This window comes from Sapajus apella, unplaced genomic scaffold (assembly GCF_009761245.1).
Source record: "Sapajus apella isolate SASKATOON/1434 unplaced genomic scaffold, GSC_monkey_1.0 scaffold33, whole genome shotgun sequence".
In the NCBI taxonomy this organism is placed as follows: domain Eukaryota; kingdom Metazoa; phylum Chordata; class Mammalia; order Primates; family Cebidae; genus Sapajus; species Sapajus apella.
Genome location: NW_022436973.1, coordinates 14,820,699 through 14,892,787, shown reverse-complemented (window position 1 = coordinate 14,892,787; position 72,089 = coordinate 14,820,699). Strand labels below are relative to the sequence as shown.

The following is a 72,089-nucleotide window of genomic DNA, read 5'->3' as shown; positions in this document are numbered from 1 at the left end:
CTGTTATTGAGACAGGATTTAGGGGCCTAGAACTCCGCCTCTCCTCCTTCATCTTCCCCAAATGCCCCCTTAAGTAACTGAACCCGAATTACTTGTCTGAAAAGAGGAATTTTCCTCCAAGCTTCTACTTGCTTTTTCTCCAAGCTCTCCTGCACATGGGAGACGAAATAATCAAACCAATAATACAACTGTGGTCACATTTCTCCCATGACCCAATCTATGCATAGTTTCATTCAAATTCCATCATTGACATTCAGTTCCCTCTTCAAAACTCCAAATTAGCCCCAAGAAGTATTTTTGACTTTAAAAATCAATCTATTCCAAAGTAGCCCAATAGGAATCTAAATCGTCATCTTGTTCTTACACATCTTGCTGTGGGGGTCATGCCCTCAAAGGCTGGATTCCTTCCACCCACATGCTCTGACATCTCCAGTCCTCAAGGGCTTATTTAAATTCTGTCTCTGTGGTTTCACAAACATTATGGGCCTTCCCTCTTAGATTTGAGCTCCTTTTTCTCTGACCTACTAAAGTATCATGTATTTCTGAATATCATTTTGCATTGAGAATGTGTCATGTTTTCTAAAACTTAATATTTCAATGCCTTAGAGTACCTCATACATGCTTAAAGTTCAATCATAGATGCTGATATCCCTGGGTGCAGTGTGCTCCCACAAGGCAAATTTTAAGACGCTGTGAAGGATTGGAAGGCTGTGAGTATCACCCTTTGGCAATTTACTGTTCATTTTTAACCAGTGATGTTTCTTTTGGGGTATATTTTTATTTGCTCTCGCATCTCCTACTGTTACAACTGTGGTTATTCTTCTGTAAAAATATAACTTTGTTTTCCTTTATTGGAAAAAGTAATATGTTTATATATTAAAAACACAAATCGTCTGCCAAAGTTATGTAGCAGAAATAAGTATCCGTCTCACACCAAATCCCTCATCTTCTAGTTCTACTTCAAGGCCACCACTGTTACAAATATATTAGTGATTATCTTGTAATCATAATTTGGCCCTGAACATAACATGGCATTTCATTGCAAAGTTATGTTTTATTTCTTTCTGTGTCCAAAACAGTCAAGCAGATTTTGCAATTTCCTTCCTATCTTCAAGGATTATTGTCATCCCAGAAAATCTCCCAAGGCCCCACCCCTCTATACTCTCCTTCAAAGCATCCCCTCAGTTTTAGACATTTGACAATAAACCTCATTAACCTTTTATTTAAACTCACTCTCCCTCTATTCCCATTGGATAACTCGGATCAGACCCCCTACAGCATTCAGTCTCCAAATTCCTGGAAGAGATCTACCAAGAGTAGAGTATTAATGTAGAACTTGGGCAACCAAAAAGGGTAAAGCCCATTAAAATTAGCTTATACCTGAAAAAAAAAAGTTGCTTATACTGAATTTGAAAATAAAGAAATATGAGTAAATACTTTTTGACATGTTTTGATATAATTCAGAAGGTAAGAGAAAGGGCAGAGGGAATGGGACAAATGAAAAACAGAGTTTGGGCAGGGTTACATGAATTTCATTGATGAGATTTAAAATTTAAAGCAGTAATGAATTACTTTTATTTATTTTATTTTAGTATTTTTTCAATAAATATTATTTTATAAATAAATATAAATATTATCTTATAAATAAAATAAATATTTAAAGTAATGAGTTAAAATTTAAAGTACATTTCATTGATGAGAAATCCTGACTGAGGCAGGATCTCTGGTAGATTCAGAAAAAACATAATAAAATTCCCCATAGCACATGTGGATGTACACACCTATTCCGACACATACTAACCAAAGAGATTCCATGGCCAATTTCTGAAAAAACTTACATCTCAGGACACACATGTTCTCTGCTTCATATATGAATGGAAAGGCTGAATTCACAAATACCTATTTTCCAGAACTACTATTACACAAGCTGGGCTGTAATCACAATCTGGGCCAAAATACTCTGCTCTGGTTTTAGAAGAATTCAACTGGCGAGAAAAGGTTGACTTGAAAACAGTCATCAGCTGTGTTCCTGACAACTTTATTGAATCAGAAATTTTATTTTTTCAATACATTTGAACAAGTCATAGATGATTTTATGTAACACAAAGAGGTTGAATTAGACAATTCCTAAGGTTTCTGCAAGTTCTAAAACACTGTTGTTAATATTACATCCAGTGACTGGGCAATATTCATATTCCTTAATGGGTATTAACCGTACGGAGTGTACAATTAAATACAACTCTAATCATGGAAATTTAAGAAGGATTCAATTCTGAGATTTGGAAGCAACTATAGGATTCTTGAAAGTGTATTTGCTGAAGCAACATAGTTTAGTATCTCTGCCTCTTACCAGCTAGGATTCAGGACAAGTTCCTTTAACCCTCTGAATTTTTGTTTCTTGACCTACAAACCTGAGATAATAATAACTTACTTCACAGGGATGTGTGGATATAAAATGAGATAACATGTGTTAAGTAGCTGGCAGGTAATCAAGAAAACTTAGCTTCCTTCCCCCACTCTCACTGAGAAGCAATTTCAAGATAGGAATCACTAGCATTTTTCCTGGGATGTGGATTTTACTAGTCCTAGGCATAGAAGGCTAGGTCAAAAGCCTTTAGAGTGAAAAACACCCAGGCAGTGAGAATATGCATTCTAGGCATTTAGGCAGCTTCACCTCTCACCAGGGCCTTGAGAACATGGCTTAGGAAGAAATCTCTGAGACTTTTGGTCTTCTGTTGTATGGTGCAAAGAAATGGACTTGCAGAGTGATATTACAAACTAGCACACTGCCTTTGAGACAAAAGCTGAAATGGATGAAAAGAACCACATAGAAATTGCCATATATTTCACTGGTTCATATGTTCCTGTCAAGTAGAAAGTAGGTGCAAGAAAGTCCTTTTAGCAATTAAAGAGTCAACAATATATGCAAAAAAATGGCCCAGGACAAAAAAAGAGGCTTTATGGGTGTTTGCATTTCAGTAACACACAGGTGAGCACATGCTGAGAGTTTGCGTTAGTTTGGAATCATTTTTATTCTGCGGATGACTTGAGAGCGACAACTTTAATAGATTTATGCATGCTAATGGAGTATATAAAAATTCACTCTATGAAAGAAAGGGGAGAATGGAAGAGTTTTCATCGTCCGTCTTAAGACTTTAATTGGCCAGGAACCCATCAATGTGCTAAGACATGTATGCTATCTTAGAATTAATAGAACAAGAATGCTACCACCTAAGAGATCTTCCTGGCAGAATAGGAAAAACCTCTGATTGCCCCTAAGTTCTCTGTTAAAGTGTATTTTAGAACTCCTGCTAAACTTAAATTTGCTCCCACGTACTAAGACGGTACATATTTGTATACGTGATATAACCCAATTAAAAGTGAGGGGCTTGTGGAAGGATATGCAGTACTGATACTTAGTGAACACCTGTTAAACTCCATTTGAATATATTGTTTAGATTTTTCAAAGATTTGCAATGGAAGCGTTATAATACTGATTTTGCAAAAGAGGACAATTACATTTCATCTGATTCTGGTCAAAGGTGAATTAAAAAGAGCCTTTGCTGTGAGAAGATTCATCTGACCTGCTGTCTCCTAAACTCCTAACATTGTTCAGTGACAAGTAGCTTGCAGGAAAGTGGCCTCTTTTCAAAAGGCTTTTTTTCCTCATCCAGGTGAACCCTGGTAATATTCTGAGTGTAGAAAATAAAACAACAAAAAGAGCTGAGCCATTCAGTTTCTCTTCCAAATCAATACCTGCTTGCTAGGGCTTGAATGGAAACATGCTTATTTTTTCTCCATCATTGAATGAAGCTATTTGTTAAGATGTGTTTATTAGAGTTACATAAGAGCCCTTGCCCAAATAACTCACACTCCACTGAACGGGAAACAATCTTTGTGATCTCTGGCTCTTGCATTTTAACATTACAGTGAAAGGTTCATCAACATGTCTACTTTTTAATTTCCACAGATGAAGAACCAAAAGAATAGAAAGAGGTTTTTAAAAACATATACTCTATTGTTTTTCTTCAAATCACAGGTCTATGTCAAGGTATATTCTTCACAAACTTAATTATCTAATACAAATAGTGAGGACCAGGCATAGTAGCTCACAACTGTAATCCCAGCACTTTGAGACACTGATGCATGAGGATCACTTGAGCCTAGGAGTTCAAGATGAACATGGGCAACAGAGTGAGAACCCCAGCTCTGCAAAAATAAGAAATTAGCATAGTGCAGAAAAAATTTTTGCAGTTTACCCATCTGACAAAGGGCTGATATCCAGAATTTACAAAGAAATAAAACAGATTTACAAGAAAAAAACAAACAAGCCCATTCAAAAGTAGGCAAAGGATGTGAACAGACACTTTACAAAAGAAGACATACATGAGGCCAACAAACATATGAAAAAATGCTCATCATCACTGGTCATTAGAGAAATGCAAATCAAAATAACATTGAGATACCATCTCATGCCAGTTAGAATGGCGATCATTAAAAAACCTGGAGACAACAGATGCTGGAGAGGATATGGAGAAATAGAAACACTTTTACACAGTTGGTGGGAGTGTAAATTAGTTCAACCATTGTGGAAGACAGTGTGGCGATTCCTCAAGGACCTAGAAATAGAAATTCCATTTGACCTAGCAATCCCATTACTAGGTATATATCCAAAGGATTATAAATTGTTCTACTATAAGGACACATGCACACGAATGTTCATTGCAGCACAGTTTACAATAGCAAAGACCTGGAACCAACCCAAATGCCCATCGATGATAGACTGGACAGGGAAAATGTGGCACATATACACCATGGAATATTACACAGTCATCAAAATGATGAGTTCGTGTCCTTTGTAGGGACATGGATGAACCTGGAAACCATCATTCTCAGCAAACTGACACAAGAGCAGAAAATCAAATACCGCATGTTCTCACTCATAGGTGGGTGTTGAACAATGAGAACACATGAACACAGGGAGTGGGGTATCACACACTGGGGTCTGTTGGGGGGAAATAGGGGAAGAACAGCAGGGGGTGGGGAGTTGGAGAGAGATAGCATGGGGAGAAATGCCAGATATAGGTGAAGGGGAGGAAGGCAGCAAATCACACCGCCACATGTGTACCTAAGCAACAATCTTGCATGTTATTCACATGTACCCCAAAACCTAAAATGCAATTTAAAAAAAGAAAAAAAGAAAAAGAAATTAGCCCAGTGCAGTGGCACGTTTCTGTGATCACAGCTATTTGGGAGGCTTAAGGGGGAGGATGGTATGAGCCTGGGAGGTCCAGGCTGCAGTGAGCCGAAATGATGCCACTGCACTCCAGCCTGGGTGACAGAGCAAGACCCTGTCTCAAATAAATAAATAAATACATACATACATACATACACACATACATACATACATAAACAAAAGTGTGCATGACTCAAAAATTAATTTTACTAATAAAGGAAACAGTAAGGTAGTAAAAGTGGTTAAAAGAGATTTTGAGAGACTAAAGATACATATAGGCACTAAAACAATTCTGGGATAAAAATGCTAGCTTTGCTTCAGCCCTGGTTAATGTTCCATAGGCAAAAAGCCTGGAACTTTTGGAGTTATCTTTTTTTTTTTCACAACTCAAATCTTGTACAGGTATTTTTGAGACTGGTCCATAGTCCGTAGCAAATAATAATGCAAACAGAGGACAGCAAAGCTTTTCCATAAAAATCCAGATAGTAAAAATATCTAAGACTTAGTAGGCTGTGCAGCCTCTATTGCAGCCACTCAGATTTACCAATACAGCACAAAAGTAGCCATAGAAAATACATAAACCAATGAATGTGGCTATGTTCCAATAAAATTTTGTTTACAAAACATGCTAAAGGTCAGATTTGGCTAATGTGTCATAGTTTGCCAAAACTCACCTTAGAACATTAAATAATTTTGGGCGGGCCCATCAGACAATGTTCAGGTGGTATTTTGAAAAGGTACATTGACTATTTGCATTATATCTTAGTATTGAACCATTTTTCTCAGATCACGTTGGTTCATGAGACCTTATCCAAGCTAATCATACTTCAGTTTCCTCACTTGCTGAATAGGGATAATTTTTAGAGATCTTTGGAGTATTATAAGCATTCAGTGGGTTAGTATTCAAAAAATATATTTATGCTTTCCAATTTTCATTTTATTCTTATTCTCATTCAAAAAGGTGAGAGATGATCTTATATTGTCCGTAACAAAATCTGCTTGAGAAAATAAGGCTGCTTGCCTAAGTTGGAGGCAGACATCCACCGACTTAAACAGCAGGAGGTTCAAGGAGAAAAGAACAATCGCCCACATTCTTTTTTCTTAGTGTAACAAAAGTCCTGCTGGGATGTACGATCTGGTCGGGGGCTTCTCCAGCACAGCCAAGACAAGCATGGTGTGAGCTGTCTTTACTTCATTTGCCAGATGTGACTTGAACTATAAGAACATCTCTGGAGACTGAAAAGGCTCAGTGATTTTTACAAACAAGTGGCTGAGGCCACTAGCCCTCTTTATCTCCCCAACTGTGTGATGTTCACTGGTCAGTGCCAAGCTTGAGCTGTAGGCATGCAAGGAAGAGGTCATGCTAATGGTGATAAGGAAAGTTGAACTGGGTTTTACCCCGGGAATATAATAAAAGCCAATGAGCTTATTGGGAGAAAAAATATTTACTTAGGAAGATTTTATCACACAATGACCTCAGAGAAGAATTTAACTAGAAACACAATGCTTTAAATTGAATTCTCCAGAATATATCAGGAGTTGTATGTAGAAGGTTTACTAAGCCATCCTTTCAGAAGGTGAACCTGTAAGGAAGTGAGGAGCAATATTGGGCAGACAGAAAAGCTGACCCCAGTGCAATTATGATAGGGGTCTCAGATGACCCCACAGGAAGCTCAGGATTGGGATGGTCTTCTGAGTTGTCCCTACTGAGACAAGGGGGCCAGGCTCCTGTGTTTTTACATTAATCAGTCATGTCCATAGCCATTCCCTGGATGATGATGTAATCTTAGAAAAGATAGTTCCTTGAAGCTAAGATAAATTCCAATGAGGGAAGAAGCTCTAAGCCATCAGTATTCACTGTTTCCAGCACCTGGAGAATGGGTATGTTACCCGTGAAGAGCATCTGCTATACCCAATTAGTGTAGAAAGAGCTTCACATTTGCTCAACTGCATTTCAACTGTGTAACTATTAATAAAAAGAAAGAGTACTTATTTATGCTCATTGTTGGTGCTGATTGGAGATTTCTCTGCTATGCTCATAGCAGGATCTATTAGTTATTTACGGCTGTATAACAAATTACCTGAAACTTAATGGTATAAGGCAGCAAACACTTATTATCTCAGTTTCTCTGAGTCAGGAATCCAGGCTACAGGTTGAGCTGTGTGCCTCTCACTCAGGGTCTCATGAGGCTGCAATCAAGATGTCAGCCAGGGCTGCTGTCATCTCAAGGATTGACTGGAGAGGAGCTGCTTCCAAGTTCCCTCACGTGGGTGCTGGTAGGAGGTCTCAAGTCTTCACTGGCTGTTGCTGGCTAAGCAACAGTTACTTGCTTGCCATGCAGCTCCATCCACAGGGTTGCTCACAGCTTGAGAGTTACCTGCTGCCAGAGTTGGCATCTGAAGGAAGGAAGAAGGGAGGAAGGGAAGGAGACAGGAAGGAAGAAAGAGAGAGAAGAGAGAGAAAAGAAAGAGAGAGGAGAAAGAGAGGGAGAGAGAGGAAGTAGAAACAGAAGGAGAGGAATAGAGAGAAAAAGAGAGAGAAGAAAGAGAGAGAAAGAGTGTGGGGAGAGACACCTGCTAGAGAGACAGAGAGAGAGAGAGAGAGAGAGAAACAGAGAAAACCTGAGCCCAAGACAGAAGCCAAAGTATTTTTATAACCTAATTGCATAATTGACAATTCATCAGGTCTGCTATCTTCTATTCATCGGAAGTGAGTTAATAATTCTAGTGCACACTCTAGGAGAGGAAACTTGTACAGAGCTTGGTGACAGTAAGTGAGGACCATCTGAGCCATGTTAGATGCTGCCTACCTCATAGAAGAATTAAAAACATTTTTGAAGAAAAATTACTAAGACAATTCTAAAGCACAGTCAATTAAATATACCTATTAAATGTTTTTAAAAATCGCTGTAGAACACACTGAACTTGGGTTAGAATGATATCTAATGTGCAGACCCTCACTGAATTAAAACAAAGAAAGAAACTGCTACGCATCTGCATAAGTACAGAAACTGAAAACAAACCTGAAGAAATTTGATATTACTTGACATCCAAGTACATGTTCAATGGATTCATCTCATTAACTGGGTATAGAACAAATAATTGGCTTATGAGGGATTTGGAGAGAAAACTAGTTCCTCACCACAGAATCTGAGAAGGCCTGTTACAACCATTTAACACCCCTGCCAGATGGGCCACAGTGGGGCAAAGGAGTAGGCTTAGGTTGTGGCAGAAGATCACTAGACAGAGAGTGAAGAGATCTAGTATTTGTTCTGCCTCTGATATTTCTTAAGAAGAACTGAATATCACCTAACCCACCTGGATTCGTTTCCTGGACGGCAAAAAAAAAAAAAAAAAAAAAAAAAAAAATTGTGTTGATTACAAAGTTACTTTGAAGTCTAAGGGATATTAATTTGTTAAGCAGTCCCTTCTATAATTAGACAAACTAATGTATTAGTAATTTTCCCTGTGATTTCTACCTCCGAAGCTACCATCTGCAGCAGTCTAGAATTCACTCAAATTCACTTATTTCTATAAAATCCTTTCTATCTCATCATGGCCTCTTAAATGGTTCTAGAGACAATTTGGTGGAGTCTGTCCTGACCCACAGAGCAGAGAGAGCGATGGCCATCTTCATAATAATAACATCAATAATCCTTATTCTCTAAAAATATAGTTTTAATAAAATTATAACTTTTTCAAAATAAGCCATTTAAAAATATTTTTATTCAATATTACTTCACACACTTACTGTTTCAGTTTTTAGTTACGTTACTAAACTCTCGAATCAACTACATTTTATTCAGCAGAGGTATTTAGAGCTCTTTTGTCATCCTGTTCCTGTCATTCCTTCTCAAAGCAAATGAAGATTGCTCTGGGAAGTGTATGCCCTAAACATCTGCCAGCAAACACTCTTGGGTGATTGATAGAGAAATCATCCTACAGGTTGATGTTCTTAAATGTGGATTTTTTGTGGTTAGCAGACTCTTCCACAGTCAATACATGCAGCATAGTCTAGGGAAGTATAATTAGAATCATTCTAATAATAATGGCAGTGATTATTTTTTGATAAAATAGAATGTGCCCAGTACTGTGCTAAGTATTTTCTGTGTATCACTTCATTCCTCCTAAAAAGTTACTTAATATCTCTGGAATAGGCAGTAGTATCTTCATTTTATAGATAAAGGAGCTGAGGCTTTGGAAGATAAATCAACTTGGCCCAAGGAGAGGTAATTAAGTAATTTCTGGAGCTAATATTCAAACCACTGTGGTTGACTCCAACATAGAGTCCCAGTTTGAGCCTTAGCTGTGCCTACTCTAGAATTCATGCCTCCTGGCCAGGTCTGAGGAAGCAGCCATGATGGATCCATCTGCATGGGATATCCTAAAGGAAGAGGTGATTATATAAAGTATCACGCAAGAGCAAGAGGCAGTGTCAGATGTCAGTATTTTAGACAACAGCCTGCCACCCATGAAGTCTGGTCCATTCTCTTCAACCTGAGTAGCAGTGTTGCACAGGGACTATGACTTTGCTAAGGCACCCAGAGCGTGAGGTAGCTTTGTTCTGTGGTCTATGTAACCAAGAACACAGAGCCCTTTCTTTGTGTGGGTTACAGTGGAAGCATAGCACTGATGTAATTCCCTGAGCTGAGCTTTGGGAGAGCTACATGTGGGGAAGAAAAGAAGCAAGAAAGGGCTTAGGTACCTGACTATGTGGGCATTGCTGGGATATAAGAAAGAATCTCCAGGAAACATGGAGCAGTGCTGGTGGATTGTGAAGGAGCAATGGAAAGAGTTGATTCCACCTCCTGCTTGAGAGCGTATGAGACTCTCCTTGAGGACCCCCAGAACTATCTGTGCAGAGTTTGGAAGAACTGGCAAGAGCTAAAGGAATGTATGTTTTATTAATATCCAGAATCTGGTTCTCAAAAAATAAGTTTCATGTCTATCAATGCCTTCCAAGATTGCACTAGGTTTTATTTTTAACTACTATATTTTGGTTCTTATGGAATAATATTAACTCCATTAACCATGGAAGTCTTTATTTGTATGATTAGACATGAAGTCTGTTATGGCTATTCTACTTTAATATAAATTACGTGATCCCAGCCATACATCTTACATTGGCCTCTCCTAAATCTAGTTGGTTTTAGCCAGTTATTTCAATTTATGAAAGCTATTTTGACAAATGATTCTACAAGAAAACACTTTAGTTCTTTCAGTTGATAAATCTAATAAATACACTTATCAATCTTTGTATTATTTCTTGATATAAAATACAAGAGACTTCAGTTTAGAGCCAAATTTCATCATGCCCAGATAACAGCAGACAAACTTCAGCAAACCCATAGGTTAGTGAGTGAGAAACATAATTTTTTTTCTCACTAAAAAAGTCTTGTAATAGGCAAAGATCAATGTCAGAGACCTGACACACCCTCAGGGAGTTTCACTCGGGTTGTCATTGAACCTCTTCCCGTATATTGTGATTGCTCAATCCACTACACCTTCATGCACCTGTGATATCACCTGGCCCAGAGGTTTTTAAATCCTCCATAATTAAATTGTGCATAATGTTGTCAAATATTTTGCAGAAATCAAGATGCATTGCCTCCAGAAAGAACTCTCTTAAAAATACTAGATTTGTGTTTGTTTGGAATAACTCACTCTTTGCCAACTGAGTTTCAACAGCAGCATGGATTAGGTTTATATTTCAAATTTCAAACTCAAGACTTATCTAATATTTCTTTGCCAACATGGAGGCAGATGTTATGGAAGACACACTTTGGAAAGACTGTGGATAACGCCTTTTAGGAACTTGCTGCCCTTAAGAGAAGTTGACATAGACACAAAAGTGTGAAATGTCCTACAGAAAGGTACACATCCTGCGCTTTTGGAATTAAGATGGTGGAGAGATCATCTTTTGCATGATTCATCAGAGGAAGCTTCCTTTCAGAAGTTGTAATTAAGCTGTCTTTGATTGTGTGTGTGTGTGTGCATGTGTGCACACGTGCATGTGTTAGTTTGGGTTTTCCCAGAAGTAGACTCTGCAATAAAAAGTCAAACACCAGTAGAGAGGTGAAGTGAGACAAGGAAGGGTGAGCAGTCAATGAGGTGCAGATATGAAGAAAGTTACCACAGTGGGCAACTTAAGTCCTTATGGGAAGCCCTGGGAAAGGTTGTGGAGCAGGCACTTTAGATGAATTTTCTAAAAAGGATGAGAAAGCTGTGGTTTATATGTGGTTTATATTCCTGACACATACAGGTTGAGGGTGCTCCTGGGGGAGGAGGGTGTTAATTCCCTGGCACTTTCTGCTTGCCTCTGCAAGGTCAGAATTAGCTTCCTCGGCCAGAGAAAGGCTGCAGACAAAGAGAGGCAAGTGCTGACACATTGGAAATTGAGCCAGTGAGTGTGAAATGGCAAAGATGAGGCAGAGCTCCGTACACAGTGTGTGCTTATGTGTGTGTGTGTGTGTGTGTGTATATATACATGAAAATGAAGATATCCTAAGGAGGAGAAGATCTTCCAAGCTGAGAGAACAACAATTTATCAGGAGCAGAGTATACATGAAAGGATGTAAGAGAAATTCGGTGATAAGGATGCATTAAAATCCACATTGCCTAGATAACAAAATGCATCTAACATTCCATAATTTCACAGTGGGATTAGGAATTGTGTATATCTTCCTGGTAGAGCTGGCAAAATGCTGATTGTCTCTAATTAAAATGAAATAATGAAGCTAGAGCTTGTGAGGCACATCAGGATTTCCCATCCATATCTTCAACCTGTACTGAATGCTGCCTGTCAATGTGGCAAGAAAGAATGCCCAGCTCACTGGAAGGCATTCTGTTTTCCTCTTAAACTCATCAGGAAAGGTAGGAGTACTCTAGGTAAAGAAGGCAACCTGATTATATTATCTTAAATATGGATTTCTAATGCCTTCTGGTACTCGTACCTTTTTCTTAACTGCTACAGTATGCTCTAGAATCTAGAGTTTAGAATATAAAGTCTAGATCCAAGAACCTGTTTGTTGTTTGATAGCAATTAAAAGCACTGCCTAAGACATGACACAGTGTTAAAAGTCCTCTCTTACTTAGAGAATATTTGTATTATTTTCTTCACAATTAAAATTCCACACATTTGTGTATCTTTCAAAATGTTATTCAGAGCTAGAATTTTTTCTATATGAGAACCAGAATTTATAATTCACTGATAAAACATAGATTCTGATTGTATTCCTCTGAAAGTGCTTTCATATTAAGCTTTTGGTTTTGAATGATCCATAATGTATAGCAAATTAGGTGGCTATTTGACAGAATTGGAGCTTAGGATGCCACAAGGCTGGAGTGATGCAGTGATCCAGGAAATGTCCCTTGAGAACAGAAGGCAGTGGTAGCACACCAACTAGTAATTTTTTTTTTAAATCTGGCATCTTCTGAAAGAAAAAAAGTACTTCTTCCATCATCTTCAAGACAACACTAATAGCCTTAGAGCTGCTGATTCTTCAGGCAGTAAAACACATTTTTTTTTTTCCTTCAACACACACAATCATCTTGTCTATGGCTCTTGTGAGACATCTCAACTTTGACATCATCTTCTCTCCATGGTATTTGCAGATCACCCTCTATGGGCAGTAGATTGTTTTCTCTAAATATAAATCTCATCACATTACAACCATCACTCACCTTAAGATCTTCACCCCCCTTTTAGAAAAGTTATATTCTATATTGTTCTTAAAATATTTTATTTTTTAAAATCCAGATTCAAATTAGGAAGATGTGTGATATAGAGACTTTTTTTTATATTAAACTTACTGAATTTAAAGGACTGCACATTATTCTGGGGTTATAATTTTTGTTTTAAAATTTGCAAGAATATTCTCTTTATTAAGATTGTGTATTAGGAAAGGATTTATCAGGTGCTGAAATAAACAAACCCCCAAATCTCAAAGGCTTAACATAAAAGTTGATCTTTCATTCACTCAAAGACTGCTGCTGGTCTAGAAGCCAGCAGGAATCATTTTTCCAAGCAATAATGCCAGATTTTAGACTACTCGCTTACCCGTTGTAGCAATGCCACCTGAAATATGTGGCCCTCAAGGGTCACACCGAAGAGAGCTGGAAAATACACTGGAACTTGTCTCTGCCTTAGCACTAAAGTGACCCACATCCCAGACTATGGTCCACAGCAAGTCCTGTGATTTGAGGAAAAGTTAAGGAGTGAGAAGTATAGTTTTAAGTTGGTCCAGGAAGGCAGGGTTGAGATATAAACTATTTCACTGGGAATCTCTGCTACAGAGATTTGTTCCTTAATGCCATATTTGGATAATAGAAAAAAATTAACACCTTATGGGAGCACCCCACTCATTTGGGGATAATTTCTTGGTGCATAAAATTACAAAATTTGGGAACTACTGATGCATTCTGTAAAACATAATCACAGCCAGAACCATCACATGGTTCTTCAAGCTCTGACCCAGCTAATATCTCTAGGTTTATCTATGGACACCCCCAGTATGAGTCATACATTCTAGTTTGTGTCATTGCACTTCACTAACATATGCCCATGTTCCAGTCATACCCTACACCTTGTTCCATTTCCCCTTTAAGACTCTTATTGAACATCCCCTGGTGGGGAAGCCATGCCTGATACTTTCAGACACAGCCAATGTAACAATATCCCTCTGTAAACATTGATCCCACTTTAGATCTTTGTGTGTGTGTGGATGAGAAAATAACTTTATTTCATTTTGGCAAATGGGAAGATGTCCATACTCACAATTTCTGAAATTGCTTCTTATTGTTGGATACCTTGGTGACCTTGAGCATGTTGAAGCATACAGAATTGCTCAGAAGCTGGCCCTCACCCTCTGTGACAATGTCACAAATCTGGATGTCCCTGAGCAGGAGAACAGGTGCACAGGCATATTCTCATGGCACTTCTCAGTGCAATTATACTTGGAGAAGTAGTGCAGATAGTCTGGGCAGATGACAATGGTTCTCTACCTCTTTATTGTGCTCACCACGCCAGGCAGAATCCTCTCTCAGATGAAGATGTTACCAGTAAATGGAAATTTCTTTTCAGTCAAGGGGCCCTCAATGGCTTTTCTGGGTGTCTTGAAGCCCAGATCAATGTTCTTGTGTTACTATGGGGGTTTCTCCTTGCCAGTTTCTCTCAGAAGGACCTTTCTTGTTTTGAAAGATAGTTAGCTACTTTTGATATCCTCACTCTGTCTTAATGTCAGCTATCTTCTTGACTTCCTGAATAGAAAGCCCACTTTAGATCTTTGTTTTGTAGACACCCTTGAATCATCAAATAGGCCATGAGTTCTTTGAGTAAAGAGGTTGAGTTTTATTCATCTCCATAATTCCAGAATCCACCAAACGGAAGGACTTAGTGTTTGGTAAACACTGAAGGAAAGCTAGGTTCTGTTTATCAAAGCTCTCCTTGTTTTATATTTTAATCAGATTTTTTGAAAGGGTCTCAAGGAATTGCTAAACTCTATTAAGTATACTGTCCCTTGGCTTATGTAGCTTTTGGAAGTCATCAATACATCAGCTCTTACCTTAGTTCTTCCTCACTACCATCCTAGCCTATGCAATTAGTGGAGCCACATACCCCTAACATGAGGCCCTATTTTCCCCACAGCAATGAGATTTAAGAAATCACTCCGACTTCTCTGCCTGTTGGGGTTTGTGTTGATGCTGCAGTGTTGCAGTAAATAGGCTAATTGGGTCCTCTTTTCAGAAATTGTACAAAGCTGTGGTAAGTTTGACTTTCATTATAGCCCAATGGCATGGTCAAGTAGCAGTTTTCAGCTTACTGATTGTAACACGAACAGGACCATATTCATTTCCTTCAGTAAATGTTCACCAGGAATCTTTGTAAAGATGAAAAGGAAGACTGAGACGTAAGTAGAACTCCCTTGAGAAATGTTAATAGAACTTAACTCACTTGATTACATTGCCTACTCACTTTTTGCTAAGCTGCAATATGGATGAGGCCAGGTCTTCACCCATTGGACTAATCATTGATTACATATATGCTGGAATCAGAAAGCAGATGAGCAAGCCAGCCTAAGGAATAAAGCTACCAGAGAAATCGCCCTCTAAGCGAGGGACCATAATTGAGGTATGAACTCACAAGAGAAAATAAATCATTGACTCATCTCCTCATGCTCCATAACAGCTACTGGCAAGCTGCTTATTAAATGAACCTTGATAACTCTGGAAAAATAGTCAAGTACCAAGTAAGACAATTTGTGATTCTTGGCATGGCTTGTATTATTGGCTCCCTGGGCCTGGGACAGTATTGAAAGGGGAAGTATCTATAAACAGAATGAATAATGTGCAGTCATAATATATTCTTTGTTTATTTTTACATCAAATCTTTGGAATGTTGGCACTATTAAGAAACTCATTTAATTTTGATTCCCTTTTGAACCTGTGATGTTATAATGCAAGCCCCCCAAATGAGCCATATTCCTAGTGATGAAAATTGGGTAGTGGTGCCATAATTATACCAATGTTGGTTTTGATAAGTCTCTTTTAATTAACAGAATCTTTGAAGTTTACTGGCAATTTTTTTATTTTATGACAAGGCCAATAATAATAACAGAAATACTCATTTAAAATTGTCCACCTAGTCTACTTCTTAAAGCTTTTCATCTTTGGATTGATTTGCACATCATGACCAATTACAGAGGTAGGAAGATATTAACCCATTTTGCAGATGAGGCAATTGAAACTGAGAGCTTTGGGGACTTGCCTAAGCAGGTGAGAATGACTCTCACACCAAGACTCCTGGAGACATCACTGCTCCTCGGTAATCACAGTTCAGTTCTCAGAACACAGGCTTTCCTTACCTTGCCACTATTGACACTTGGGGCCAGATAATTCTTGGTTGTGAGATCTGTTCTGTGTGTGGCAGGATGTTTAGCAACACCTTTTCTTTCCTACAAGGTGCCGGTAGCAATCACCCCACTATGTCTTCAAACAGTGCCTAAAATCTCCAGAAGAACAAAACCATCTCTGATTGAAACCCACTTGCTGAGTGGAATCAGGTTCCATGACAAATGGCTTCTCCTGTTTACCTGGTTTACTTTTTCCTGTCTGTGTGCCAACAGGGGCCTCTTTTTTTTTTTTTGTCAAATTATAAAAAGCTACAGTGAATTTGCCTTGCACTATGGCCTGATAGCATAATCAATAGCAGTTTTCAACTACTGCCATTTAAAACCTACTGGCTGCACAGCAAGAAGACAAAGTATGTGAGGATGGGAGCCACATTTTTTTTCCTTTAATAAATCTTTGTTCAGTGAATGAAAAAGTGGATTGCTGCTGCTACCCATGGGCCAAGCAGGTTACAGATTTTACACATTATACAGTTTCATTCTCCAATCACCTATGCATTAAAACATATTAAAAGATCTATTTCTGAAAGGCAGAGCAGAGAGGATTTTTAGGGCAGTGAAAAGATATCCATAATCAGTAATCTATCACCAAACCTTCATAGGAAGTCACATGGCCAAGGAGAAATTTGGTTTGTGGAGTTCTGCCTCCAGCATCAAAGCAGAGCATGAAAGGGTGGCTTTCCAGCTCAGAGACAATTGCTTAATATTGGGCACAATCTCTTGTACTTTCTTCCAGAGTATATGGGTATTTTATTTTCTTATGTGTGTATGTTTGTTTTAATGTCCACGATTCCCTCTTTGTCTTTTGCTGGTATTTTGAAGAATTTCTATATCAACTCAAATCTATTTCTTTGTTGCAGTTTATTCCATCACCTGGATAAACAGCTCTGTACGTGAGCACCCATCAGCTGCTGCTTCTCCTTCTCCTCCTTCTCCTTCTCCTACCCTTCCTTTTTTTTTACCCCACTCTCTTGCTCTCTCCTTCTCCTTCTCTTCCTCCATTATCATGCTTTTGTATATATGAAAGTATATCTTAAAAAATCTAGAGTAATTTGGTGGGACTAAGAGCAGATGTTTTAATTTTATTATTATTATTATTATTATTATACTTTAAGTTCTGGGGTACACGTGCAGAACGTGCAGGTTTGTTACATAGGTATACACTTGCCATGGTGGTTTGCTGCATCCATCCCCCCTTCATCTACATTAGGTATTTTAGGTATTTCTCCTAATGTTAGCCCTCCCCAATGCCCCCACCCACTGCTATCCCCCTCCCCAACTCCTCACCCCTTGACAGGCCCTGGTGTGTGACATTCCCCTCCCTGGGTCCATGTGTTATCATTGTTCAACATCGATTTATGAGTGAGAATATGCAGTGAGTGTTTGGTTTTTTGTGCTTGTGTCAGTTTGCTGAGAATGAATACCCAAAGGATTATAAAATATTCAACTATAAAGACACATGCACGTTTTAATTTTCAAAGACATTGCAAAATTGCCCTTCAAAGATATTATAGCAATTTATTTTTACCTTTAATGTTTGAATGTTTTTTATTACCATCTAACCAACATGGTATAAAAATATACTTAAAATATTTTCTTCATTCTTAAGGTAGGAAATTATGTCATATTGTTATTTTATTTTGGATTTTAAAATTTTGTATAAGATTCAACATTGATTCATTTACTGTAAATCTTTGGATTCTTTTTCTTGTTTAAGTCCTTAGTTACTTTTTCTTATTGATTTATAAAACATTTTTACAAATTGAGGACCTTTGTAATATGCATTACAAATATTTCCCTTGCTTATTATCACCTTTCTTCTGACTTTGTTCTTTAGACATATTTTTTTTTTTTTTTGATTAGTGATATAGTTTGGGCACCCCCTTCAACTCTCATGTTGATTGGTAATTTCCAATGTTGGAGGCGGGGCCTGGTAGGAGATGATTAGATCGTGGAAGTGTATTTCACATGAATGGTTTAGTACCATTCCCTTGGTGCTGTCCTGCGACAGTGAGTAAATTCTCATGAGATCTGACTGTTTACAAATGTAAGAAACACTAATGTAGATGATGGGGTGATGGATGCAGCAAACCACCATGAAATATGTATAACTATGAAACAAACCTGCATGTTCTGTGCATGTACCCCAGAACTTAAAGTTTAAAAATAATAGTGTGTGGCATCTTCTCCTTGCTCTCTCTTGTTCCTGCTCTCACCAAGTAATATGCCTGCTGCTATTTTGCCTTCTGCCATGAGTAAAAGCTCCCTGAAGCCTCCTCAGATGCAGAGCAGATGCCAGAACCATGCTTCCTATACATCTTTTCTTTATAAATTACCCAGTCTCAAGTATTTCTTTATAGCAATGCAAAAACAGCCTTAAACAATTAGAAAGTTTTACACATTTCTCATTATAAATTATATTACACATTACCAAGGTTCTTTTCTAGAACTTTATTATTAATTTCATTAAAGAGTAATTAAAGGTGCAATTTATATTGAGATAAAGAATAAGATCCAACTTTAAATTATTTTAAGAAGACAAACCAGGCTTTTCTTAAACAATACAACATTACTGATTTCAAATGCTGCCTTTGATGTATGTTCAAATTCTGTGTGCGTTTTGCATAATTTCTGAACTCTATTATATTCTATTGATCAGAACATCTTATTTCCAGCATGTCATTTAAAAAAATGAATGAGTTACTATGGGCTTTTTTTAAATGCCCATTTGTATCCAAAGCCAAATGGAAATTTTAGGAGTAGATGAGAGTTGCCTATAACGAACTTTTTTAGAAGTGATCTTTTACAATTTAACTTCAAGAGAAATCTATTGATTTTTCTTAAAGAACTTTCACTTACTGCTTTGAAGTTTTCTCTTTGCGTATGACGTTGTCTCTGTCTAGTGGGGTTGTCAGACCATTTACATCACCTTCATTTGTTCCTTTAAGAAACATTTTTTTTGAGCTACTGCTATACATAGGACATTGTTCTAAATGCTAAGGATACAGCAGTGAACAATTCAGAATAGGTCTGTGCAGTGATCTTGTAGTGGGTGGAGACAGACCCTGATTTTTTTCAATAACAGGATTCATGTGTATCAAGGGCCATGATATAATCAGAGCCACAACACAGAGAATAATTGAGGTGGAGCCAGGTGAGAAAAAGGGTCAGACAGTGAACTCTCTGAGGACGTGACATCTTGGTGTGATGTCTGATGGCTATAAAGGGAGTTGTCATGTTTCTGTTCTTCTGTGCAATGCCAGGACTATGCTTGCCACTTACTGTTTCATGACAGATATTTACTGAATGAATCAATCAATCAGTGATGGCTGGAGGTTCTGGCCTTGGCTGTGGGAAGCACTTCATGTTGCCTTTAAGCTTCTATTATGACAAGCTGTTTAGACAAGTTAAGTGGTAGGTTTTTACTTTGGGGAGGAAAGAGATTTTTCTTCAGTCTTTATTCATTACTTATTGCAAAAGTGATTTTGCAATGACTGATTTCAACATTTCTCCCTGGGCTTCTAAACCACCCTGGTCCTTAGCAAGCCCAAGCAAGTTTCCAAACACAGGGTTTTTCCTTCAAGCCCGACCTCCCAATCTGCCATGAGGGAGCTTTGCATATGAACACCTGTGTGAGGCACAGCATGGATGTGAGAAGGAAGTTGAAAACAAGCCCAGAGAACGCAGGTGATACATTTTCAGAATGTTGCCTCTCCCAAAATATTTCCTGTGGATCAAAATCTCTTGCTTAGACATGGTCTCTGCAGCTTGATTTGCAGTGGATTATACACCAGCCCCATCTTGTGCTTCTCTAAAAATCTTTCCATTGTATAATTCTCAAAACAAAGAAATTCAAACTAGCTTCAGACACTTTCTATTCATTGATGACTTGAGTAACAAAATATAAAATGAAAAATCAGAATGGATGAATAGGTAAATGTTTGCATCTTCCACTGTTTCATCTTTCTTTTTGTTTTTTAGGGGATTTGTCTTTCAGATCGAAAGCCATTGGCTTATATATTTTTTTGCTATGGTTTCTCTTTATGATTATTGATCTCTAGTAGCATTATAATTATAAATACTTGATAAATTTCTCTCTTTGATCTGGCCTACTTGTCACTCAACAGTCTTTTAAACTCTAGATTCTTTCTTTCATTCTTGACATTTGCCATTGTCCTCCACCCTGAATGCCTCCCTGCTGTTCTCAAAAGCTGCCTAGAATCATTGAGAGTATATTGCAGTATCAAATACCATGGCTTCAGGCTCCGCCGCAGCTGCCCGCTTTCTGAAAGCTCCCTTTATTCTTTGCAACTGCACTTATCGAATTCTGCCTAACAAATGTCAGCTTTTTTCCCCTTACCTTTCATGCAACACACACACACACACACACACAGAGTGTAATAAATCCTTACCTCTGCACAGTGTATATTCATATACCTTGTAATTGCCTTTCTCTGTTGGTTTTAGTCCTTTGCCCTTTATTCTTTCCTTTTGTACTCTGGCTTCCTCAGCTCTAGTATTCCCAGCCTTGAAATCCAAATTGCAAATGCAGAAAACATGCCCACCCATTTAGGAAAAACTGAATGGCTCCAATTGTAGAGGACAGCATCATGTCTTGTGGTACAGTTCACTAAAAGCACTCATTGCCTGGTTCATAAGAAAGTAGCAGGTCTTGTATTCAAGACTAAGGATCTATGAGCTTCAGAGCACACTGTGGAGCTTCACGGAGATGTGCAATAAAGTAGTATATTGAAGTATATCTATCTATCTATAAGATTATATATATATAGTATAGCGTATTTGTGGTAATGTGTAGTATTTTTCCACCAGCACCATATGCACCCACATGGGAAAAGCTAGAAAGCATTTGTCAATTCAGTGGATCATTCTCTGCCACTTCTCTGACATTCTTTTTTCCAGTTTTAAGTAACGGCAGTTATTAGGACTAGCCATGTTTTGCTGCATAGAATTAACACTTGACGAGAGTGCCCTTGAGGAGGTCAATTAAAGCAGATGTAAAGATGACCCTGCCTCTACGGAGTTGAAAATAGAAGCTAAAAGAGCCCTTCACTTAACTGCAGGCCATTAGGCAAGAATTAAGCCTTTCCTTATAAGGAAACTGTGGAGTTATTCCGAAGTCATATTTGTTGTTTTATAGAACAATTCAAATGACCATTAAATTCTTACAGAGCTATGAGCACCAAGGCCCCCCTGAGGAACGTGAATGGGCCTTTTTTTTTCCCCAAACCTCAAGGATTCTAGGAGCTGAACAGCACTTTAGAGACAGGACTGGATAGGGAATTCCTAAGGGCTTTTTTAAAGCCAATATTCCATGACTCTCTGACCTAACCCTTTGTTATTCAAAGAGTATACTAGTACATACACCAGGAATGTCAGCATCATAGGCACCACAGGAGAACAGGTTAGAAATGCAACATCGTAGGCCTCACTTCTACCTGCTACATCAGAATTGCATTGTAACATGATCTCCAAGTAATTCATGTGTACATGAGAATTTGAGACACCCTTATCTACCCTAATCCCTTTTTTCCCTGAATAATAAAAATGAAATAAATTTCCCAAGGTCACTAAGTAAATTAGTGACCCAAGGAATGCACTACATGAGTCAAGCTGTCCATTCTGGATAACAATCTCCTCTTTCCAGGCATCTAATTCTTCACCTATGTCTTGGAGTTGGCCTGTGTCCACCAGGATCATCCTTCTCTGGATATCTATAGACATTCTCGAAGTCATCACCTCCAACAGGACTTTCTGTGTTGGCAGAGACATGCTACGTGAGCACCTGCAATGGGGCTGGTGGGTCTGGAAAGCTGGATGAGGAGTGAGAACTCCATCTCTATCTACTGCATGTTAATCATTCAACTCTAAGAAGAAAAGAAGAACTTCAGGGTTTCTGTTTGGATAATTCTGCATGGTAATATCTTAACTCATGTTCTGTCAATTAAGATGCATCTGTCAAAGCTTTCATGAAGGCTGCACTAGAAAAAAACCTCTGGATTATGGACACAGACAGGAGACAGGGAAATACTGGGTAGAAGAGGGCAGTTACCCAGCAAATGCCCCACCCTCAAGCCTGAAAACCAGTGGTCATAAATGAGGATAGGCATTTCTGTTTTCATACCCAAAAAGTGGTCCTTTGGCCTGCTATGCCCCCTATCCTGCATCCTTCTAAACCCTGAACCCCAAGCTCCAGAGCAGACCAGCAAGCCAGCAGACCACCAGACAGATGGCAGTACGATGCGGCAGAGAAAGGGAGAAGAGGAGGAACATCTGAACTCCGAGAGGAGTTCAGCTGGGGTTGGTCACAGAGGAGTCCAGCTGCTGGTCCGCCCTACTCCAGGGGAGAGTCACCTCTCCACTCCATCCCCCGCTTCCAGCCCCCTATCAACCCCACTGAAAGATACCTCTACCACTTAAAAAAACCTCACATTCATCCTTTGAGTGTGTGTGTGACCCAATTTTTCCGGGACTCTGGAAAAGAGCTCAGGATACAGAAAGCTGTTGCATTGGCCCTCTGCTTTTGTGAAAAGGCAGAGAGGGTCTATTGAGGTGATTAGCACTCAAGCCATCTGGGGGCAGCAAAGCTGAAAGAGCTTTATAACACTGGGGTTGCAGGCATCCACCCCTACACACTACCTTGGAGCTGGAGCTGGGAGCCCAAAGCTCTTGTCCCAGCCTCTGCTCCCGTCTGTCTGCATGCTCCCCCGTCCCCCAAGGGGTTTCGAGACACACCCCTGTCGCACATCCTGTGAGGGGAATCAGGGAACTCTCTTGTTTCATTATCATTTATGAACTGGGAAAAAGAGCAAAGACACTTTAGGGTCATCTGTGAAACTAACAGTTCGTTGGATAAAACATAAATAATCTAGTAACTTGCTGCTTCTTAGGTAAATGTAATGCCCCTGTTCTTGTGTTTGTTTTGAGGATTTTCCATTACAAAAATGAATATTTGGCTGCTGCTTATGATTCACCTGTCTATGAAGTTTTAGATTGTCTAACTTAGTGAGTGAAATTTTAAGTTGTTTAACTTAATGAGTGAGGCTTTAAACTGTAAAAAAAAAAATGTATTTCAAAATGTTTCTGAGAGAATCACGTAGGTTCATTCAATCATAATCTAGCTGCGTTGACTAATGGCTAAAATTTCCCCATTTTTTTCATTGCTGCCAGTTTCCATACACCTCTGCAATGTGATTTTGTAGCAAAAATTGAAGCCTATATTCCCACCTATAAATTGACCTTATGATTTACTTTGTAAATGTAAATGCAGTATAATACATTGGAAGTAATGGTGTGCCAGTTCTGAACCGAGGCCCAAATGGCTTTGTGAACTTCCATTCTTTTAGAGAAACTGCCACTGACATGTGCACAAGCCTGAACTAGCCTCTGGAAGAGGAAAAGCTCCAGGCATTGGAGGAAGACCCTGAGCCATTCTACCTGTCCCAGCTGAGGCCCACACAGACCAGCCATCCCCCAGCTACACACAGGTTTACTGCAGGCATGCGAGTAAATCCAGTCAAGTTCAACAAAGCCCAGCCAATATCAGCCAAATTGTTTAGTCTACTTCCAGATTTGTGAAAATAGTAAACAGTTGTGATTTTAAGCAACCAAGTTTGGGGGTAATTTGTTACAAGATCATTATGACAGTAGATGACTGTTTTACCAATGTCCTATTTTAATATTTTCAATGTTATTTCACCTTTCTAAAGAGAAATGTGGTCTTTGAGGCCATGATTAGATTAAATTCCTTAAGATTAGAGACTTTTAAAGAGGGAAGGGACATTAGAATTAGTCCTCGAGTATAGACAGTTTTATGGCTGAGAAAATGGAGGCGCAGAGAAGGGAAACAAGTACCATTGTATCACCCTGCCAGTCAGGAGCAGAACAGGACACAGGTCTCCTGTCTCCAAAGTCTTTGCAAGTCCTCAGTCTGTTCTTTCATGAATATGCTCTGAGTTTTGCTTGTCTGCCAGCCAACAAGTCTTTGAAAACATAGCTTTAAAAAAGGAGATTACAGTTACAGAGACCAATGCTTCCGACTTTACAATCGGATTCTTCAGTTTCTAAAGGCCCTCTTGATTCTTTGTTAAAAGAAATCCCCACTTTGCCATTTGTGTTTTGTGAAAAGATTAGTGGATCGCTTCTAACATCACCATAGCACCGCTTACTTAATCGACCACTATGTTCTATTTGTGATTTGTCAAAGATGTTGAATGTTATAATAAAAAGCCTTGAACGTGGTGCGTTTTCTACTCACCATTGAGTGAATTTCTTCCCTGGAGTGTGTTCACTTCCCTGGCAAGTTAGTGACTCAGCTTGTTTTCTTCCTTCTGTTCTTTTTAAACTCTGGTGGTCACACTTTACATCTCAGAGATTATAACATATTTTCACGTAAATTATCTGATTTGAATTTCCCAATAACCCATTTCCATCCCCATGAGAAAATGGATGCTTAAGGCAGTTGTGTGGTTAGCACCAGGTCAAGTGGACTGGAAAGAGAAGGGCTATGCCAAGTTTCTTGATTTCTGTAGTCTGAGCTTCTATTGATGATGTCACTTTGCCAATTTACAGTCTGCACCTGTTGGGTTTGTTTAAGTGCCAGTCATGTCCAATTTCCCCTTTCTTACTAAAATGCCCTGGTCCGAAGACCCTTCCTAAGGAAGTAGCCCTGGGCTTTTCTTGGCATGGAGGTTGTCTATGATGGGTGATCTCAGGTCCAGGGCCCTTCTCTTTGCTATTTAAACTGAAAATATGAGGGAGAGAGGAATCTGTGAGTCTGAAGAATGTGAAAAAAAACCTAGAGAGAGATAATAGGCAAACCATGGTTCTACTCTGTTCCTTGGGGCTTTCTGTTTCCAATTCCAATCCATTCATGTCTTTAAACTGTTTTCCTTACGAGGACTTCAGTCACCTTTTCTTTATATGGCATTTTGTTTAAAAACATAATAGAGCCATTTCACAAACAAAATCAATTTGTTAAGGGACTTGCAACCAATTATTATTATTATCATTTCATAAGGAATAAATGTATAACTTTGAAGGGAGATTAAGTGACTTGCTTAAGGTCACACAACAAGATAATAAAATTTAAGCTTAGTTCTCTCACTATTAAGTCCTAAGAACTCTGGGGTTTAAAATAGTGATATGGAACCTTTTTAGTAGGCCACACACAGTATGTCTCTTCATCTTCATTGCTGAAAAATTTGCAACCATTCCCTTGGGGATCATGTCAGAGGACAATTTGAGGGAGCCTCACAGAACTGCTCAAAAAATCCCAATGCCAGCAGTTTGTTGATGTTTCAAGGCAGGGTACATAACATTTCACACGCTATACCACACCGAGCTCTTGCCTTCTTGAAGGCTATTCAACAGCATTCAACACTTTAGTTGCAAATCACAATACCACTGTTTCACCTAACAATGTCAAAGGCCCTATTGCTATTTATGCAAAGAAAACATAGAGCCTTCTTGTAAATACACGGTTGACAGTTGCTCTGACAGTGCAGAATGCCTAAAGTGAATATATATCTATCTGTCTATATATATATATGCCGTATGTCATATTTATGAAATGCTCCATGAGATGTCAAATAGACTGGTATATGGTTCTTTAAACACTAAGCATCCACTGACTATTTTTGATAAGGAGGAATGGGAAAGTTATGGCCTTGTGCTTGTGCCTTGCACACATTTGACTATAGGGAGAGTCATTGATCAAGGATCTCAACCGCTGTAGTCTGACATCCATCACCTTCTTTTCATTGAAGCTACTCCCCACGAAAAGCTAAGCATGGTAGGAATACTAAGAAAGGCCAGTTTCTGGAAAGCATGGGGCTCCTCTGACAGCCAACTTTGTCTCAGGACCTCTTTGCCAAGCTCGCCAAACTTTTCTTAGATTACGCAGTTGTCTTGGACGCTTCCATGCAATCGTCCTCTCTCTCTCTCCCTCATAGGTTCTGACCTGCATCTCAATCTAACAGTTCTCACAGCCTTCCCTGACTCACCCTATTTTTTTGTCAAGGCATTTCTTCTAATAAAATCTTTGCATGGTTAATTGCACCTTGGTCTTTACTTCTTGGAGGAAATGGCAGAAAGCATATGAGTTTTATATGTTTGTCAGCAGCCGCTATATGTATATGTACTTTGATAAGGTAACGTTGATACTAAAAGTCAACTTTAAAAATTATTATATACTCTGATGATGGTTCTGGTCTGAGGTCTTGGTCAGATACCAATAAGCACCTGCTCTTCCTATATTTATTCTCAGATTACAAAGAATCCAAGAGCCTAAGCATAGCTGCTGACCTGGGCTGAAACACCAGATCTGTGCCGTGCAAGTAGCGGGCAAGATAAGACAGTGGAAGATGTGGACCACCAAAGCATCTTGTCCAAAATGCTTTTGTATCATAGAAGTCTCTTTCTATACCTATGGCCTCAAGGAAAGTAGAACTGGCAGAATCAGATTGTTTTACATCCAGGGCCCTGAGTAAAAATTTGGGAAGTAATGCCTCACCCACACCCAAAGGACAAAACTTGCTCCTACTTCCTGCTGGTCTCAGCCGCTGATCGGTTTGAACAGAGAGGGAGTATGGAAACCATTACTCTTTTTTTTTTTCACAGCTGTTGCCAAGATGGGAATTGTTTCCAATTGTCTCCCAGCAAGAACACTGTCTATAACTCAGTTCATTTCAGCCTGGTACATTCCCAAACCTTGATTAAGCAGCCCTGTAAATGGCAGAATATTAAATCCTGAAGCTTTCATTCTTTATTTGCCTCAATCCCATGTAAAAGCAGCACTACTTGGCTTTCCCATATTTTTCCAAAAATGTATTTGTATTTTGCCTAGTTTTATATTCCAACTATTCAGTTCTGTTAAAGTAGATTGGATCAAAGCTATGCTGTAGACTTAAGCATCATATCCCAAATTTTAATAAGCATACTGAATTACTGACAATCTTGTTAAAATATGGATTCTCATTCTATAGGTCATTGGTTAGGGACTAAGTTCTTGTTTTTCTAACAAATCGAGAGGGGACAAAATTGATGGTCTTAAGCTGAGGCCCTAAAGCCGTGCTTCTCAAACTTTAGCATGCTACAGAATCACCTGGAGAGGTTATTAAAAACAGATTCCTGGGCCTCACGCCAGAATCTGATTCAGGAGGACCGAGGTGAAATTCAAGATTTAGCATTTATTTTCTTTTTTTCTTTTGTAATCAATGAGTTTAGTTTGATAACTTAGAGGTTTATAAAATTTCTTTTTTTATTATTTTACTTTTAAGTTCTGGGATACATGTACAGAACGTGCAGATTTGTTACATAGCTAAATGTGTGCCATAGAGGTGTGCTACACCTAATGCCTTGGCCTCTAAGTTTCCTCCCCTTGCCCCCCAATCCCCAAGAGGCCCCTGACGTGTGATGTTCCCCTCTTTGTGTCCATAATTTCTTATTGTTCAACTTCCACTTATGAGTGAGAGCTTGCGGTATTTGGTTTTCTGTTTCTGTGTAACTTTGCTGAGAATGATGGCTTCCAGCTTCATCCATGTCCCTACAAGGGACATGATCTCATTCCTTTCTATGGCTGCATAGTATTCCATGGTATATATGTGCCACATTTTCTTTATCCAGTCTATCATTGATGGGCATTTAGGTTGATTCTATGTCTTTGTTATTGTAAACAGTGCTGCAATGAACACATGTGTGTATGTGTTTTTATAGTAGAATGATTAATTTATATTCCTTTGGGTATATACACAGTAATGGGATTGCTGGGTCAAACGGTATTTCTGGTTCTAGATCCTTGAGGAATCACCACACTCTCTTCCACAATGACTGAACTAGTTTACATTCCCACCAACAATGTAAAAACATTCCTATTTCTCCACAGCCTTGCCAGCATCTATTGTTTCTTGATTTTTTCATAATCACCATTCTGACCGGCATGAGATGTTATCTCTTGGTGGTTTTGATTTTCATTTATCTAATGATCAATGATGTTAAGCTTTTTTTTCATATGTTTGCTGGCCACATAAATGTCTTCTTTTGAGAAATTTCTGTTCATATCCTTTGCCCACATTTTGATGGGGTTGTTTTTTCTTGTAAATTTGTTTAAGTTCCTTGTAAATTCTGGATATAAGACTTTGTCAGATGGGTACATTGCAAAATTTTCTCCCATTTTGTAAGTTGCCTGTTTACTCTGATGATAGTTTCTCTTGCTGTGCAGAAGCTCTTTAGTTTAACTAGATCCCATTTGTCAATTTTGGCTTTTGTTACCATTGCTTTCAGTGTTTTTGTCATGAAGGCTTTACACATGCCTATGTCCTGAATGGTACTGCCTAGGTTTTCTTCTAGGATTTTTATGGTTTTGAATTTTAAATTTAAGTCTTTAATCCATCTTGAGTTAATGTTTGTGTAAGGTGTAAGGAAGGGGTCCAGTTTTAGTTTTCTGCTTATGGCTAGCCAGTTTTCCCAGAACCATTCAGTGAATAGGAGATCCTTTCCCCATTGCTTGTTTTTGTCAGGTTTGTCGAAGATCAGATGGTTGTAGGTGTGTGGTGTTATTCTGAGGTCTCTTTACTGTTCCATTGGTCTATATGTCTATTTTGGTAACAGTGCCATACTGTTTTGGTTACTGTAGGCTTGTAGTATAGTTTGAAATCAGGTAGTGTGATACCTCCCGCTTTGTTCTTTTTGCTTAGAATGTCTTGGCTACATGGGATCTTCTTTGATTCCATATAAAATTTAAAATAGTTTTTTTCTAATTCTGTAAAGAATATCAATGGTTGTTTGATGGGAATAATATCAAATCTACGAATTACTTTGGGCAATATGGCCATTTTCATGATGTTGATTCTTCCTATGCAGGAAGATGAAATGTTTTTCCATTTGTTTATGTACTCTCTTATTTCCTTGAGCAATGGTTTGTAGTTCTTCTTAAAGAGGTCTTCCACATCCTTTGTTAGCTGTATTTCAGGGTATTCTATTCTCTTTGTAGCAATTGTTAATGGGAGTTATTTCATAATTTCACTCTCTGTTTGTCTATTATTGGTGTAAAGAAATGCTTGTGATTTTTGCACATTGATTTTGTGTCCTGAGATGTTGCTGAAGTTACTGATCAGTTTAATGAGTTTTTGGGCTGAGATGATAGAATCATGTCATCTGCAAACAGAGACAATTAGACCTCCTCTCTTCCTGTTTAAATACCTTTGTTTCTTTCTCTTGCCTGATTGTCCTGGCCAGAGCTTTGAATACTATGTTGAATGGGAGTGGTGAGAGAGGGCATCCTTGTTTTCCCAAAGGAAATGCTTCCAGCTCTTACCCATTCAATATGGTATTGGCTGTGTGTTTGTCATACATCTCTCTTATTATTTTGGGGACATGTTCCATCGACACCTAGTTTACTAAGAGTTTTTAACATGAAGGGATGTTGAATTTTTAAAAGGCCTTTTCTGCATCTGTTGAGATAATCATGTGGTATTTGTCTTTGGTTGTGTTTATGTGATGGATACATTTATTGATTTGCATATGTTGAAACAGCCTTGCATCCCAGCGATGAAGCCTACTTGATTAAGGTGGATAAGTTTTTTCTGATGTGCTGCTGAATTTGGTTTGCCAGTATTTTATGATTTTTGCACCAATGTTCATCAGGGAAATTGACCTGAAGTTTCCATTTTTTGTTGTATCTGTTCCTGGTTTTGGTATCAGGATGATGCCAGCTTCATCAAATGAGATAAGGAGGAATCCCTCCGTTTAAAATTGTTTCAGAAGAAATGGTATCAGCTTCTCTTTGTAAGGGTAGAATTCTGCTGTGAATCTGTCTGGTCGTGGGCTTTTTTGGGTTGGTAGGCTATTAATTACTGCCTCAATTTCAGAACTAGTTATTGGTCTGTTCAGGTATTTGACTTCTTTTTGGTTTAGTCCTGGGAGGGTGTATGTGTTCAGGAATTTATTCATTTCATCTAGATTTTTTACTTTATTTGCATAGAGGTGGTTATAGTGTTCTCTGATGATAGTTTGTATTTCTGTGGGGTCAGTGGACATATCCCCTTTATCATTATTTATTGTGTCTATTTGATTCTTTTCTCTTTTCTTCTTTATTAATCTAGCTAGCAGTCTATCCATTTTGTTAATTTTTTTCAAAAAAACAGCTCCTGGATTCATTGATTTATTGGAGGGTTTTTCATGTCTCTATCTCCTTTAGTTCTTCTCTGATCTTAGTTATTTGCTGTCTTCTGCTCACTTTTGTATTAGTTTGATCTTGCTTCTCTAGCTCTTTTAATTGTGATGTTAGAGTGTCGATTTGAGATCTTTCTAGCTTTCTGATGTGGACATTTAGTGCTATAAATTTCCCTGTTAACACTGCTTTAGCTGTGTCCCAGAGATTCTGGTACACTGTCATTCTTGTTTTCACTGGTTTCTTAGAACTTCTTGATTTCTGCCTCAATTTTATTATTAATCCTGGAATCATTCAGGAGCAGGTTGTTCAATTTTCATGTAATTGTACTGTTTTGAGTGAGTTTCTTAATCCTGAGTTCTAATTTGATTGCACTGTGGTCTGAAATACTGTTTGTTATGATTTCAGTTCTTTTGCATTTCCTAAGGAGTGTTTTACTTGAGATTATGTGGTTGATTTAAAAAAAAATGCTATGTGACACTGATAAAAATGTGTATTCTGTTGATTTAGGGTAGAGAGTTCGATAGACATCTACTGGGTCCACTTGATCCAAAGCTGAGTTCAAGTCCTGAATATCCTTGTTAGTTTTCTGTCTCCTTACTCTGTCTAATACTGACAGTAGGTTATTAAAGACTCCTACTACTATTGTGTGGAAGTCTAAGTCTCTTTGTGGGTCTGTAAGAACTTGTTTTATGAATTGCTCTTCTTGTTGAATTTTTCCCTTTACCATTATGTAGTACCCTTCTTTGTCTATTTCAATTTTTGTTGGTTTAAAGTCTGCTTTGTCTGAGACTAGAATTGCAACCCCTGCTTTTTTTTTTTTTTTTTTTGAGATGGAGTTTTGCTCTTATTACCCAGGCTGGAGTGCAGTGGCGCGATCTCGGCTCACTGCAACCTCTGCCTCCTGGATTCAAGCAATTCTCCTACCTCAGCCTCCTGAGTAGCTGGGACTACAGGCTGCACCACCATGCCCAGCTAATTTTTGTATTTTTAGTAGAGACGGGGTTTCACTACGCTGAACAGGATGGTCTTGATCTCTTGACCTAGTGATCCACCCACCTTGGCCTCCCAAAGTGCTGGGATTATAGGCTTGAGCCACCATGCCCAGCCACAACTCCTGCTTTTTTTGCTTTCCATTTTCTTGGTAAATTTTCCTCCAACCCTTTATTTGGAGCATATGTGTGAGTCTTTGCACATGAGATGGGTCTCCTGAATACAGCACAGGGATGGGACTTGAATCTTTATCCAATTGGCCAGTTTGGGTCTTTTATTTGGGTCATTTAGCCCATTTACATTTAAGCTTTTTATTGTTATGTGTGAATTTGATCCTGTCATTGTGATGCTATCTTGTCATTCTGCATACAGATGCAGTTTCTTCATAGTGACACTGGTTTTTATATTTTGGTGTGTTTTTGCAGTGGCTGGTACCAGCTTTTCCTTGCTATATTTAGTGTTTCTTTCAGGTGGTCTTGCAAGGTAGGCCTGGTGGTAACAAAATCAGACATTTGCTTGTCTGAAATGATTTTATTTCTTCTGTGCTTATGAAGCTTAGTTTGGCTGGATATGAAATTCTTGGTTGAAAATTTTTTTCTTTAAGAATGCTGAATATTGGCTCGCATTCTCTTCTGGCTTGTAGAGTTTCTGCTGAGACGTCTGCTATTAGTGTGATGGGCTTCTCTTTGTAGGTTACCTGGCCTTTCTCTATGGCTGCTTTTAACCATTTGTCCTTCATTTTGACCTTGGAGAATCTGACGATTATGCATTCTGGTCTGATCTTCTTATGGAGTTTCTTAACGGTGTTCTGTGTATTTCCTGAATTTGCATCTTGGCCTATCTTGCTAGGTTGTGGAAGTTCTCCTGGATAATTCTTGAAGTGTGTTTTCCAGTTTGTTTCCATTCTCCCTGTCTCCTCTGGTACTCCAATCAATTGTAGGTTCAGTCTTTTTATGAAGTCCTATATTTCTTAGAGGCTTTGTTCATTCCTTTTCATTCTTTTTTCTCTAGTCTTGTCTTCATGCCTTATTTCAGAAAAGTGGTCTTCAAACTCTGATATACTTTCTTCCTCTTGGTCAATTCAGCTACTGATACTTGTGTATGCTTCACAAAGTTCTTGTGCTGTGTTTTTCAGCTCCGTCAGGTCATTTATATTTCTCTCTAAACTGGTTATTTTAGTTAGCAATTCCTTGAACCTTTTATCAATGTTCTTAGCTTCTTTGCATCAGGTTGGAATATGCTCCTTTAGCTCAGCATTGTTTTTTATTACGCATCTTCTGAAGCCTACTTTTGTCAGTGTTTCCATCTCATCCTCCATCCTGTTCAGTGCCCTTGATGGAGACATGTTGTTATCATTTAGAGGAGAAGAGGCACTCTGGCCTTTTGGGTTTTCAGCATTTTTTCATTGATTCTTTCTCACCTTAATGTCTGTCTAGTTTCGGTCTTTGAGGCTGCTGATCCTTGGATGGGGTTTTTGTGGGGGCTTTTTGTCATTGCTTTTGCTGTTGCTGCTGCTGTTGCTTTCTGTTTGTGTATTTTTCTTTCAATGGTTAGGTTCCTTTTCTGTAGGGCTGCTCTGGTTTGCTGGGGGTTCACTTCAGGCCCTATTCATCTGATTCATTCCTGTGCCTGGAGATGTTACTCAAGGAGGCTGGAAAATAGCAAAGATGGGTGCCTGCTCCTTCTTCTGGGATCTCTGACCTAGAAGGGGCACCAAATGATGCCAGCAGAATTGCTCCTGTATAGGGTGTCTGACAACCCCAGCTGGAGGGTCTCACCCTGTTGGTGGCACAGGGAACAGGACCCATTTTATGATGCACTTTGACAGTCCCTTGGTGGAGGGGGTGTGCTTTGCTGGGGGGCAACCTACTAGTCTGGGCTGCTTGGACTCTTCAGAACTACCATGAGGAAAGGCTATGTCTGCTGGTCCACAGAGAGTGCACCACCCTACCCCCAGAGGCTCAGGCCAGGGAGATCAGGGTTCTGATTTTGCATTTCTAATAAGCTCCCTGGTGATGCCAATGAGTAGCGAAGGTTTAGTGAATATATCTAAGAGATCCATAAGTGAACTGATTAAAAAAGTGTCATAAACTTAAACTCTTTTTGTTGTTGATTATTTGATTTGCAGGGGAAAGTGGATTTGGAAAACCTGCTCAGTATTTTTGATTGGGGCAGTCATTCTGTTTTTTTTTTCTTAGACACTTATAGACAGTGTCTCAAAGAAAAATGAGGGGGGATTTTACTCTGTCTTTGTTGCTCAGCCTGGAGTGCAGTGGAGTGATCACAACTGCAGCTTCAACCACCTGGGCTCAAGCGGTCCTTCTACCTCAGCTTCCCAAGTAGCTACCAACATATGCCACCAAGCCAGGCTTATTAATTTATTTATTTTGCAGAGATGGGGTCTCACTATATTGTCCAGGATGGTCTCAAACTCCTGGGGTCAAATGATCCTCCCACCTCTGCCTACCAAAGTGTTAGGAATACAGTTGTGAGCCACCACACCACACCTTCTATTTTCAAGTTAACCTTTGAATACAAGGAGAAATGTATGTGAATAAGGGCTATGAGTCTGGGAAGAAAATGAGAATCATGAAAGATGGTAAATAGCACAGGTTTTAAATCAGAGAACCCTGATTCACTATAGCCCCTCTCCCTCAATTTGAACTTTTTTCATCATAAATAAGGTAACTTGCATTTTATCTATGCTTTAGATCTGCATGTAAGGCTGCCAAGACACAAATATGGGACTCTAAATTTAAATATTGAAAGCTACCTGGCACTGGGACCATAGAAATTTCTAAATGATCAAGACCCATTTCTGTGGAGACTGCATGTGAGACACTGGATGACTATACATCTCTGTGTAATACAATAGGTCCATATTCTCTTCATGTCCTGTGTGACAGGGAGTGTAACTAGTCCATTAAACAGATGGTCTCATATACATCTTATGCCAAATCAACGAACAGATGAGAAAGTTTAAGCTGAGGACAACTGGGTCACAGACCTATTTGTCCAAAATCTGTGCTTTGGACCTTTACTACTCAAAGTGTGGCTGTTGAACCAGCAGCATCAGCGTCACCTACGAGGTAGTAAGAAATGCTAAATCTCAGGCTCCATGCCAGACCTATTTGATGAGATTCTGATTTTAACAAGATCTCACGTGATCACTGTGTATTTTAGAGCACTGCTTGGGCACACTCTGACACACTGTCTCCTTACCAAGACAGTATTTTTGCAGAGTCATTTTCTTTATTGGAAATACTTTAGCTCAGATCTAGTGAGACATCAAAGGCCGTCATTTTCATCACCAGCAAAGGGATGGTTTGATTGCTTTGGGAGGAGGACTGTTTGGCAGCACATCAGAGTTCAGGGGGAGCTGCATGTGCTGACACAAGCAATTTCTGGCTCTCTTGGGCTGGACTTGGGAACTGATGTGTAGCCATCATCCAGGAGTAAACTAGGTCATACAGCAGGGCTTGCCTTCCTAGGGCCGCTTTTTACTAAGGGTGAAGGCCCAACATCTGCAAGGGTCTTCAAGATGGTAGAGTTAGATTAAGAAAGCAAAGAATCATATCTCACTTGGCTTTTGGGGAACATTACAGATTCAAGTTTCTGGTGGTTTTTTTTTTTTTTTTTTTTGGCTGGAGTGCAGTGGTGCAATCTCAGCTCACTGCAACCTCTGCCTCCTGGGTTCAATGATTCTGCTGCCTCAGCCTCCCAAGTAGCTGAGTTTATAGGCATGCACCACCATACCTAGCTAATTTCTGTATTGTTTTTAGTAGAGTCGGGGTTTCACCATGTAGGCCAGGCTGGTCTCGAACTCCTGACCTCAGATGATCCACCCGCCATGGCCTCCCAAAGTGCTGGGATTACAGGCGTGACCCACTGCACCTAGCCTCAAGTTTCTTTTCTAAGAAGAGGAGATAATATGTGGCAGAGAAATTTAGCATCTGACTGAAATAGGAACTATTTCCCCCAGAGAGTTTCGGACAACTTTGGACAACTTTAGACAACTCTGCCAACCTCTATGTATTTGGTGAGCTGAAACAACAGCCATTTATTATTTCTTCACAAATCTACAGATGACCAGTGGTTCTGTGAATCTGGCCCAGGCTTGACTGACCCTGATAAGGTGCTCTCATGAGTCTCCTTTCAGATCACCAGGATGGTCTCAGTTGGGACATCTCTGCTCTGGTCCATGTATCTCTCATCCTCCTGTAAGCTAGTCCAGGCTTGTTCATTTTGTGGCTCAGTGAGATTCCAAGAAAATGAGTATAAGCATGCACAACGTCTTAAGGCCTAAGGTGACCTGATAGATTGTTACTTCTGCTGCATTTTACTGACTGAAGCAAATCAAAATAGCAGTGCATATTTAAAGGCTAGGGAAATAAACTCTGCTTTTTGACTGGAGGAGAAGAAAGGTCACATTGTCAAAGGACATGATAACAGGGAGGGTGGAGAGTTGAGGCCATGTTTGCAATCTGCTGTGTTCCTACTAACTGCCTCTCATTGGTTCCTTTTGAAACAGTTATTAGTACCTTGGTCTCAATTCCATTTTGCTGTTCATGGGCTGACCGCTTCTCTTGGCTAGATGCATTTGGGGCCTCTGCGTTTATTTAGGGTCTCTAATTGGCTAACTTAAAAATGCAAGACATCAAATACAGTAAAGACTGGTGGAAAAAAACAGTTAAGAGATTGAATACTTTTCATCCACATTTAAATCTCAGTGAGATAGCAATACATGCCTAGAATGTGCTAAAGGGAAAAAAACCAAAACAGACAATTGGCGTGTATTGCCAAAGATGTAGAATAATTGGAACTCTCATGTGCTGCTGATGGGAAGGTAGATCAGTACAACTGCTTTGTATAACTGTTTGGCATTATTCAATACGGCTAAGAAATGTACGTTTCATGAGCTAGAAATTCCTCTTCCAGGTATAGACCTATAAGAACTGTTAAATAAGTTCACCAAGAATGTACATAAAGGAATTTTTGTAACAGTGACAAGCAGGACATGCCTCACATTGTTTATCTACCATAGAATGAGTAAATATATTATTTTATAGTCTTGTGATGAAATACTATACAGTAGTAAAAATCAAAGATTTATAACTCTTTATAACAGTATGAAATATTTCACAAACGTAAGGTAAAACAAAATAAGTCAAAAGAAGACATGCTATATGACTCCATTTATTTAAGCTCTTAAACTGGCAAAACAAATTCATGGTATTAAAAACAAGTATAGTGGTTTTCTGTGGGCGATGTGTGCCAGGGCAGGCTGAAAAGGGGCTTCTGGAATGCTGGTAATGTTTCTTGATCTGGGGGCTGCTTACACAAAGTGTTTGTAAAGTAAAAATTCCAGCACTTTACCAGTAAAATTACCATACTTTTTGGTATTAATATTATGCATGAATAAAGCGGTGTTAAGAAAAAGTGATAGAAAAGAAATAAACCTGAATTCAAATCTAGTTCTCCTCTGTGTCCTTGAAGAACATTCTTGACTTCTCTGAGTACCAATTTCTTCAGCTGCACAATGGCAATAATTTAATATTATAATGGTCTTTATGAGGATTACATTTTAAGATGTATGTAAAGCTCTTTGTGCCCCAAAAATGTCAGTTCCTCCTCCTCCTCGCTGTGAAAAATGGCTAAAGTTGCATTTACTGTCCCAGATGTGCACGTCATAGTGCTTTCCTTATAATATTGCATGAAATCACATTCTGAATGTTGCTTCCAAAAAAAGCTTCTAAACTCTCCCTATTTTATTACTTATGCGTGTGAATATTATGAATTCTGGATGTTCTGTCTTAAGTGGGTTATAGCTTCATACATCATTCTACCATCATGGATGGTGCTTAGTTCTTTCCTTTTGTTTTTGCTGATTCTTTTGCTATTACCGAATGTCCAAATTTTAAGAAATTATTAACCACCATTTAGAGCAACAAATTCCTCAAGGAACTTTATAGCAGTAAAGTTACTACTTTAACGAACAAATAAAATAGTACAAAAACTTACTTTGTCTAACTTAAGGACCTAGAGCCATTCATCCTTCCGCATCAAGCTACTTCAAAATTATCCTGAGGCATAAGTGAGTGAATTATACAGGAAGAGCCTATCCTGGCTACTGACTGTCCGTGCCAGAAGCAGAGGCATACCACCTGTGTGTGACACGAGCTTGTGGGAAATCCCAACTCGTTTCCTCTGTTCTTGTTCTCCGGCACTTTGGAGCCACCTCATTGGAAGTGGAAGAAACAGAAACCGGTTTAGAGGTAATTTCAGAGATGCTGAGAAAGTTGGCTGCTCCCCAAAGCTGTTCTCTGTGGCGATATTCACATGTACATGTACATGCACATACACTGTCACACATTTGCACACACATTCACACCCATATGCACACATGCACTGTCATACATGCATACATATACTCACACACAGATGCACTGTCACACACATACACACACATACAAATATACCCACAGTGTGTCACACGCAAACATATACACTCACACACATGCACTGTCATACATACACACATGCTCAAATACACACATATACATACATGAACTGTCACACACATACATGCATAAACACACATACACTGTCTCACACACACACACACACATGAAACCCATGTCTAAAGTTCCTTGTGGCTAAGATTGATTCTTGTCAGCCTTCCAGTAGCGAGACCTTCACAGCTTTGATGAGCTGAAAAATACTCTAGGGGCTCAATGAAAGGAGAAGCTGACTTCATCTATTTCACAATTTTCCGCAGACCTCAGCTCTGCCCTTTAGCATCCCGATCTAAAGGAGAAGCAGGAATCATGTAGGAAAGGCCTGGGATAGACAATAATAACCAACACAACAAAGCACTGGATATATGCTAGGAAAATTTCATGAATATTAAGTCTGTGTTCTCTGCAACGGCTCTATGAAGTAAGCAGCACTCTTATTCGCAGTATACAGTCAAGGAAATTGAGCCTCTGTGAGGGCGACTAATAATTTAAACTCAAGTCAGGAACATTTACTTAGATATTTTACTTGAGTCCATTAAAAAAAAGTAGTACTATGGCTATATACTTAATATTTTAATAAGTGTAAGGAAGGAAAACTAAGAAAAATATTTGCATATGTAATATAAATCATGAAATACAGTAGAGCAGTGGTATGCTGAGATGACATGGGGTGTAAGGCTGGAGTTTTGGAAGAACATTCATAGGTAAAGGAAGTTAGAGAGGAAATTATTGGAAGGGAATGAGGATTTGGAGAAAATGCACAGACGACAGGTGACAGGAAGCCATCTAACTTGTTTTCCACAATTGGTGAGTTGATATGTGAGACTGGAGACCAATAACACCTACATATCAGGATCACTTGCTCAGGGCAACTTCCAAAATGGAAACATCCGATATTGCCTCTGGAGGAGGGAGAATGGAGAAGTAAAGAGAAAACACCAAGGATTGAATCTGGGGAAATGCACTTGTTTGGTGGCAAGGTGAATGAGGAAGGTCTGAGAAACAGGATTTGAGAAAGCAGGTGGTATAATACTAAGAATCCCAAAGAGTCAAGTTTCAAGAATATTGCTAATGGGCAAGAAGAAAAAGGATGGAGAATTCCTGCTTATCGGGCCATTTGATGATTTTAGCGTATGCTCTTGCTTGAGGTGGTGAAAAAGGGATTCTATAGAAGGTAGATTTCAGGTCCTATACAGGGTATTTTGTGAGACCATGAATGACATGATTATAGGTAATATATAATTTGAAACATTTAGAATAATAAAGCATTAAAGGCAGAAAACAGGGAGTTTAAAAATTATTATTTTTTTTGTCTTTTTTCCTTGCCTTCTTGCTTTTTATCGTTTTTAAGAAGAGAAAAAAAAATCTGTGCTATGGACAGAAAGCAAGAGGAAACATCAAAGGTGCTGATGGTGAAGTAGGATATGCTATGAGACAAAACCTTGACAAGATGTATTAGAGAGCAGTGCTTCTCAAATTTGAGCAAGCATAAGAATGTCTGGGAGAACATATAAACACAGATTCCCAGGCCTTCACTTCAGGAGATTTTAAATGAGTGGGTCTAAGGTGGGACCCCAAAAACCTACATTTCTGATAAGCTATGCTGATCTGGTGCACTCTGAGCAGATCTATGCTGCATTTTCATGCTTCCCTTCTCTGCAGCTGTCAGCTTCCAGACACCCTGGGACTCTGCCCTCTCTTGGCTTTCTAGAAATATCACACTGTTCTAATTCCCCAGTCTCATTTCCAACATCATTTCTTTCCTCTTTGTGTTCTTTTCCTCTCAAACTATGAAATGTCCAGGGCTTGGTTTTCTGACCACTTGCTTTCTGCAGCATACATGTGAAAATAATTTATATCAATATTTCTAGATGGATCCACTGGCTCTACCCAACCCATATATTGTCATTCCTGCTATATCTACTTGGAAATCTCTTCCTAGTTGTCTATGCCTTCTACCTCACCTGAAAATCGCCTGTCCTTTATTTCTCTCCCAAATTTAGAGTCTTCCTTGACTGATGTGGCACCCACAATCTCTTCCCCTCACAGTTCAAGAAAGGAGTGAGTACTTGCCCTTTCATAACATCACAATCCAAAATGTGCTCCTTGATTGAATCTATCAATGTTTTGAAAATATCAATGTTAAAAACATTTGAGAACAACTGGGGACATTTGACAGTGGACTGGGGTGTGTATGACATTATTAAAGGATTGTTAGTTTTGTTGAGGAACATGTTGAGGTTATGTGGGAAAATGTACTTTTTCTGATAGGAAAATGACCTATAAATTGTTATTTAGCTCAAATTGCCCCAACCCCATTACCTGAGCGCAGTAACAGGGGAACACGACTAATTCATTAGAGTTGCTAAAGTTGTTTGCCATGCTATTGTGAGCCGTTTAAAGGACAACTAATAAAATATTAATTTCAGTGGCATGTCCAGAGGACACTTAATAAGATTATTTTTTGTTATTAGAAAAGTGAATATGGATGTTTTTGAAGTCTGCTTGAAGATATTTCTGGCTATTTCGTTTTTATCCTGAACAGAATGAACTCTCAGGTTGAAAATGGTCCTGATTTTCCAAAATAGAGTAGTCTGGGTATAGATAATAAAGACGTAGCTGAGTGCTGAAAAGGCAAATGAGATTTTGCTAAAAGGAGAGAAGTATTGACAAACTTCAGGGCCCAGGGCCGTTTCAGAATTCAGAGAGATTAGCAAGTAATTACATTTTTAATGAGTTTCTAGGATTGACAGACCTGGGGCTGATGTATTCTTGGGAGGTTACAGTCTAGGTGAGTGGGAGACATGCATTTGTGGAATGGCCCAGACAACAAATGGAGTCACTAAGAGCTGCCAAGACTGTAAAGCCCTGGTTTACAAACTTGACTGCATTTTGGACTCACATAGAGAGGTTTGAAAAATACTGATGCCTGGAACCCATCTCCTGTGTATCTGATTTAGTTGCCCTGGGGTGTGGCCTGTGCATCAGGATTTTTCAAAACTCCCCAAGTGAATCTAATGTGCATTCAAGGCTGAGAACAAGTGTATAGAAGTCCAGGATCAATTCCAGCTGGAGAATTTGACTTCCTGGTCTGGGCCCCATCCCTGCCCTTGAGGAGCTCTCTGACTGTTTTACTCTTTCTCTTCCCCTGCGTCTTAACATTTGTTCTACTTAAAAATTTTTGTCTTTCTTCCTTGAAAGTAAACTAACCACAACAAACAAAAGGAAATAAATGGTTGTTACATCCAGGCAGCAAACAAGCACTACCAATGATAGAGATCTTGGTTTATGTAAGTAGCCCAGTAAACAAACGCTATGTTAAAAGCTGAAAGAATGCCCTCCCCCTACTGCTAGAACAAAACACCATCCATATGTTGGCTGTGGTCTGATGAGTGATTCAACTTTCTTTCTCTGAGACTTTGTTGGTGTCTGATAGATGCCACTAGAGGCTATGTTCTATTCCAGCCTGTTTGAAATGCAAAGCCTTTTGTAGCAAAATTATCTCACTCTAGGAAAATAGACAAGTGGTCAGTAAACTACGGCTGTGTGGGCCAAATGCAGCCCACTTACTGTTTTGTAAATCCAGTTTCACTGGAACATAGCCATGCCCATTCATCTACTTATTGTCTATGGTTGCTTTTGCACTACAGAGAAGAGTTGAATAGTTGTGAAAGAGACTGACTGGCCTGCAAAGCCAAAAATGTTGTCTATCTGGTCAGTAACCAAAAAAAAAAAAAAAAAAAAAAAAACACCCCAAACCCATAGTTGCCAATCCCTGTAATGTAGGCATTTTCATGCTGTCGTGTTAGCATTTGCCTACTGTGGTCAATCAATTTGAAAAATGTCTCCAGTTCTTTACCCCTCCCTATATCTGTCTCATTTTCAACCTGACTGCAACTCCCCCTTATGCAGGCATGGAGCCAGTTTCACAAGCCACTGCATCTGGGTTGGCCTGGAGAGTAATTTTGACCTAGAATGCCAAGGAAGTGACACTGTATCCATCCTGAGTTGAGACTTCAAGAGACTTTGCAGATTTTCACTTGCTCTCTTAGCATCCTGACTCTGTGAATAAGCTTAGGCTAGCCTTCTGGATGATGGGAGATACACAGCCCGGGTTGCCCCACTGCCTTAGCCAACAGTCAGACAATCTCCCAAAGCAGAGTTGCCTTCTACTCTGCAGCTGACCGCAAGCGTATGAATGAGTCTGATCAAGACCAAAAGAAGGGCCCAGCCGACCACAGCACAAATTGTCAACCTGAAGATGCATGGACTACATACATGTTTGATGATTCACCCCACTACATTTGAGAGTGGTTTGTCATACAGCAAAAGCTAACCGATTCACCTATCATTAGGAATTAAGCCTACTAATTCTGTGGTAGGGTTTCCTTTTTTCCCTTTCTTTATTCAAAGCTAGAATATCTCAGTCTTGTCTTCAACCTCAATCTGAAAACAGAGAGAACAATGCACAGAAAGAAAAACTTTATGATGATTCTATGACAATTTCACCAAACACTGAGAAAAGAAACATAAAAATAACAACTTGGTTTTCAAACAGGAATAATAAATCTGCAAAGGGCCCACATATAAATATATACCAATAGCATTTTAAGGTAAAGAAAACTATATATATATTATATATATATATATATAATATATATATAATATATATATTTATATAATACATAAATATATATAATTTATATATATTTGCAGATTTTCACTTCATTTATATATATAATATATATTTTTATATAATATATATTATATGTTTATATTATATATAAATTATATATAATTTATATATAATTATATATATATTTTTATATGTAAAATATATATATATAAAATGAAGCAAGAATAAAACCAATAGCTGAAGAAATTGTAATAAAAAAATACCATGTACCAGGTACTGGTCATGCCAGGGATGACAATGAATGAGAAGCATGAAGTCCTTAATCTCTGTTTTCTTGTGGAGAAAAACAGACTACAAAGAAGTGAACACATAAACAAGATCATACAGCAAAAACATTTAGAAAAACAAAAATGTGAGTAATGTGATCAATCTTAGTAGACTATTATATACATTTTATGTATATATATAAATATAAAATAAGGCTACTATATATAATATATATAATAAGGCTATTACATATATAATATATATTTTATATATATATATATATATATATATATAATATACTATTAATGTAGTGGCAAACCATTGAGCTTCACCTTTCCCTTAGATGCTCTTTCTGCCTAAAGGACTCTACACTCAGATGGCTGCATGAAGTATCTGGGTCTCAGTTAAGTGTCAGTTCTTCATTGAAGCCTTCCCTGATGAGCCAGTTTATAATAGCCTACTAAGATCTATCACATTACTGGATTTTAGTTTTCTGAATATTTTTGCTCTACTGTCTTGTTTATTTTTGCTCTACTGTCTTATTTATGTGTTCACTTCTTTGTCATCTGTCCTTCTCCAAAAGAATGTGCTAGGGACTTCATGCTTCTTATTCATTGATGTATCTCCAGAATGACCAGTGCCTGGCACATGGTAATTTCAATTACAATTTCTTCAACCAGTGGTTTAATTCTTGATTCTCATGAGTATAATATCGTTTTATCTAAAAAATAAGTGCCTCCAGTCCATGACTAAATTGGAGGTGTTGATTTTTTAGCAAATGAAGATAGTAATAGCATAAAATTTTTAGTGGCATTTTTTCAATGAAAGAGTTATACAACAACAGTAAAATTTTTTCAATGAAAGAGTTATACAACAATCCCTGATTATACTTTTTCTTTATATGTGTCCATGTTTTTACTGCTAACATTAAGAGAATGTATCTTGCTGTTACCAACAGGTCACTATTTTTGTTTTACAAATAGTAGCTGATTAAGTTGTCCATTCTATACAACCCACAACAAACCACAGCCCAATATGTCAACAGAATATAAGGATTTAGAAGGCCTAAAATCTGTATGCTCAGGAAGACATCCAATTAACAGAGATTAAAGTTCAAATCTGACTCATAGACCTATTGGAAATTCTGGGCTGTGTCAAACAGTATCCAAGTTTGTTTTGCAATCAGGTTAAAGCTCTGGGCCTTGTGGGGGCTGGAGATTGGAATTCTGTTTTAAAACGAAACATGTAAGTCACTCTGCTTCCTACCAAGAAGTGTAATGAGTAGGTTTCACCTATGCTCCCCAGTCCCAAATAATTGAACTGGCATTAGGGCCAAAAAAATTGAAAATGTCTTAACATGCATTAATTGCTTAATGGTTGTGTTGTCTGCCTGAAAAGGGCGGGGTGGTATTTAGGTTGCTTAATGACTTTACATTTTCCCATGGCAAAAAACTTGTGATTTGGTTATGCTATAATTAAAGAGTTACATAAACAACATCTTTGGAAAGGAATACACTGGCTTCCTTGAAAGAGGGATTTTGGTCAGCTGCAGCTGGTATCTCAGGCCCCTTCATGAGGAAAAAACTGTCACCCCAAGGTTAACTCCTCTCTCTACCTCTTAGAAGTTTCCCTTGTTTTTATGCTTGCCTGTTTGTGTGTTGCTGTGAGTGTAGATCATGGGGGATGCGGAGTGGGCAGAGAGAGGATTTTAAAAAAATAAATGACATCTTATTGTATATAGACAGTTTTAAAACATATTGAAATATAAGTAAAAAGTACATTAAATTTAGAAAAGCCTCCAGACCTTGAAGCTAAGAAGCCTAGTAATGAGAAACCCCCAGGGCTGAGTGGGATCTATCTTGTAAAACCAGTTGATCAAATGTTTTTTACTGTATAAGAAAGGACCTTTGAACTCATGTGGTTTGCTCTCATGTGTCCCAGAAACTATTTCCTCCAGGAGTATGGATTCTAAGTTTCTTAACCATAGGTTTCTTGCAACTCTTGGCAATCAAGAGAGGTCTTTAGCAGGGAAGGTAGGCATTCCACCTCCCAAAGAAAGCATACCAGTCAGGATAATTTAAAAAGAAACCCAGGGGTTTGGTCTCAGGTTTACTTAGAATCTTTATTTTTGGACATTAAGAGGGCTTTTCTTTTTAGGTCCCTACTGCAATCCCTCCTTATTATACAGTTACAAGAAAGGAGGGAACCAATGAGCATAAATGTCAACTTATTTAACTATAGTTAACTTTCACAGTACATTTTCTTTTAATTTCCTAGATTTCAATTTTTTTCACATTGTAATCTTTGCTACATTTGGCAATGAGTCATTCATCATGTTTATGGATCCAAGTTTCCCACCAATAATTTACAATCTATTCTTAAATAAAAATAAATATCAACTGCAATTTTATTTTTCTTTAGACATTTTCACCTCCTTGGCTTTCAAATACTAGAAACTAAATCCTATAAGCCTTTCATTTACTAAATAGCTTAAGCCAGCAAACTGAGCTGAAATCAACTTGCTTTTCCATTAGACATATTGGCAATTCTTCTAAGGCTGGAATGAGAGGAGAGGTCTGGGGTTTGAGGGGTTTGCCTTAGAGGCTGTGGTAAACTGATAGCATTTCTGATCCTATTCATGACTTCTCAGTATTCAAACCTTTTGCACTAAGTCTCTGAAACTCTTCTCACTAAGAATAGAAGTTCATTTCTCCCACTGCTTGAATCAGGAATGTCTTGTGACTTGTTTTTGACAATAGAATGTGGCAGAAATAATGGGAGGTCTGTTCTAGCCTTCAAGAGACCTTCATGCTTTTCCTGTCTCTCATAGAAGCTTCCACAGCTACCACGTGAACCAGACCAGCCCAGCCTGTTGGAAGTTGAGAGGCATATGGAGACTTTAGCAGCCTCAGCCAAGAACTATATAAACCAGTCTAGACCCCTAAACATGTGAGGGAGCCCAGCCAACATCAGCATAACTACCTCCCAACCCACAGCTGACCACAGATGCATGAGTGAGCTTGTCGAAGGACAGCAGAACTACCTGATGCATGGAAGCATCATTGCTCATTACATGAGCAATGAAAAATACTCATTGTTCTGAGTACCTGAGTTTTGAGGTAGTTTGCTATACGTTAGTAATTTATGGATACAAATATTTAAGAATGATATTGTTTCTGGATCACTGCAACAGCCACAGAGGTCGGCAAGTGAAGAGATCAACATCCTTATTATGTTTATGAGGTACCATAGAGGAGCATTGATCATTAATGACAAATATGCAATGGATACCAATGAGATTTGAGACAGTTATTCTAGGATCTAGGAATAAAGTAGAAAGACCAACAGAGATGGTCCTCATCCTCAGGGATCTTACAGGCTATTGGGGATGACAGATATTTCAAAGTATTGATGTTAAAATGAAAGAGAAAGAAAAAGTTAGTGGATTTCAATATTGGCAGTACATCAGGATCATCTGGGGAAATTTAAAAACATACCAATGGTGAACTTCATCACAAACCAATTAAATCAAAATCTTTGTGGTTTGTTTCTGGGCATCAGCATTTTAGGACGCTCTCCAGATGATGACAATGTGTGGCACAGGTTGAGAATTACTGGTCTGCAGTGCTTTTCCAAGAGCAGTGTGTAGACCAGCAGCAGCAGCACTCAGGACCTTGTTAGAAAAGGAGAATCTCAGATCCCACCTCTGAATTGCACAGTCAGAATCTGGGGATGGGACATGGGGGCTGTAACCTATGTTCTGACAAATTATTTGTGGGATTCTTTTGCAAGCTAATGTTTGAGATGCACTGGTTTTTGTTTTGGGGCAGCAAAAATTGACATCGACTATTGATTACTTGGTACAATTGATACAGGTCAGTGTTTTTAACCCCCAAATTGGGGCTTAGCCCAGGATGGTTCATGGCTTTGTCCAGAAAAGAATTCAAGGATGAGCTGTTGGTGTGAAACAGCAACTTTATTGAAGTAGAGGAGCAGCAGCAGAGGAGCTGCTCTCTCTGCAGCAGGCTACCCTATATGCACTGTGCCCAGAGCAGTAGCTCAGAGGCAGTTCTGCATTCATATTCATACCCACTTTTGATTCTATGCAAGTTAAAGGGCAGTTTATGCAGAAATTTCTAGGATGAAGGTGCTAACTTCCAGGTTGTCCAGTCATTGCCCCGGAAAGAAAGGGATGGTAACTTCTGTCGCCATGGCAACAGTAAACTGACATGGCGCACTCCCCAAGTGCTCCATGTCTTAAGAGGAGGTACTTCCCCCTTTACCTGTTTTAGCCAGTCCTCAATTTGGTACCCTATCTGAGCCCCAGCTCCGGGGTCATGCCTCCTATCTCACAATCACCTACATACTCTCTCACACACACAAATACTCCTAAGAATAAATTGTCAGGGTTGTTTAGGTATAAAGTTGAGACATATTGTATTGAGTCTTCAGCTATTAATATGGGTGAGCTATACAACAAAAGCTCATATGATACTCATTTTAACCTTGCTCATGACTTGAGTGCTCTGTGAGCCACTCTGTTTAAATTCCCTAGAAATGTTTTTCCACAAATACCAGAATTTACAACTTTATCTTAGGATAGAAGGCTCATGGTGCCATGTCTAACAGCATTTCCTCTCTTCTATAGTTTCCATTTCAATTTGTAATATAACATTTTAAGAGTGGTCCTTGTTTCTGGATGGGTTTAGAGGCTAATGCAGATTGAGTTCCCTTTGAAAGAGTCACTCTCCATCAAATTAAGGAGATCATAGTTTATGCATCTACTTTGACTCTCTGAAATGTCCCAATTTAGACAATATATTATTGATTACCTTACCTAATATTAATAACTGCATTATCTTTTGGAAGAAATAATTTTTGCCTTTTTTTGTTTTAAAAAAAAACTATAAATTGTTATTAGATGTAAACATTTCTTGCGGGGGCAGGGCCAAAATGGCAAACTTGAAACAATGGTGTTCCTTGGCTCCATCGAAGAAAACATAACAAGCATGTGAATCATTTACCAGTAACCAGGGTATCCAGGTTCTCTCATCAGAACTGACTAGGAGGCTGCTGTGATCCAGGGAAAGAAGCAAGAATAGTGTGGTAGAGCAGCCCACCTGAGAGCCACAGGGGAAAGGGAAACCTCCTCCCCGTAGCCAAGGGAAGCGATGAGTGACCATGCTACCCAGCTGGGGAAAGCATGCTTTTTCTACAGAATTCTGCAACCCACGGATCAGAAGTTCTCACTTGCGAACCCATGCCACTGGGGACTAGCGTCCCAACTCTTAACAGCCTCTCAGCTGGAATCTACTTAAGCCTACTGAATTCCCATGGGGAGAGGCAACCAGCATCTCAGCTTCCGCTGCCTGCTGTCTAAACACTTTGAGCTCCTTCAGGGAGGGGCAGTACCCAGCACTGGGACTTGCAAATGCCTAACACCCTAAGCTCCCAGGGTGGGGGAAGGGCAGCACCTGTCTCTATAGCCCCAGGCTGTGTTTTTCCCCTGCTGGAGCCAGAAATGCTGAACAGCTTGATTCTAAGACTTGTCCCCCACAGTCCAACACACCTGCCGTGGCAGTCTGAGGCCAGAGAGCCTCTTCAGGCTTAACCCTGACCCACGCTTCCTCATTGGGCAGGGCTTCCCTGTGAAAACTCCAATAACTCCAGCCAGAGAGGCTCAGGGACAGAATTCGGATCTCCCTGGACCCGAGTCCTTCGGGGAGGGGTGGCCATAGTATCTGTGGACCAGCAGACTTAGCATCTCCTCCTGGTAGTTCTGAGGAATCCAGGCAGCCCAGATGAGTGTGTTTCCCCCTAGCGAAACACACTCTCTCCACTAAGGGACAAAGTACTTCGTTAAATGAGTCCTGTTTCCTGTGTCACCCAACTGCGTGAGACCCTCTAACCGGGGTTGTCACACGCCCTTATACAGGAGCAATCCTGCTGGCATCAGGTTGGGTGCCCCTTCCAGGTAAGAGATCCCAGAAGAAAGAGTAGGCACCCATCTTTGCTGTTTTCCAGCTTCCTAGAGTGGCATATCCAGGCACAGGAGCAAATCAGATGAATAAGGCCTGAAGCGAACCCCTAGTAAACTGCAGCAGTCCTACAGAAGAGGGACTTGACCATTGAAAAAAGAAACCAAACAAACAGAAAACAACAACAACAGCATTGACAACAACAAAAAGCCCCCACAAAAACACCATCCAAGGTTCAGCAGCCTCAAAGACCAAAACTGGATAAACTCATGAAGATGAGAAAGAATCAATGAAAAAATACTGAACACCCAAAAGGCCAGAGTGCCTCTTCCCTTCTAAATGATCACAGCACCTCTCCATCAAGGGCACAGAACAGGATGATCTTGATCAAGTAGGCTTCATCCCTGGGATGCAAGGCTGGTTCAACATACGCAAATCAATAAACATAATCCATCACATAAACAGAACCAAAGACAGAAACCACATTATTATCTCAATAGATGCAGATAAGGACTTCGATACAATTCAACATCTCTTGATGTTAAAAACTCTCAATAAACTAAATATTGGTGGAACATATCTCAAAATAATTAGACCTATTTATGAAAAACCCACAGCCAATATCATATTGAATGGGCAAAGCTGGAATCATTCCCTTTGAAAACCAGTGCAAGACAAAAATGCCCTCTCTTACCACTCCCATCCAACATAGTATTGGAAGTTCCGGCCAGGGCTCAGCTGGGGCTGTCTGCTGAAGTATCTGCACATGGTTTCTTCACTTGGCATGGCTTCTTATAGCATGCAAGAGGGATCCACAAAGGAGTATTTTAAGAAGCATCCAAAGAGAAAGCATTTCAAGAAAACTAGAAGGAAGTTGCTGGGCCTTTTACCATCTATCCTCAGAAATCACATTAGCATAACTCCCATTGCTTGATTGAATGAAGCAGTCATAAACCCAACCAGATTTAGAAAGAGGGGGCATAGATAAGGCATCTTGTGGGGAGGAATGTCAAGGAATCTGGGGACCGCATTTGCTGAGCACCTTTTATATTGATGCCACAATCATAAGGAGGTGTTTTCCTGCCTCCCTTACTCTCTTCCTCTTTCCTTTTTCTAGTGCCTGATGTCCTTGTAGTGTCCTTTAATTATATTATTCTTTGTAAAACTTTTCCACCATGATCCCCACATCCATGCATCCTATCTTCCACCTCTTCCCACAGGAATTTTGTTCTCTCGACTTGGATTATCTTTGCTAGGGTGTAGTGTCAATTACTTTGCTGAAATATTGCCTAAATTTTGAATTGTTGAGCAATTTAATGCATCCAGAAGGGTCTCTTTATATTAGTTGGAGAATGTGCCAATCCAAATGAGCAATAATTAGCAGAAGGTGTGGAGATCATTGTCAAGCTCAGAAGCCCTCCTTTACATGGTCTTGTTTTCCATGTATTTCTCATCTCTTCCCCAGACCCCATGCTACCCCAAACTAAAGGAAGAGCTAAGAGCATGGTGTCATTCCATTTCAGAGAGAGATGCCACCCCTTGCTATGACTCTCCCAGCACCACCCTGGTCCAGTTGTTATAACTGCATTTCCATACTTCATAGTGTCTAAGATGGCTTTAACTATAAAATTCACTCTTATTTTATGAACAACTTAGGAAAAACTGCTTCTAAATAACATATAATGCAAAATTTTTTGTGCAATGGGGCATAGGAAATTTTTGAGTATGATTGGCCTGACCTAAATTTTGATTGTCATGGTGATTACAAGGGTACGTACATTTGTCAAAGCCTATGACATAGTTCCATTTGACCATGCTAAAAACAATAAGCATGGTAAGGTGGGGAATGCTAACTTATGTAACCTTCAAAATGAGTGAGGACTGTAACATCAAATGCAAAAGGAGCTGTGCATCAACACTGTACCTCAGTGGATAAAGTTGTTTCCCACAGAGTATAAGCTAATAATTCTGAAGCCACTCTGAATGTATACTGTAATTGATCAATTAAGCAAATAGATGACAGATGGTGAGAGCCAAGTTTCTCATTGTAGAAAGCAGGAGAGAAAACAGAGGAAAGTGGAATAGGCTATGTGTGTTAATGGATTGGAATTTGAGACCACAGTAAGAATTCATCTTTAAATGAATGTGGTTATAGATCATTAGATGGAAAATATTAATAGACATGCATATAAACACACAGGTTAGTATGTGTGTGTGTATATATATATATATATATATATTTCCTGATTTTGTCAGCTGGGAAGGCTGAGAAGCAATGGCACCCTATTGGCCATTGAACATATCTAACATCCAGATCTTGGTTTTTAAGATCTCCAAAACAAAAAAATAAGCAAACAAACAAAAAACCTTGGGAAAGTGGCTGATTCTTGGACTAAAGCAGAAAATATATTAAGTCTGAAGCATCTTGAAATGCCAAAAAGTGAGGAAGTACTTAAAGTGTACACACACACACACACACACACACACACACACACACAAAATAATGGGGTATGTTAATGGGAATATGGAAGCCAGCTGAAAGAGCCCCAAGTGGCTAAGTTAGAATAATCTGAGCAACACAATACATAATGCAGTATTGAATTGTAACCCAAAGTATAAAATAAATATCTACGATTCCATGCTAATATAAATAAGTGATTGAATATGTAAATGAATAGAACATACTAAACTGTTGTGCAGAATAATTGCAAATCATTTATATAAAAACCCTACCCTCAAGGAGTTGGAACATAACTCTTCCACTCCTTGTGGGCTGTGCATAGTGACTTCTTTCCAAAAGTACAAGATGGAAAGGAGGTGAAGAGTAAGTTTACAGTGGAGAAACCCAACAAAAACTACCTCCGGCAGATCATTGAAATTTGTATCAATACTGATGTTGAGGCTATGTTGATACTATGACATCACTTTTGATATTTGTGTACTTTGGATATTATGATGAATATGACACTTTACGTCTGTGGTCTTCCTCCCCAAAACTTATAACCCAAGTCAAATTATAAGAAACAGCAGACAAATCCCAATGAGAAACTTTACACGAAATACTTTTCACTGCTGTCCAGGTCATCAAAACCAAGAGGAGTCCAAGAAACTGTCACAAACAAAAGAAGTCTAAAGAATATGAAGACTAAATGCAATATGTTATCCTGAATGGGATCCTAGACCAGAAATAAGACATTAGGTAAAAATTAAGAATATCTGAATAAACTGTAAACTTCAGCAAATAATATTGCATTATTGTTGGGCATTCATTTAAACAAATGTACCATGTTAGTATAAGATGTTAACAGTAGAAGAAATTGGGTGTGAGAAATATGGGAACTCTGTCCTCGCTTTGAGACATCATTGTAAATCTAAAAATACTTTGAAATAAAAGTTATTTTTAAAAAGATATTGCAACAAAGACAGATTTATGAGAGGTAATAAAGAAAACTCAGAAACAAAACACCAGGCACAAATTATGGTCATGTCTCTGTCTCAGCCGGAAGCTTCTTCTGCTCTTATCTGGTCTCACTCATATGTCTGTGGACTCTGAGGGGAGGCAGCTCTACTGATTTTGACTAAAATCTATTGCATTTTTGGCATTGCCTGGCAATAGGCTGGTCTAGGATGGCCTTATCTGATACAGTTGGGCTCTGGCCCACCCCACCTCTTATCTTCTAGCAATGCTGGTCTGGGCTTGTTCACATGGTGTTACATTGGTTAAATGATAGTGGAAGTACTCACGCTTCCTTGTTCACATGGTGTTACATTGGTTAAAAGAGAGAGTGGAAGTACTCACGCTTCCAAAGGCCTAGAATCACAAACAAAACATTATCACTTCCTCCACATTCTGTTGGCCAAGGCAAGTCACAAAACTAGACTAGACACAAGTAGAATGGAGTGTGTTGGGGTTGGGAAGCAGAGTAAGTGAAAATAGATTCCATTTCCTATACGAAAGAGCTCCAAAGTCATATCGCCAAGGCAAGAAGCACTGGAGACATTTTTGCAAACTACCACACTATTTTAAGATGGCCCAGAATAGATCAGATGATCTTTTTATGACAATTCTTGATATAGTTTTATTTCTAAGCCATGATTTCTGCCTTTCATTAATATATGTATCAACAAATATTTATGAGCGTCTTAAATGTGTTAGGCTCTTTCACCTATAATCTTAGAACTAAAATTTTACGTTATACTCAAAAGTGAAATGGTAGATTCCTTTGTTTTGGGACATCTGTATTTTTGAACACACATGGCCAGAAAATAAACCACAATTTATTTATTTATTTTTTTATCAATGTCCCTTGAGCCACACTAGACATTCTAGCATAAATTCTAAATAGTCTTTCCTTAGTGATAAATATAGAAGAACTTTTGCTAATTTTCCTACTAACCATCTGACATATCTAACTGTACGGGCAGAAAAATTTCAACTTCCTCCTCTTAGGGTTCCAGCAGAGTCTAAGAATTAAACTGACATAGATAGATAAATAGGAGAAAAGCACGCAAATTTATTTAACAAGTTGTATGTGTCATGGGGACCCTCATAAAGAAATAAGGACTTCCCCAAAGCAGTTAGAGTCTGTTACTTACATGCTAGATTGAACAAAGGATAGTAACCTGTGAAAATGTGGCTAAACTATGTAAGGACAGGTAAAGAGGAGTTATTCTAATAAGGTCTGTATAGTATTCTCTCAATCTGTTTCTCATTTTTGAAGACAAACATCTTGCCTTTCTTCTGGTATAGGGAGAGTGTCTAACCCAGGAGTTACATCTTTTGCTCTTAGGAAACAGCATGAAGGCTGAAGAGATCATTTTTCACCTGCTGCTTTACAAGTGTGTTTAACTTAATGAGTCAGTATGGCAGAATGACATATTTCAGCCTCTTCACAACATTTGAGCAGCAATACTCAAAGTGTGAACAGACTGTAGACCAGAAGCTTTAGTACTACTTGAGGCTTGTTAGGAATGTTAGAATATCAGGTCCTAAACCAGTCCTGCTGAATCAGAATCCCTGTGGGTAGAACCCAGGAATCTGCATGTTTCCTAGTTCTCCAGGTAAAGTTGATGAGTAAAAGTTTGTAAACCACTGGTTTAGGGCCCAGTTTTTCAATGCTTTTTCATCATTAAGAATAAAAGGAGTTGTGTATTTCCGTATCACCATTAAATGAAGTAGTGACCATGATGCAAAAATATAACTTTATACTAAAGTTACATTTTTGAATTAAAACATTTGTTCTTATTCTACTGTATTCTGAACATTAGGCTTTTGATTTATTTATTTCCACCTCACCCCAGTGTAGAACATATGATTATTTGTTCTCAATATTAGGCAATGGCTTTTGAGCAAAATAAATAAAGATTGACTTTGACCTTGATATAACACAGCAGTACAAAATCCACCATGGATGCTTCTTTTCATGTTATTAGTGTTACTCCTTTTAGCTGATTTCTTAGGTTCTTTTATTAATTCTTTCTTGAAAGATATAATAATATGGAATTTCACTACCTCAAGCTTTTTCATTTTTGCCCTGATATTCATTCTGTCTCATAGCATTCAGCCAGCTTCCTTTTTCCCTCTATCAGACTCTCAGCTGTTTTGATTCAATGTTTGTTCATCTTCATACTTTCCATCTTTCTTTTATCTTTCAACAAACAACTCATTTTAATTGCCTGTGTCTTGATCCTTTTCCTTTTGTTTCATGGATGTCACTTTCTCTCTCTCTCTCTCTCTCTCTTTCCCCTTCTTTCTCTCTCTCGCTCTCTCTCTCGTCTGGCTGCAAAAGTCCCCAAATTTCATGCCCTTGAGATTGTGGGTGAGCTGACTGTTCACGCAATCAGGACCGTCTTTTTCCAGTGATGACTGGGGAATCCAGTCTGCCTGCATCTTGTCTTTGCCATCCTTGTAGATGGATAGATGGACAAAATCGTCATCCATCACGCAGGAAAAGAGAAGAGAGAGCCAGAATCCCCGTCAGTGGACTTTATTGAACAATGTCTAGGGTTGCCCCTTGATCCCTGCCTCCCGGCTTCATACTTTTGTGTGATTCTTCCCCCCTTGAGTGTGGGAGAGCCAAGGACTTGTTTCTAACCAGTAGAACACAGCAAAAGTGAGGAAATGTACATCATTTCATGTCATTACATTTCATAAGATGTTGAAATTGCCTTGCTAGAAGACTCTCTGGCTTAGAAGTGGTAAGCTCCCATATCACAAGCTCCATATGGAGAGAACTGTACATCAAGTTGCTGAGCGAGCCTCTGGCTGACAGCCAGCAAGAGACTGAGGCTCACAGTCTGGCAGCCAGCAAGGAGCTGAATGCTGCCAACAACCATGTGAACTTGGAGGAGGATCTTGTCTGTGCCTTTCAAAGCAGCACCTTGATTACAGCCCCGTGACTCTGAAGTGGAGGATTTAGTTAAGCTTTGGCCAGAATCCTGAACCCCAGAAACTGTGTGATGATACAGCTGTATTGTTTAAACTGCTGTGTTTATGGTAATTTGCTATACAACAATAAATAACTAATATACTCCCTTAGCCCAGAAGTGCCATGCATCCATGTTATTCACACTTCACTGTCTAGAACTAGACATATGGTCAACTCTCTGCAAGGGAAGTTGGTAGAACAGTATTTCTTGTGCCCAGGAAAGAGAGAACTGCATAAAAGTGGACACTAGCAATCTCTATCACAGACTTTATTAGTGGAGATGGCTATACAGTAATAAAAAGTGGAATTAGATTTGCCATAGACTTTAAAGTTAACTATGTTTATTTTTTTGCCAGTCTTTACACACTAGAATGTGAAGACTATGTAACTAAGTTTGATTTTGCACTTCTATTAGCCTTTATTAATTATAGACCCTCACATGAATAGGTACCTGAGTGAACACATAATAAGTATTATGATTTTATTACATGGATTATTATAGTCTAGTCTAAGAACTTATACTATGACAAAACTTTTCAATTCCAGGAACATGGTAGAGATGTTTCATCATGACCATTGTAAAAGACACAGAAATCTTTATTTTCAAATGAATATCAGATGAGAAAAGAACTATGAGTCATTAGACAGTCATGATATCTTTTCTTTTTCACAGCCTTGATGGTGGCTATCAGTCTATAACTTACCAGGCCTTTCTAGTTTAGGAGACTGCTTTAGGGATGGGTCAGGTGTTTAGTGGATTTGAAGACAGGGCAGCCAATGGTAATGAAGAATATGATTCAATAAGTTTTTACTGCTGCTTTTTATAACATTCATGTTCCACTGGTGAGATAGGGAATGAATACAAAATCAATAACAATAACAGCAAAACTTAACTTGCTAAACTGGAGCTGCTCATACAGGGAGAAAAAGAACAATGTCATTGTTCACTAATCTAGAAATCAAATACTATAATTCCCTTGTCTCTGAATTTTGGCAGTCTGTTTCCTTTTGAACAAAGATTTATTAGCAGTGAGCCTTTTGCTATGGAGACCTCATTATGCTTATAAAACATTCCATTGTGGTTTTTCAAGTGAGATAAGGAGTTGTTTCTTAGGAAATCAGAAATTGGCATTATCTAAAGAAATAAAAAACATTACAGAAATTTTTGACATCCGCATTTCTGAGACTATGGGAAATGTCAAAACAGAGTCAAAGCGGGCAACGTTCTGAGGATTCTATGTCACATGGTAGCTTCAAAGGCTATTCCTCGACCAACTAAAGTTATCCAGCATCCCACAAGCCTCAAGAATGTCAGGACATACATCATATATCATATATCATATAAATTTTCCCTAATTTTTTATTATGAATTTATTTTCAAAATTTAATGAAACTCTTTCTGAAATTGACTAAAATTTATATCAAGTTGACATGCCATACTCATAACCACGCAGTGTCTATTTACAACTTGGACCTTAGGTTTGCCCATGTGGAAAATCAGGGGGACCTTGATCTCTTTCTTGGAAGATTTGGGGGACTGCTAAGTAGATCAAAGTGCTTTATTGTCACCCAAGTGAACCGCAGCATAGCCATCCCCTCTACAAGAAGACCTGAAGTCAATACTGCCTCCAGGTAAAACCAGCTAGCCCTGTGTTAGAGGAGGAAATGTAGCAATAAGATGATGTCTCTGAGCCTATGCAGTTCACCTGCCAAGGAAAAGCACAAGGTGCTATGTATTTTTTTTTCTCTAGGATTTAGGATTATCATTTACGTGCAGTTACACATGAAACCTTAACTGCGTGTATGTGAAAGCTGGTTGGCATTGTTTTCAATTCAATGTTTTGGATGGCTAACTTGGTGGCTTTTACTGTGCTGCTGGAATGCCTCTGTATCTTTTCCATTCTTTGCCTATATTTTCTAAAATTAAAGCAATGACTCTTTCAACCAAAAAATAAAAAACCCTCTCATATGAGAGTCACAAATTTAAACATTATAAACTAAACGGGGAATTAGAGTGTATAGAGTCATGGTATTTGACCTCTTACTTTTTAAATGTTTAATCATGTTTAATTTTAACTACATAAGCAGTAAATGCTAATGCTGAGCCACGATGCCACATTCTCACTATATTCAACTTTAAAGTTTTATGCTTCTGGAACCCTATTTAATATTTTGCATAACAAAGGATCATAAAGATGTTTGCATATAGTATCTTCTGGAAACTTCATTAATTTATCTTTTATACTTATATCTATAATCCACCTGTTATTGTGAATCTTCTATGATGTCTTGAGCCCTCTGGTGTGACCTTTGCTATAATAAATGACTCTCTTTCTGGACATTTTATTCATTCAAGTAAAAATACTTATTTGTTCTCATGCCAACATGACACTTTTTTACTATTTATGGCTTTATTGTAGGTCTTGATAGCTAATAGTGTAAATCCAGCTTTCTTCTTCTTGTTAAAGATTGCTGTGGGCATTTTTGTTTTACAGTCAATCTAATTTGTGGCTTATAGTTGATTTAATTACTTGTCCCTGTTCTTCCTTCTTTTGTAGTAGTAGTATATACGGCTATATCCTTACCATAGCCAGATGCTTGCAGGGTACATTCTCTTTGACTTTGGCTTGGCTGTTGACTTAATTTTGTTGATAGAAAACTGGCAGATATGAGATGAGCAAAGGCTTCAGACATGCTTGCTTAGTTGGCTTTTTTCTCTTGTGTTCCTGACATTGCCATGAGAAGAGTATATGCTGGGTAACCAGGGCTCCAAATGAGCCAGGTTGATCTAAGCTGCCCCAGCTGACTTGCAAACCTGAAACTAAAGCAGAATCATCTCAGCCAACCTTCAGACCTTCCAGTAGGAGAGCAAATGCATGCTCATTGTTAAAAATATGTTTACTGCTAACTTTATTTTTAAATAAATTTTATTTTAAAATAGTTTTACATTTACAGAACATAAAAATGAATCTAGAAACACTTATAGAGAGTTCTTAAATACCCGGTCTCCACTATTACTAATATGTTATGTGACTATGGCAGACACAGGAGTGAGACCTAAAAACCCCCAAGAATCTCCTACTTGAAACAAAGAGACATGACCTGTAATTAAGGCTTATTGATTTTTCACCCCAATTTTCACTATTTTTTCTGCTAAATACATTTTTACCACTTTAGAATTGTTTTGATTTTTAAATTTAAAATAGTTTTAGATTTACAAAGTTAGTAGAGTCCCCAGACACTCCATACCCAGGTTCTCCTATTAACATTTTGTGTTAATATGATACATTTTTTATAACTAATGAGCCAATAATGATACAATATTATTAACCAAAGTCTCTATTTTATTTAGATTTTCTTAATTTTTATCTGGTGTCTTATTTATATTCCTGGTTTCCATCCAGAATATCACTTTACATTTAGTCTTCATGTCTCCTTGGCTACTTTTGGCTGTGAGAGTTTCTCAAGCTTTCCTTCATTTTGATCATCTTGACCATTTTGAGAAGTATTTCTGAGGCATTGAGTACCATTGCTGAGGTAGACCATCTCTTACAAGAGTTTCTGTGATGTTTTCCTAATGTTCAAGCTGGAGATATGGGTCTTGGAGAGGATGAAAATAGAGAAAGAGTCCCCTTCTCATTACATCATATCAAAAGTGTTGTTAAATAAATTTATAGGAGGCCATTGTTTTGGACTTAGCTCCTGCACTAGGCTCCAACAAATCAGACTAAAATCAAAATGGAGTCACCTATGCTAAAGTTCCAGGCCACTAAACTGTAATTTCTAAATGACCAATGTGATTTTGTTCTTTGTTTCTGCTCATTTTAGCCCTTACTGTCTATAAAACAATGCTTCTTTAGTTTGAAGGAGTTTGTTATTACCCATTTTCTGAAGCCTACTTCTGTCAATTCATCAAGCTCATTCTTCGTCCAATTTTGTTCCATTGCTGGTGAGGAGTTGTGATCCTTTGGAGGAGAAGAGGCATTATGGTTTTTGGAATTTCCAGCCTTTTTGCACTGGTTTTTCCTCATCTTTGTGGATTTATCTACCTTTGGTTTTGATGTTGGTGACCTTCTGATGGGATTTTTATGTGGACATCCTTTTTGTCGATGATGCTATTCCTGATAGTTTTCCTTTGAACAGTCAGGCTCCTCTTCTGCAGGCCTGCTAGAGCTTGCTGGAGGTCCACTCCAAACCCTGTTTGTCTCTGTATCACCAGTGAATGCTACAGAACAGCAAAGATTGCTGACTGCTCCTTCCTCTGGAAGGTTCGTCCCAGAGGGGCACCCACTAGATTCCAGCCAGAGCTCTCCTATATGAGGTGTCTGTCAAACCCTGCTGGAAGGTGTCTCTCTGACAAGAGGCACGGAGGTCAGGGATCCACTTGAGGAAACAGTCTGTCCCTTAGCAGAGCTGGAGCACTGTGCTAGGAGATCCACTGCTCCCCTCAGAGCCAGTGGTGGGAACGTTTACATTTGCTGAAGCTGCGTCCACCTTCACCTCTGCCCACAGGTGCTCTGTCCCAGGAAGATGGGAGTTTTATTTATAAGCCCCTTACTGGGGCTGCTGCCTTTCTTTCAGGGATACCCTACCCAGAAAGGAGGAATCTAGAGAGGCGCTCTGGACACAGTGGCTTTGCGGTGCTGCAGTGGGCTCTGCTTAGTCCGAATTTCCTGGCGGCTTTGTTTACACTGTGAGGGGGAAACCTCAAGCCTCAAGCCTCAGTAATGGCAGATGCCCCTCCTGCCACCAAGCTAGAGCATCCCAGGTCGACTTCAGACTGCTGTGCTGGCAGCAAGAATTTCAAGCCAGTGGATCTTAGCTTGTTGGGCTCCACGGAGGTGGGATCTGCTGAGCAAGACCACTCAGTTCCCTGGCTTCAGCCCACTTTCCAGGGTAGTGAATCGTTCTGTCTCACTGGTGTTCCAAGTGCCACCAAGGTATGAAAAAAAACTCCTGTTGTTAGCTCAATGTCTGCCCAAACGGCTGCCTAGTTTTGTGCCTGAAACCCAAGGCCCTGGTAGTGTAGGCACCCAAAGGAATCTTCTGATCTGTGGGTTGCAAAGATCATGAGAAAAGCGTAGTATCTGGGCTGGATAGCACCATCCCTCAAGGCACAGTCCCTCATGGCTTCCCGTGGCTAGGGAAGGGAGTTCCCTGACCCTTTGTGCTTCCTGGGTGAAGTGATGCCCCACCCTGCTTCTGTTCGCCCTCCGTGGGCTGCACCCACTGTCTAACCAGTCCCAATGAGATGAACCGGGTACCTCAGTTGAAAATGCAGAAAACACCTGCCATCTATATTGGTCTCGCTGGGAGCTGGAGACTGGAGCTGTTCCTATTTGGCTATCCTGCCCAGGAATTTTTTATAAATTTTTAATTGATATAAAACATATGTGAAGAACAATACAAAAATCGTTAGTGTACACTTTGATGGATTTTACAGCTCACTGGTATAATCATCATGCCAGCAGCAAAGCTACATGCCACCATCTAGTTCTTATACCCAATCACAAGTCACCACTTTCCTGACTTCTAACAAAATAGGTTCTTCCTGACTGCTTTATACTTTATATTAATTGAATCATACTACATATATTTTGTTTCTGGCTTCTCTTAACATTATGTTTTTGATATTCTACCATGTTGTTGGATATAGGTTCATGGAGTTTCATTGCTCATGGAGTCCTGTTGCAAATAGTTCATAGAGAGTCTCGTAGCTATATAACATTCAGTTTTTTAAATGTGCTGCAATCTATATATCCTTTCTACTGTCAATAGGCCCTTGGGTCATTTCCAATTTTTAACTATTATTTACATATATTTTTGTAATGCATATACACATCTGCAGCAGTATTATGGAAGTAACATATATATAATATATTTATTAATATAATACATTAAATACATGTATTTTTGAATGTATATGCAGCAATATTGTGGAAATAACAAGATGCGTTCTAAATATAACTAGTTGACACATTTTATATATGTATGTAATTCAATTCATAATTTTTAAAAATAGCCTTTTTGGGTCTCATTTGAGAAATTTTTACTTACTACAATGTCATGAAGGTATCTTCTCATTTTCTTTCTAAAAGTTTTATATTTTACTTTTCACATTTAGACCTTCAATCTTTATTATATTGTTATATATTGTATGAGATAGGAATCACATTTATATGTATATATTCAATATATAATTGTATATATTCATATATATTTTTCTATGTGAGTATACAAAAGACATAAAACCATATACTAAAATCACCATTCTTTCTGCACTGCACTAGTGTTACTTCTGACACAAATCAGGCGATCAGTGTTGAGTAGTTTCCGGTTTCTTTATTCTTTCTCAATTGTTTGTTTTATTGATTTATTGATTTACCTGGTGTCTATATCACAATATCTTAATAAGTATACTATATATTTGGTCTTACTATCTGATAGTACAAGTCCTCTAGTTTGTATTTAATAACAATAACAATCACTCTGGTAGTTCTAGTTCTTTTGCAGTTTCAAAGGAACTTTGATTATAAATTTTTATAATCAAAATTCTGGGCTGGGTGTGGTGGCTCATGCCTGTAATCCCAGCACTTTGGGAGGCTGAGGCAGGTGGATCACATGGTCAGGAGTTCGAGACCAGCCTGGCCAACATAGTAAAATCTCGTCTCTACTAAAAATACAAAAATTAGCTGGGCATGGTGGCGCACACCTGTAGTCCCAGCTACATGAGAGGCTGAGGCTGGAGAATTGCTTGAACCCAGGAGGCAGAGGTTGTGGTGAGCCGAGGTTGTGCCACTGCACTCCATCCTGGGCAACAGAGCAAGACTCTGTCTCAAAAACAGAAAAACAAAAAACTCTGATAAAAATTCTGCATTAAATTATATTGCATTTTAAATCAATTTGGAGAACACTGATAATTTTAAAATGTTAAATCTTTTATTCCATACATTTTGGTCTTTCAAAATTTACTCTCAATAGCTTGTTACCGTTTTCAGTGTAGAGTTCTTTCATGCCTATTGTTACATATATTTGGAGCTATTTGATGTTTTTGATAGTATTTTAGGTGTTATTTTATAAAAATTGAATTATCTATGTATTTATTGCTGATATCTAGAAGTAAACTTGATTTTTGTATTAACCTTCTATTCAATGACATTGTTAAATTAATATGTTAATTCTGCTCATGTGTCTACAGAGTATTTCGGGTTTTTAAGGTACAAAACTATGTTAGCCGCAAATAATAAAACTTCTTCTTTCCTATTCAATTTCTGAACAGTTTATTTTTCTTGTCTAGGTCTTACCTAGGACCTATAGTCTATGGCTGCACCTTTATTTTATTTAGGTTTTAATTTTAAAAGAACAAATGACAATTTTCATTGTGTGTTGTTTATTGTAGGTTTTGTGTAGATAGTGTTAACAGATCTTATAAATTGTCTCCTATACCTTTTGTGCTAATGGTTTCTTTTTAATCGTGAATGAATGTAGAGTTTCATTTAAATATTTTCCACCATTAATTAAGATAATTTTTTTTTCTGTTACTGTGGTAAGTTATCTTAGTTGAATTTTGAAGGATAAGCGAACTTTAAATTTCCAGGATAAATCGATGTCATCATGATATATTCATATGCCACTGATTTTCGAAGACAAAGCAAAAGACTACAGTTAACCCATTCCCCTAGAATAAGATAAAAACGTGATTTCAGCTCTCTAGCCTTCTGTGTATTCTACCATCTATATAATAACTAAATTTGTTTTGTTTACTAGATGTTAGATGTTCTTCCAGATATTAAATCTATATTAACCTCTTTAATACTCATGAATAAAAATAGAAATATTTTATTTCTATTTTACAAATGAGAAAACTGAAGCACAAAGAGGTTAAATACCATGCCCAATGTTTCCCCAAACTAAACTTTATTCCTGGCTGTCTGATTCCAGAGCTGGTGTGTTTTTGATTCCACCATGCTTCTGGGCCATGTCTTTCAGCCGAGATTTTTACCTTCAAATATTTTTAACAACTTATTTAGAGATACCAATAGGATTTTCTGGTTTTCTTAATATTGCTTCTTGTACATTGGATTTGTTTGTTTCTCTACTGGATCATATCTACGATTAAATATTTTAGAGAAAGTCTAGGTATGGTAAGACTCCTGAATAAATGCATGTCTGAAAGTATATCTCTTTATTTTCACATTTAAATGATAGCAATGTGAAATACGGCAGTATATTTGCTTCCCCTCCACTTAATCTTGCATGTGTCTGTTCCAAATTTCCAAACAGTAGGATCTTTGACTGTTTTCTTTCATTTTGTCATTCCGAAATTTAACCACGTGAATAGCTGCATCTTTTACAATTCATTCTGTTCAACAGATCTTTTTATCCTGATGATTTATGACCTCTTTAATCCTGAGAAATTTTCCTTCATTGTTTTGAGAATTTCAGACTGCATATTTAAGACTTTTGCAGCTTTATTCAGGTTTACTTAATAATCTTATACAAAGACATTAACAAGAGAAAAAAATCCTTCATAATTATATCACCCAGATATATCAACTGTTATCATTTCTCCATAATCATCTCTTGTAAGCCATGTCTGTGGCTTTTAAGTAATTTAAATCACTTGATGTTTAATGCTATATTTTGCTTTCATCTCATTACATGTTATGTATTTTTTTTACATATCACAGAGCATTAGTAACCATTTAAAGGCTTATTTTATTCCATTGAGTTGTCAAAACTTTACCTAGAGAGAAAAAGATTCTGGAGATACAATCATATTCTTAAAAGTGGCTTGACAAACCACACACACACACCTTTCCCTGCTAAACCCGACGCATTTACAGCCAACTAAGAAACCATAGATATTAGATAGATAGAAATAAAAAAAAAATACTAACTCTACAACTTGTTAAATTAAACGAAGAAAAAACACTTTGGTAGCCAGGGCCCACATAGGATCCTACACTCAGAAGAGACCTGCACTTGGTTTAATGCCATTCCATCAACACTTTCAAATTAGTAATCATTTCTGAAAACGGAGCTCTGCATTTAATCATGCATGGGGCTCTGCAGATTATGTAGCCAGTCCTGCTAGTAGCTTTAGTCAGTATTTCTAGTGTTTCCTTTTAAGTCTGGACCTTGTAATGACCGCACCCCGCCCCCCATGAAAAGGAATTCGCAGAGCTGACCTTTGCTTTTCAGCTGAAATGGGATCACTCCCTCCCTTACATCAATCCCCAATTTCAAGAACAGAGAGAGAAAGAGGCCTCATCACTAACCTCTAGATGTGTTTACCCCTTGGAGAGGGAGCGGTTGAAGAGGATTGCTGTTCTTTCCCAAAACGTTTGAAAGGGCAGAAGCACTGTTTTATGAGCTAAGTTATAACTTCCTAAAGAGGGAGGAACATATTTTTCCTATGACTTCAAAAATGTGAAGGGCTGTCAGTGGAAAAGATCTCTGATTGATTCAGAACTGAAACAGGTATAAAACTCAGAAGAGAGAAAGTACGAGGCAGGCTTATCTGGGGAGAATGTGAGATTAATCTATTTCAAAATGAGTATTACTGAAAAACCAGAATCCGATAACTTGATTTATAAAAATGTTACATCATTGAAAATATTCAGCCAGGAAATAACTGGATGCATGTCTACTGGGAAGAGGTCTTTAAATACAGAGTGGAAACTGCCCCTTCAGGAGAAATAATAAGCCAACTTTCTTTTGTAATTTATTTGATTTTCCTTCTTCAAAGGATGCCTTATTAATCTATTACTGTTTTTTACTTTTCTTTTAAGTTTAATTTTTCAATACTTTTTTTATTATTGAATACATTTCTAAGGCTGTGCTTATATCCATACTCAACTGTCTTTAAAAGTATGTATGTATATATCACATTTATTGAATTTATAGTAAGAAGTTATTGGATGTTTCCTATTGCAAGCTGGGCTGAAATTTAAATTATGTATATAACATCTTACTTGATTTTATCAGATACTATCATTATCCCATTTTATAGAGCAAGAACCCAAGGCTTAGATAGGTTTACTGTTATGTTCATAGACACTCAGCTAGAAAGACTCAAAATTTTATTCAAACTCCCACCTATCTGATGATAAAACTAGGATTCCTAAACACCACAATACAGGGTCTAACACATCCTAATAATTTTGCTCTATATTTATACACATTCAACATATCAAATCTTTTGACCTCTTCCCAGCAATCTGGCATACCTGTCATTAGAATGTTCTGTGCTTAATACTACTATGACAAAAATAAATAAATAAATAAAAATTAAAAAATAAAAAAAATTCCACGTCTGACTGGTTGTTGCAGTATATCATTTAATCATCGTGGGAATTCCATGAGATTGGTAGAATTTATTATTCCAATCATGGATGAAGCAACAGAAATTTAGAAAGGTTAAATAATTTGCCCAGGATTCCAGGACTACTCTTTTAGCAATTTTCAAGAATACGGTATATTGCTATTAACTATAGTCACCACGTTATACAGTAGATCTCTGGAAGTTAATCCTAAGATTATTCCTAATTGCTAATTAAGAGAATAGACTTTATGTGTCCTCACCATAAAAATGACAAGTTTGTGAAGTAAGGCCTATGTTAATTAGTTTGATTGAGCCATTTCACAGTTTCCACACATATCAAAACATCATATTGCACAGGTGAATATATACAATTTTATTTCCCAATTAAAAAGTAAGTAACTAAATAAAATAATTTAAAATAAAATAAAAAAATAAATTAACAAATATAGACTTATAAATTATTTTGTATTATTGAAAATTCATAGAAATTAGATATACATAAAAGCAATCACACTGTACTTTGTTGGAAAAAAATTTTTGCCTTTTATACAGTTGCCCGTTTGAGTAAAAACAAATCACCTCTCATGTTTGATTTATGATTTTTATTTGCATAGCTCACACTCTGTTCAAGTAAGGATCCCCTATCTGGACAGCACAAGCTACCTGTAGACTGATATTCACATTATGGATAAATCACACAAGAGAAAAATAAAGCCCCAAATCTGCTTGTCAAATCAAAACTCAAAAGATAGTAAATGTTACTATTTAAATTTCTAGATATCAAACAACACATAATTTATTATTACTTGTATAACTTTTTTAACATAAATGAAATTTAAATATTAAATTAAAAAAAAAACATGACTAGTGACTTGACAGAGAGGCAGTGACTTGACAGAGAGGCAGGCAAAGGAACAGACGCCTCGAATCACACGAAGGAAAATACTAAAGCTTCAAATTAGGAAGAAAGAACTGGCAAAGTTTGGCAGCACCTGTAATCCTTGCACCTTTCTTGCACCGTGGCTTCACTTTGTCACTTTGTGATCTCAATGTCTTGCCATTTTTGCTCCTTGGTTTTCCATCTCAGACACTGAGCTGACTCATAATCCCCCAGGGCAGCAATATGGAGCTAGAACAGACCTGTCCCAGACAGTTTGGTTGTGTTTTATCAATGTCTCACACATAGGGCCCACTTTCTTCCTTGTTCTCATGGCCACAGTCCTATGTATCTTTGCTGAAATGGTGTTCAAAGAAGTTTCACAGCTTTGCTTTGTTCTCAGGTACATATGAATGTTCAAGGGCCGTCCTTTGTCTTCTTTTTGCATCTCAATATAGGAGTAACTTTCTTACTGAAATAATAACATAGTTTTTTCTTTTTGCTTTTCTAACTTCACTGAACAATTTCATATTAAGTCTTGGGATTAAAAATATTGGCTCTACCTAATCGCTTGAACCTGGGAGGCAGAGGTTGCAGTGAGTGGAGATCATGCCATTGCACTCCAGCTTGGGCAACAAGAGCAAAACTCCGTCTCAAAAAAAAAAAAAAAAAAAAAATTGGGTCTGTCTTCTTTCCATGGTATTGCATAATATAAAAGAGATTCCTTAATTTATACTTGAGTTTATCACTAAACAGAAGATTATTTTAAATTAACGACTCTTATTTCTTTACTTGTGCTTGAGGAAAATGCCACAGTGGATTATTTAAGACTGTTGGGCTTGGCATACCAGTCCTGGTCCTCGGGTTAATGACCAGTTTCCTCGAACTACAAAACGTTAACATTTCACTTTTTCATCCTAGAGTGCATGGGCTTTACATTGATGCAGAGAAGGGCTTTCACAGTCCCAGAATGAAGCTAATTGTACTATTTATTGTACTATTTATACTTGCTGCGCCTCCTTCCATTCAAGGGGAGAGAAGCTTTTAAGAGCCCTGTCAAAACTGCAGGTGTGCCAGAGGCTCCTGCTAACAGCAGGGGCAGCCTTTACAGCATTTCCTCAAGACTGCTTCAGATCACTTTTCAGTGTGTAAAACCGGATTTTCATTAATGGCACTAATGACACGCTAATGGGGACAGGGCAGCATACCCAGTGCCACAGGCAGAGCAAGCCAGGATGAAAAGAGGAGAGCCCAAGCTGCTGTCAGATGAAATGCTGCAGGGTGTTGATACATTGCATTTCTTCTCAAATACCGGGCAGGCTCAGGGCCTACTTGTTAAATGGGCTGCCTTTGAGGCTGAGCAGAAGTGGATCTAGTTACAGTTTTTCATGTAAGGACAAAACAAGGAGACAGAAAAAGTTCAGGCTACAGACATTTGCAAGCCGCAGCTGTTTTTCATGGCAGGAGATTCTGAAGACTTATGAGCTGACACATTACCCTGGACATTACCATGCATTGACCTCTCCGCTCCTTCTCCTCCCTGGAGCAGTGTTCAAGGCTACTGTTTGACACAAGGGCCACTGAGGACCATATCAAAGCAGTGGCCCCATCACAACTCATCACTTTTAAAAGACATACAATCTGCTCTAGGTGGAAATGTGGAGGAGCAAATCCAGTGTTCTGGCATTTCCTCCAGTGAGGGAGCTCAGGTGGTTGGTAGTCCCTGATTTCTAAAGCAGCTCTTCATGGTAGGTCAGTGTAATTTTTAAACAAATACTGTAAGAGCAGGGGAAGCTACAGAAGGTTGATGAGGATGGATTATTTTGACTTTCTTCTCCATGTGCAATCCATCAGCACAGGAAAAGTCTTATTGTGCATTATTTTTACCTTTCTTTGATCTTTGTAGGGAATGTTGGGAGAAATGTTAGCCTTTCAAGTTTGCTTGAGTATTTGTAATATTAAAAACAATGAACAGGCTGCTTTTCAGAGAAGATGATCAGTCACAGAACCAGGAATACATCTTAACAATCAGGTCCATTGGTATAGCAAAAGCAAGGTGCCCACACCACCTCTTCCTCCCTCTTTACTGAAGCACAAGATATCAGCATCCTAAGAAAAACTCATTGTCATTCCTGTTCTAATTTTACAGACAAGGTAAAAGATGCAGAGGGAAGTTGAATATCTTGTCCAGAATCACATAGGAGTTCGTGAAAGAGCCAGAACTAGAAACCTCATCTCTTAACTTGCCATCCAGTACTGTTCTCTGCTTTGTGTTGATTCTCGAGAAAATCTCCCTTGAATTGTGGCTGTGCAAGTTGTGCCACCACAAGAGCCTCTTTGGTAGTGCAGCAGATGCAGAGTTAGCCTCCTGGTCAGTAGCTGACAGTGCTGCTTTTGTCATATTTGATGTAGTTGCATTTTCTTGGATGTCACATCTGTCTCCCATGCAGGGCCCAAGCCAAAGGGCAGGACCATTGTTAATTCTTTTGGTCGCTTTTCACTGAGACCCACGGAGCTTCCAACAGAACTTTCCTTCTAATGTTTGGTTCTGGAGAGCTGGGATTTTCTTCCCTTTCATTTCTCCAGCTGGATGGTCCCTCCAAGCTTTACACTATACATTTTTCATCAAAGTAATTTTCTCACATCTATATTTATAACATTAAGCTACCAAGAATTCTTTGCAATTCATGTGTACATAGTGCCATTTTTATGTCAGTACAAGGGATTACTATGCTGAAACACACATAATGAAGCCATGGGAGTTAGCCATTTCAGCTTTTTCTTTCCTCTTTATCTAGATTTTGGTTTGGCTGGTACAGAAGTATGACCACAAGATGGAACTAAAATATGTACATTTGTAAGATTTTTCCCCGTGGTAAGTAAATAGTTGGCTCTCTGTGCCAGTGCACTGACATAAAGTTATTCTGAATATTTTTCTTAAGGCTGGTGGAATTATGTTGTGATATTGAAGAAATTAATGTATCTTGAAGGGCCAGGATAAAATAATTGAAGAAACAAAAGCATGAGTTAGTAATCACTGGTGAATGAAGAAGGGACTTAAAGACTGCTTTGCTTACTTCGTAGAGTTGAGATGATAAAATGAAATAATAAGAAAGGAAGTACTCTGCGTAATATAGCAAGTTTTATATATATGTATATATGTGTGTGCATATATATATGTGTATATACACGTTTCATATTCCACCTGTTATATATATATACATACACATATACATTTAAATTATATTTTAAATAAATATAAATATTATAAGCTGTTTTATTTTTGAGTCAAATGATTAGCCTTCCCATGAAAGACATCCTGAATTCAAAATCAGCAAGAGAATACAAATTCTCATAGTACATTCTATTTGTTAGTTATTTCCACAATAATGTTGCATAGAACCACAGAATCTCAGTAGTATCCATTTATTTATCATGCTCCTGTGAGAGTCCATTGATCTGGGCTGGACTTGCTCATACATTCACAGTCCAGCTGGCTTACTTAAACATATAGAGGTTGGCTCTGTTCTGTTATTGCTCATCCTCTTCCTGGGACCAGTGGGTTAAGCTGAGCATGTCTTTTCATTATAATAACAGAGGTTCAATAAGTAGTGAAAACACACAAATGCTTTTTTAAGCTTCTGCTTATATCAAGTCAGTAATTATTACAAAGCACATCACATGGCCAAGACCAGTCTCAAGGGATGGGACAGATCACTCTGTCCACATGGGAGGGCTTTGAAAATTTACTTAGCAAAGAGCATAAAGACAGGAAGAGATAATGATTTAGATCAACTACCTCAATTTACCATACATACACACCAATGAACTTATTCACAGAAGCAATGGATTCACTGAATATAAAGCAATCTGACTGAATTTTAAAAATAAAAAACCTAGTGGAAAACATTGGAAGAAGAATGAGCAATAGAATAATTTATAAAAATTAAAAATGCACATACTCAATAACACATTCAAATAAAAATACCCCCACTGAGCCTACTAAAATGGTTGACTGTGTGGAAAACAGAAACATATCCATAGTGTAGCATATGGATATATGCTATATATTCTGTATATATTCTAGATATATACAGAAATATAATTATTGTTAAATGTTAAATGTAGTTCCTGCCGTAGTTCCCTTTTCCACGGATGAGAAGGGAGCTATGGAAGAAACTGCATTTAGCATTTAACAAAGAACTGCATTTTTAAAAAAAGTCATTGGTATACACTCTGACCACTAAAGACATATTTGCAATCACAATCAACAGACCATTCATCAATTCTGATTTTAAGCCAACAAATGAGGTAGTCTTCCTTAGGGCTAAGTGATGGTCTTCAGGTTACAAAATCTCTCCTTGTTATTTTCTCAGAAGTATCAATAAAGTCACTTGACTCTAACAAATACACATACTTGGGCCCTACAATCAGAAATTCTAAATAAGTAGTATGATGGCAACTTGACTGGCCAAGGGGTGCCTGGATGAAACATTATTTCTAAGTGTGTCTATGAGGGTATTTCTAGATAAGATTATTATGTGAATCAGTGGACTCAGTAAAGTAGATTATCTTCTCCAATGTGCTTGGTAATCATCCAGTCCTCTGAGGGCCTGAAATGAACCAAAGGTGGAGAAAGGAAGAATTCACCCATTTTGTGTTTCCTCACTGCTGAGCTGTGATGTCTTATCTCATCTCATCTTCTCTGGCTTTCCAGCTGGGATTCACACCATCTGCTCCCCTGGTTCTCAGATCCAATCTATATTCATCACCAGCTTTCCTGGGTCTGTAGCTTACAGACAACAAATTGTGAGACTTCTTAGCCTCCATAATCACATAAGCCAACTTCTCTTAATAAATATATACATTTATACATCTGTATTTTTAGAAAACTTCCTCCTTAGGAATTTTAATGCATTTCAAAAGTCAAGAACTCTTGACCCAAAATGCGGTCATCACAAAGACATAAATTGATTTGTAAGAGACCAGGCACATTTTTTCAGTCTTTCCCATTTTCTATTTTCTTGTTTTTTCATACTCTTCCAATTGGCTAGGTGCTTCCATCCCTAAGAATTATTATCTCCTTTTGCCAGTTATTCCCATTTCCCTTTTGACCTAAGGTTTAATTTGTTTCTGCTTACTTGCTTTTTAGAGGATTAGGCAAAGTTATTCACAGTGAGAAATAGAGCAGAAATATTGTTCTCTTGTCATGGAGAACAAAATAAAAGACTCGTGGCCTTTCTAGTTACATATGATACTGATCACTTTATACCTTTCAAAGCACCTCCATGTTCTGCACTTTATCCCTTGTATTCACAAACAAATATGATAGCATAGTGGCCTGGGAAGATAGTTCAGCTCTTTCTCTAGAGAACTAGGTTGCAGTCCCAGCTTTGCCAATAACCAGCTAGATGACTTGGAACAAGTACAGTGGTTCATGACTTGGCCTACCCATGAATAGCCGCTAATAGATACACAGCCAGTCCTGCTCTAAGTCTTGTTTTGGAAACATAAATTTGTGTCAGTGTTATTGATATACTATGGAAGAATCTGAGCACAACATGAATTATGTATTTGCATATTGTGGTGGTTCACTTTCACACTGCTGATAAAGACATACCTGAGAGTGGGCAATTTGTAAAATAAAAAGATTTAATTGGACTCACAGTTCCACATGGCTGGGGAGGCCTCACAATCACAGCACAATGCAGGGAGAAACAAGTCATGTCTTACA

The 72,089-nt window shown here is 38.3% G+C and overlaps 1 long non-coding RNA gene across 1 annotated transcript; it reads right to left on the bottom strand.

Moving 5' to 3' along the window:
* Nucleotides 1-31,910: 31,910 nt before the first annotated feature.
* Nucleotides 31,911-49,335, bottom strand: LOC116562908. Its single transcript, XR_004274131.1, has 3 exons — nt 49,181-49,335; nt 40,724-40,727; nt 31,911-31,932 (listed from the first exon to the last, which is right to left on the bottom strand). It is a non-coding gene; the product is annotated as an uncharacterized LOC116562908 (long non-coding RNA).
* Nucleotides 49,336-72,089: the final 22,754 nt, after the last annotated feature.